This window comes from Hemiscyllium ocellatum, chromosome 16, assembly GCF_020745735.1.
Source record: "Hemiscyllium ocellatum isolate sHemOce1 chromosome 16, sHemOce1.pat.X.cur, whole genome shotgun sequence".
Classification (NCBI taxonomy): Eukaryota; Metazoa; Chordata; class Chondrichthyes; order Orectolobiformes; family Hemiscylliidae; genus Hemiscyllium; species Hemiscyllium ocellatum.
In genome coordinates this window covers 24,441,110-24,503,531 of record NC_083416.1, presented here as the reverse complement: position 1 = coordinate 24,503,531, position 62,422 = coordinate 24,441,110, and the positions used below count along the sequence as shown (strand labels likewise).

Below are 62,422 nucleotides of genomic sequence, written 5' to 3'. Positions count from 1 at the left end.
AGTACTGTGGGCCAATTTGGTCTCCTTACTTGAGAAAGTATGTACTGGTACTGGAGGGGGTGCAGAGGATGTTCACTAGGTTGATTCTGGAGTTGAGGGGGGGGTTGGCTTATGGGACAGGCTGAGTAGATTGGATTTATACTCATTAGAATTCAGAAGAATGTGGGGGGATCTTACAGAAACATTTAAAGCCATAAAAAAAATTAATAAAATAGAAATAGATCAGATGTTTCCACTGGTAGGTGAGATGACGACAAGAGGACATGGCCTCAAGATTAGAAGAAGCAGGTTTAGAACTAAACTGAGAAGGAACTTCGTCACCCAAAGATTTATTAATCTATGGAATTCCCTGCCCAAGGAAGTAGTTGACGTTACTTCAGTAATCGCTTTTAAAGCTAAGGTAGATACTTTTTGAAAAATAAAGGAATTAAGGAATATGGTGAAAGCACAGTAAGTGGAGCTGAGTCCACGAAAAGATTAACCATGATGGTATTGAGTGGCAGATCAGGCATGAAGGGCTGAACAGCCTACTCTTGCTCCTAATTCTTATGTTCTATTCCCCATTCAACTTTTATCATCAAGTATCAATGCTGGTTCAATAGAGAGTGCAGGAGGCTATGCCAAAAGCAGCACCAGGAATACCGGAGGTAATGAGATGTCAACTTGGTGAAGCCACCAAACAGAACCGCTTGCACGCCAAACAGCATAAGCAATAAATGAAAGACCAAATTATGTGATCCCATAATCAATGGATCAGATCTGGTATTCTGCAGTCCTACTACATCCAGCCACAAATGGCGGCCAATTAAACAATTCACTGGAGGAGCAGGCTCCACAAATATCCCCATCTTTAATGATGGAAGAGCTCAACAGATCAGGGCAAAAGACAAGGCTGAAGCTTTTGCAGCAATCTTTAGCCAGAAGTACCAATTGGATAATCCAACTTGGCTCCTCCAGAATTACAGATGTCAGTCTGCAGCCAATTCGATTCACCCCACATAATATTAAGAAACAGTTGGATGCACTGACTGCTGCAAAAACTACATGGACCCTGGCAACATTTGGCAACAGTACTGAAGACATATACTCCAGATCGTGCTGCTCCCCTAGCCAAGCATCTCCCAGTTCAGTTACAACTCTGGCATCTACCTGGCAATTGGAAAATTGCTCAGGTATATCCCTTACATAAAAAGCAGGACAAATCCAACATAGCCAATTATTGCCCCATTAGTCTACTCTTGATCATCAGTAAAATGATGGAAGATGTCATCAACAGTGCTATCAAGCAGCACCTGCTCAGCGACACTTAGTTTGGGTTCTGCCAGCACCACTCAGCTCCTGACCTCATTACAGCCTTGTTCAAACAGGGATAAAGGAACTGAATTCCAGAGGTGAGATGAGAGTGATAGCCCTTGACATCAAAGCTGAGGTAATTATTCAGTTCCTCAGCCATTTTCTTATTCCCCACTACTATCTCTCCAGCATATTTTCTTGTGGTCCTATTTCCACTTTTGCCTCTCTTTTGCCTTTTATATATCTCAAGAAATTCTTAGTTATATCACTGGCTAGCTTACCCTCGTATTTAATTTCTCCCTCCTTATTTCTTTTTTTGTTGCCCTCTGTTGATCTTTATAAGTCTCCTAATCTTCTAGTTTCCCACTGCCCTTCACCACATTATATGCTTTCTCTTAGCTTTTACACTATCCCTGAATTCCCTAGTCAGCCAAAGTTTTCCTCAGCCTCCCTATTCTATGCTTCTCTTTTCTCAGGATGAATCTCTGTTGTGTTTCCTAATTTATTCCCAGAAACTCCTGCCATTGTTGTTCCACTGTCTTTCCTGCTAGGCTCCTCTCCCAGTCAGTTCTACCCAGCTCCTCCCTCATGCCTCTGTGGTTGCCTTTATTCAGCTCTGATTCCATCTTCTCACTCTCAAATTGCAGAGTAAGTTCAATCATATTGTGAAGACTGCCCACTAAGTGTTCCTTTGCCTTAAGCTCCCTTATCAAGTCTGCCTCATTGCATAACATAAATCCAGCATTGTCTGTTCCCTAATGGGCTCCACCACAAACTTCTCCAAAAAGCCATTTCGTAGACATGCCACAAATTCTTTTTCTTCCAATCCACTACCAACCTAATTTTCCCACTCTGCCTGCATATTGAAAGCCCCCATGATTACTGTAACTTTGCCTTTCCTACTCATCGTTTCTATCTCCTGGTGTATCTTGCAGCCCAGTTCCTGACTACTGTTTGGAGGCCATAACTCCAACTATGGTCTTTTTTTTACCATTGTGGTTCCTCAATTCTACCCTCACAGATTCTACACCATCTGACCCTACTTTGTTTCTTACCACTGATTTAATTTCATTCCTTACTAATAAGGCAATCCCACCCCTCTGCCCACCTGCCAATCTTTTCGATAGGATGTATATCCTTGAATATTCAGCTCCCAATCCTGTTTCCTTTTGCAGCCATGTCTCATGATGCCCACCACATCATACTTGCCAATTTTGATTTGTGCCACAAGCTCATTTACCTTATTCCTTATATTGTGTGCATTCAGAGATAAAACCTTCAGTCCTGCATTAACTTTCCTTCTTCTCATTGCTTAAAGCTTGATTGCTAACACTTTTCATACACTCTGTTCTATTTGTGTCAGTGCTGGAGATTTTAATTACCTCTCCTGAGTTCTACACTCTTACCTTCTCTTTTAATTTTGATTTTCTAATTTCCCCTACAACTGAGCCCTACCCCCCTCCACCCCCCACCCTACCCCCTCCCCACATTTAGTTTAAAGCCCTGTCTATAGCCATAGTTATGCGATTTGCTTGGACTCTCATCCTAGCACAGTTTAGTCGAAGACTATCCTTCGGAACATGTCCCTTCTTTCCCTGTGCTGGTGCCAATGTCCCATGAATTCAAGCCCATTTCTCCCACACCAATCTTTGAGCCATGCATTTACCTGCTTAATATTATCAACCCTGTGCCAGCCCCAACAGGACTCGCCTGGTCCTCAGCTTTCACCCCACTAACCTCCGGATACATTGCATCATCCTCCGCCATTTTCACCACCTCCAACGGACCCCACTACTAGAGATACATTTCCCTCCCCACCCCTAACTGCATTCCATAAAGCCCACTCCCTCGCGGCTCTCTTGTCAGGTCCACTACTTGTCACCAACCTGCACTCCTCTCCCGGCATCTTCCCCTGCCACTGCAAGAATTACAAAACCTCCAACCACACCTCCCCCCGTTATCTCTGTCCAAGGTCCCAAATAAGCCTTCCACATCCATCAGAGATTTACTTGCACTTCCACAGATATCATTTTCCGTATCCATTGCTCCCGATGCAGTTTCCTCTACATTGTGGAGACAGGATGCCTACTTGCAGAACGCTTCAGAGAACATCTCCAGCAACCCCACCACCCTGTGGCCAAACACTTTAACTCCCCCTGTCACTCTGCCAAGGACATGCAGGTGCTGGGCCTCCTCCATCACCAATCCCTAACCACCCTATGCCTGGAGGAAGAACACCTCATCTTCCGCCTTGAGACCCTCCAACCTCATAGGATTAATGTGGATATTATCAGTATCCTCATTTCCAGTCCCCCCATCTTATCCCAGATCCAACCTTCCAACTCAGCACCACCCTCATGATCTGTCCTACCTGTCCATCTTCCTTCCCACCTATCCGCTCCACCCTCCTTTTCGACCCATCACCATTACCCCCACCTTTATCTACCTATTGTACTTTGAGCTACCTTCCCCCCAGCCCCACCCTCCTCCCATTTACTTCTCTACCCCCTTGGCTCACAGCCTCATTACTGATGAAAGGCTTATGCCCCGAAATGTCAATTCTCCTGCTCCTCAAATGCTGCCTGACCTGTTGTGCTTTTCCAACAACACATTCTCGACTCTGAATAGATTTGTGATGAATAGATTTGACTTTCATTCGACAATATTAAAACTGTATCAACTAAATGTACACATTAGTTGGTGTTATGTACTTTTGTACATAATATTTTTTGAAATATTTTGGCCACACTCTGCATGGTTTGTGATTTTACTTTACATCGTAATCTTTTGAATTTGTTTTCTATTGTATAGTTTTAAGGTCATGAATATTTATCATTTGTTAAAAAGTAACTTATCCCAATATTTATAGCCAGTAGTAAAAAATACACTTCCTAACAGATGGCTTTTAAAACCAAATAGTCACTGATAAGGTGTTTGATTTAATCAGGAACTCTCACCAATTAAGTAAATTGAAGACAGTGACCTCAGAGTATCAGTCATGAGAACATGATGACATGCATCCTGCTATTCTGAAATAATGACTAAGAATATATTGTAAACTATGAGAAAAAGATAGTGAATGGAAACAAGCCATGATGAAGAGGACTATGGACTAAAAGGATAAGAGGGCAATGTTCAAGACTAGGTGCTGTGAGGTGTACTAAAGTTTGGGCGCAGCTGCTGTCAAGGCACAGTTTGGAAAAACTGCCACTTGGGTCTTTTTTGCCAAGGTATAACAAGGGCCCATTAACTTGTCAGACCTTCTCGGTGTCACAAATGAACATAAGTAGTGTCCTGCGTAAGGAGAAAATGCCTTTTTTTTGCAATCAAAGCAAAACTCAAGTGTCAAAATTCTAATATTTAGTTTCTTTTCTTCTGCAAAAACTGCACACAATGGATTTAAAATATCTGTTTGGAGTTATAGCTGGTTTCTGAATAAAGCATACTTTTGAAATAAAAAATTATTTTCTTGTTTTACAACGTGTAATAAACTTGTGAAATTTACGAAAACTGACATGCATCTGAAATGGTTCTTGTGAGTAATCAGAACCAATCAACCGTTACTGTGGCTGTCCTAACTCAGTCTATGATTGTAGTTGATTGAATCTCACAATTAGAGTCAATCCCAAGATTTTACACCTACAGAACTGCGTGTCTTTAACGCCTTCAGCATAACTACGGGGCAGGGTACAGGGGGATCCATCTAAGGTAATCTTGGACAATAAACAAGGACGAATCCGGAAATAATACCTATTCCCCACATTTTGACAGACACATTTAACTAAAATCTAACTAACGCCATTGCTACTAAGCCAATCGGTCTCTAACATTTCCATTCTAATTTTGTGGTAATCATCAAAATGCATTTCCATTTGATCTCAAGAAGTACTATGGCCAGGAGCAACACCTTCATTTCTGCTCACTCCCTTCCTGATGTTCTCCTGAGAGTCCTATTTCAATGGTAACATTAAATTTTCAGTATCCCCCCACTTTTCCATGAGCTCTCCATTGACTCCTCCCGAGACGAGCTTTGTTCTAGTGTTTGGTTCTTTGAATTCTTGGTTTCTAATTGGAATTATATTGTCCCCTTATTTTGAAGACACTTTGTGTCTTGGCATCCTGCAGTTTGGCACTGTCTCTTAGTACCCATCAGGTTTTGGGATTATCTCCCTCCTATTTCCAGGTGACTATTCCTGCTCCTATTGTTCTTCCTTGCCTGGTTGTTCCAAATTCATCATATTTTTCTTTACTGGATCTGAAAAGCTTTCATACATTAATGTGTCATTCCTACCATTTCATCCCCTGTCTTTGAAATTAAGGTCCTCCATTTCCTGGATCTCACTACCCTTTTTGACTGATTTCAATCCAGTTCTCCACACTTCTGAGCTGCAACTGAAGCAAAAAGTTCTAGTAACCTCTTTAAGGGGTGAATTTTATCAGGGGACATACTGCAATCCCTTCCACCCCACTCTTATGAACAAGTGCTCGTAGCAGCAATACACTCGGGATGGCCTTAAAGAGATCTAAAGGGACAGAAAGTGCTACCCTCAACAGCAACTGGGCAATCCATTTCTGTTCCTGCTCATCACCTACAATCAATGATAGAGCTCTCAATTATCTTAGTCCCTGTGATGTTTATAAATCCTTTGTCTTTCTATTTCTCCCTTCTCCTCCAAGTCCTTTCTCTTCTTCCATACCTTCTTCTCACCCCAACTTGTCTGCTTTATTGTTTTTCACATCTGTAAAATACTTTGGAATATCTTCACACATAGAAATGTTGTTTGAATGCCACTTGTTTCAGACAGGTCTATTTAAAGGATAGCTTTCTAAAGGATTCAACAGTTCAAGTTACTCATAACATTGCATCTGCTGCCCTTGGAAGAAGAAAATCTAGAAGGAAAATTATAAAGATGATTACAATTCTGAAAGTCTTTTATAAGGTTGATGAAAGTTAGGAACTTAATGGTTAGACTATTGCTAAGATTTTACCAAAGGGCAAAAGAAGTAGCTGCAGTATAATGTCAGGGAGCTGCAAAGAAAATGCTCCCTGCTTTTGCTGGACCATTTTAACAGCAGGAGGAACAGCCTTGACTTGGTCACCCACTGAACACAAGCCAGAAAGCTTTATAAAGAACCATTTTTGGGGTTTATTAACCAGACCATGAGCAAAAAACAAATGGCTACGCAACCTGCCCTCAAAGCATGAGAAGGCCACAATTTACCAGACACAGCCTTCCAGTAACTTCTCAGTATCCACGGGAAGGGTGTATGACCTTTGTTTTCAAGGTCCAAGAAGAGAGCCCTAGGTCACAAAACATGGTTAGCAGCATTGATGCCATTGCAGGAGAGATTTCCCTCTGATTGCTAGGACTACCTATTAGCCAAGACACAGAAAATAATCTATGTGATTCGATGACCTAGTGATATTATTGTTGATCCAGAAACTCACTGAATGTTCTGGGTACCCAGGTTCAAATCCCACTGTGGCAGTTTGTGGAATTTGAATTCAATATAAATCTGGAATTAAGAATCTAATGATGATCATGAATTGATTGCTGGAAAAACTCATCTAGCTTACTTACTTCCTTTCGGGAAGGAAACTTTGTCTGATTTACATGTGACTCCAGGCCCACAACAATGTAGTTGACTTTCAATTGCCCTCTAGGCAATTAGGAACAGGCAATAAATGCTGGCCTAGCCAATGACGTTTCCATCTCATGAATAAAAAAAGAGAACTGAACAGATTGAGCTGTCAGCATGGAGGACCCAATAATGGACGTTTAGTTATTTCTGGTCTGGAACCCACATTTCATTACAGGAACTTGCCTTGTACTGGCAAAGTTCTAGCCTATGATTATAAAAAGGACATCGCAAGTACAAAAGAGGATCTGAATTGAATTGAGAAAACGATTCACATAATTGTTATAGAAGAGGCAGAAAATGATAAATCAATCAGTTCCTTTGGAAAAAGCTGGACAAAACTGTAACTCACCTCTTGATTCCCAAAAGTCTGTCCACAGTCTCTAAAATGCAAGTCTAGAGTGTGATGAAATACCCTCTGCTGATTTGGAATAATGCAGTTTCTGCAAAACTAAAGATGCTCAACAGTCTCCAGGACAATACAAAGATGAAGGGCTTTTGCCCGAAACATCAATTTTCCAGTTCCTTGGATGCTGCCTGACCTGCTGTGCCTGTCCAGCACGAGTCTGATCTAAACTCCAGGACAATACGGCTCAGTGGAGCTCATCCATCATCTTAAACATTCACTTTGTCCCCCCAGCAGTGTATAATGACTGTTCTGTGTACTTCATACAAGAAGTACTATAACAACTTGTCACATTTCCTATAACAGCATCATCAAGCCAGAACTTTTAGCATATAGAAAGAGAAGGGCAGCAGATCTGTTGAATACTACGTTCCCCTCCAAGGGTGATTTGATTGACTTCATTGTTCACAGACCTCTGCCTGGAATTATTGAGCACATGGTCATCCAGAGGGACTGCTCTAAGATGCATTCATACCGCACCGCCCGTTTCTACCTCCTGCCCAAAATCCACAAACCTGACTGCCCCTGCCGACCCATTGTCTCAGCCTGCTCCTGCCCCACCGAACTCATCTCCGCGTACCTCGACACGGTTCTGTCCCCCTTAGTCCAAGAACTCCCCACCTACGTTCGGGACACCACCCACGCCCTTCACCTCCTCCATGATTTTTGTTTCCCCGGTCCCCAATGCCTTATCTTCACGATGGACCTCCATCCCCCATCATGAAGGACTCAAAGCCCTCCGCTTCTTCCTTTCCCGCCGTACCAACCAGTACCCTTCCACTGACACCCTCCTTCGACTGACTGAACTGGTCCTCACCCTGAATAACTTCTCTTTCCAATCCTCCTAGTTCCTCCAAACTAAAGGAGTTGCCATGGGCACCCGCATGTGCCCCCGCATGAGCCCCAGCTATGCCTGTCTCTTCGTAGGATATGTGGAACAGTCCATCTTCCGAACTACACTGGCACCACCTCCCCCCTTTTCCTCCGCTATATCGATGACTGTATCGGCGCTGCCTCGTGCTCCCACGAGGAGGTTGAACAGTTCATTAACTTTACCAACACCTTCCATCCCGACCTCAAATTCACCTGGACCATCTCAGACTCCTCCCTCCCCTTCCTAGACCTTTCCATTTCTATCGCGGGCGACCGAATCAACACAGACATCTACTATAAACCGACCGACTCCCACAGCTACCTGGACTACACCTCCTCCCACCCTGCCCCCTGTAAAAATGCCATCCCATATTCCCAATTCCTTCGTCTCCGCCACATCTGCTCCCAGGAGGACCAGTTCCAATACCGTACAGCCCAGATGGCCTCCTTCTTCAAAGATCTCAGATTCCCCCCAGACGTGATTGACAATGCCCTCCACCACATCTCCTTCACTTCCCGCCCCTCCTCCCTTGAGCCCCGCCCCTCCAACCGCCACCAGGACAGAACCCCACTGGTTCTCACCTACCACCCCACCAACCTCCGTATACAGCGTATCATCCGCCGTCATTTCCGCCACCTCCAAACGGACCCCACCACCAGGGATATATTTCCCTCCCCTCCCCTATCAGCGTTCCGCAAAGACCACTCCCTTCGTGACTCCCTCGTCAGGTCCACACCCCCCACCAACCCAACCTCCAACCGCAGGAAATGCAAAACTTGCGCCGACACCTCCTCCCTTACCTCTCTCCAAGGCCCCGAGGGATCCTTCCATATCCGCCACAAATTCACCTGCACCTCCACACATATCATCTATTGCATCCGCTGCACCCAATGTGGCCTCCTCTATATTGGGGAGACGGGCCGCCTACTTGCGGAACGCTTCAGGGAACACCTCTGGGACGCCCGGACCAACCAACCCAACCACCCCGTGGCTCAATACTTTAACTCTCCCTCCCACTCCACCAAGGACATGTAGGTCCTTGGACTCCTCCATCGCCAGAACATAACAACACGACGGTTGGAGGAAGAGCGCCTCATCTTCTGCCTAGGAACCCTCCAACCACAAGGGATGAATTCAAATTTCTCCAGTTTCCTCATTTCCCCTCCCCCCATCTTGTCTCAGTCGATTCCCTCGAACTCAGCACCGCCCTCCTAACCTACAATTTTCTTCCTGACCCCTCTGCCCCCACCCCCACTCCGGCCTATCACCCTCACCTTGACCTCCTTCCACCTATCACATCTCCATCGCCCCTTCCCCAAGTCCCTCCTCCCTACCTTTTATCTTAGCCTGCTGGACACACTTTCCTCATTCCTGATGAAGGGCTTATGCCCGAAACGTCGAATTTCCTGTTCCTTGGATGCTGCCTGACCTGCTGCGCTTTAACCAGCAACACATTTTCAGCTTCATACCATAACACCTAGCTTATATACAAAAAATACATTTGCATGCTGTATGTGGATTTTCCAAACATCTTGTGGCTTATGATTAGATTAGATTAGATTAGATTACTTACAGTGTGGAAACAGGCCCTTCGGCCCAACAAGTCCACACCGACCCGCCGAAGCGCAACCCACCCATACATTTACCCCTTACCTAACACTACGGGCAATTTAGCATGGCCAATTCACCTGACCCGCACATCTTTGGACTTTGGGAGGAAACCGGAGCACCCGGAGGAAACCCACGCAGACATGGGGAGAACGTGCAAACTCCACACAGTCAGTCGCCTGAGTCGGGAAATGAACCCGGGTCTCAGGCGCTGTGAGGCAGCAGTGCTAACCACTGTGCCACCGTCCCGCCCACAAAACAGAATTTTTTTGTTCACTTACTTCTTTCTCCATTAACGAGATAACGAGAGTCCAGAGAAAGTATATTCTTGTTCGGGTGAAAGGAAAGATTGGTAGGTATAGGGAATGTTAGACGACTAAAGAAATTGAGGGTTTCGTTAAGAAAAAGAGGGAAGCATATGTCAGGTATAGACAGGATAGATCGAGTGAATTCTTAGAAGAGTATAAAGGCAGTAGGAGGATACTTAAGAAAGATATCAGGAGGGCAGAAAGGGGACATGAGAGAGCTTTGGCAAGTAGAGTTAAGGAGAATCCAAAGGGATATTATAAATGCATTAAGGACAAAAGGTTAACTAGAGAGAGATTAGGGCCCCACAAAGATTGGCAAGGCAGCCTTTGTATGGAGCTGCAGAAAATAGGAGAAATACTAAACGAGTATTTTTGATAGTATCTACTGTGGAAAAGGACATGGAAGATATAGAACGTGGGGAAATAGATGGTGACATCTTGAAAAATGTCCATATTCCAGAGGAGAAGTGCTGGATGTCTTGAAACACGTAAAAGTGGATAAATCCCCAGGACCTGATCAGGTGTACCCTAGAACTCTGTGGAAAGCTAGGGAAGTGATCGCTGGGCCTCTTGCTGAAATATTTGTATCGTTGATAGTCACAGCTGAGGTGCCGGAAGACTGGAGGTTGGTGAATGTGGTGAATTGTTCATGAAGGGTGGTAAGGACAAGCCAGGGAACTATAGACAAGTGAGCCTGACATCGGTGGTGGGCAAGTTGTTGGAGGGAATCCTGAGGGACAGGATGTAAATGTATTTGGGAAGATAAGGACTGATTAGGGATAGTCAACATGGCTTTATGCGTGGGAAATCATTTCTCACAAACTTGATTGAGTTTTTTGAAGAAATAACAAAGGGGATTGATGAGGGCAGAGTGGTAGACATGATCTATAATGAACTTCAGTAAGGCGTTCGACAAGGTTCCCCATTGGAGACTGATTAGCAAGGTTAGATCTCATGGAATACAGGGAGAACTAGCCATCTGGATATGGAATTGGCTCAAAGGTAGAAGACAGAGAGTATTGGTGGAAGGTTATTTCTCAGACTGGAGGCCTGTGACCAGTGGAGTGACACAAGGATCAGTGCTGGGTCCACTACTTTTCATCATTTATATAAATGAATTGGATGTGACCATAAGAGGTAGAGTTAGTAAGCTTGCAGACGACACCAACATTGGAGGTGTAGTGGACAGCAAAGAAGGTTACCTCAGATTACAACAGGATCTTGATCAGATGGGTCAATGGGTTGAGAAGTGGCTGATGGAGTTTAATTCAAATAAATGCGAGGTGCTGTATTTTGGGAAAGCAAATCTTGGCAGAACTTATACACTTATTGGTCACATCCTAGGGAGTGTTGCTGAACCTTGGAGTGCAGGTTCATAGCTCCTTGAAAGTGGAGTCGCAGTTAGGTAGGATAGTGAAGAAGGCATTTGGTGTGCTTTCTTTTTTTTGGCCAGAGTATTGAATATAGGAGTTGGGAAGTCATGCTGTAGCTGTACAGGACATTGATTAGGCTAGTGTTGGAATATAGCCAGCAATTCTGGTCTCCTTCCTATCGGAAAGATGTTGTGAAACTTGAAAGGGCTCAGAAAAGATTTACAAGGATGTTGCCAGGTTTGAAGGATCTGAGCCTATTTTCCCTGGAACATCATAGGCTGAGGGGTGACCTTATAGAGGTTTACAAAATCATGACGGGCATGGATAGGGTAAAACGGCAAAGTTTTTTCCCTGGGGTGGGGAGTCCAGAACTAGAGGACATTGATTTACGGTGAGAGGGGAAAGATATAAAAGAGACTTAAGGGGCAACTTTTCAAGTAGAGGGTGGTATGTATATGGAATGTAACTTTTAAAAGGCATTTGGATGGGTACATGAATTGGAAGGGTTTGGAGGGATATGGGCCTGATGTTGGCAGGTGGGACTAGATTGGGTTGGGATATCTGGTCAACATGGATGGGTTGGACCAAAGGATCTGTTTTCGTGCTGTACATATCTATGACTCTATGACTCTAATCTTGCTATCTCAACTATTATATAATACAGTCAGTGCCAGTGCAGTCTACTGCAAAGAACCCAAATCAAAACAAAACTGATCATTCATTTTGGAGAAGGTTTTTTTTTGTTTAATGATTTTCACAGAAAGAACATGATGCATCATAAGCTTGCCAGATTTTATGATGATGAAAATTTTGTTAGATCGATGTTTAAAAACCTTCGTTCATTGTTATTCTCATTTTAAAGCTATATTGAATTGTCCCTCCTGTTCATTCTTGACTCTGATTAAAATGTACAGATGACCTGCCTCTTCTCTCCAGCCTCTACCATTAACAATCAGTAGCCAACTACAGGCAATGGTGCGCAAGGTGATTCAATGTCTGTCTATTTCTTTCTGGCCTGGTCTCCATTCATCACTCCCTGTAACAACACACACACACACAATATGGCTTCTTGTGAAATTCAAATTGCTTTGGTGAAAGGAGGAATTGTGAAAACAAAACATTATGATCTAACATCATTCGTTCTACAGACATATTTTTCTCAAGTATATCATATTTTGATCATCTGCAAAAGTCCTTGTTTCAACCCAATTCTCCAATAACGTCCATTTCCCAATTTTCTAGGGGACACTCTTTATTCAACATGGACTATAATACATAGACTGAAATATAGACTAAATCACTGACCTATACAAACAAAACATTTAGTTTAAATGCAAACTATGCATTGTAGGCAATAAGCATCTTTCTGAGGATATAAGGCTTCCATGGAAATATAGATCTGAAATAATAAATAAGTACACATATCAAACTGAGAATAAAACGTTTATGTAGCAATTATATTACGTGCATTTATACCACTGTAAACAATATAACATACAGCAACACAGCATTATCACAAGTCATTACAAATGCAAATGTTGGCTTTTGTTAAATATCTGTTATATCATGACTCTGAACATTCTGTTGAAATTCTTCCGCTATTGCTTGTTGTCCAAAATTCATGTTTTGCGTTGTAAGAGTAGTTGAAGTAGTACAGACTCTGTACTCTCCATTGATGATATTTCTGGGTGAATCATATTGTTCTTTTGGTTCATTGGCCTGCAAGGAAGAATGGCCAAAGGTAGGGAACAGCCTCCAGTCCCTTAGGTTCCACATCTCTAAGCTCTGTGCCTTACTTTTATCACTGAAGCAGGGATTGGAATTCAATGATGACCTTCTGTCATTGCCATTGAAAATAACAGAGCCACCATCCACTGAGTCTTTCCTTTGCTGATCAAAAGAATTAATCTTCCAGTTGTAATTGTAAACCCTCCAAGTTGGTCGCCTCCTACGATGACACTGGCATTTCAGAATCCGGATAAAAGCACGTTTAAATTCTTTACTATTACAAGAGTAAATAATAGGGTTTACGCAACTGTTCGAGTAACCCAGCCAAAATACTACTTTGAAGACAGTTTCAGTTGGCCTCAAGGACGGAAAGAATGAACCTACAAGAAAAAAAGTAGATAGAAGTTATATTCCCATAATAGTAAATAAGCAAATTAATAATTAATACTGGATAGTCAACTTTTAAAATTAAACTAGAGTTATATGGCACTTAAGTTGCAACCTGAAATTGCATTCCCATTTTAGCTTACTTACGTTTTTCAACATAAAATTTGTTAAATGTATTCATCTTTGGCATTCATGTGTTGAAACATTTTGTGTTCTGCATTAATTTTGTCCTATCTTAGGGTGGGGACTTACAAATCTCTTTAAACATCCAAGGGTAAATAGAGTCATAGACTGAAAAAGATGTACAGCACGGAAACATGCCCATCGGTCCAACTCGTCCATGCCGACCAGATATCCTAAATTAATCTAGTCTCATTTGCCACTCTTGGCCCATATCCCTGTAAACCCTTCCTGTTCATATACCCATCCAGATGTCCTTTAAATGTTGTAATTGTATTAGCCTCCACCACTTCCTCTGGCAACTCATTCCATACACGCACCATCCTTTGTGTGAAAGATTTGCCCCTTAGGTCCCTTTTAAATCTTTCCCCTCACCCTAAACTTACGACCTGTAGTTCTGGACTCCTCCAATCCATGTCTCTCATGATTTTATAAACCTCTATAACGTCATTCGTCAGCTTCTTATGCTCCAGGGAAAACAGCCCCAGCATATTCAGCCTCTGCCTATATCGCAAACCCTCCAATCCAAGGACCATGCTTGTAAATCTTTTCTGAACCCTTTTAAGTTTCACAACATCCTTCCTAAAGGAGGAAGACCAGACTTTCATTCCTAATGAAGAACTTTTACCTGAAACATTGATTCTCCTGCTCCTCGGATGCTGCCTGACCTGCTATGCTTTTCCAGCACCACACTCTCAACTCTGATCTCCAACATCTGCAGTCCTCACTTTCTCCCAGACCAGACTTGCACACAATATTCCAAAAGCAGCCTAACCAATGTCCTGTACAGCTGCAACATGATCTCCCAACTCCTATACTCAATGTTCTGACAATAAAGGAATGTATACCAAATGCCTTCCTCACTATCCTATCCTAGCTGAGACTCCATTTCAAGGAACTATGAACCTGCACTGCAAGATCTCCTTGTTCAGCAACACTCCCCAGGACCTTATCATTAAGGATATAAATCCCGCTCAGATTTGCCTTTCAAAAATGCAGCACCTCACATTTAACTAAATTAAAATCCATCTGACACTTCTCAGTTCATTGGCCCATCTGATCAAGATCCTGTTGTACTCTGAGGTAACCTTCTTCCCTTTCCACTACACCTCCAATTTTGGTGTTATCTGCAAACTTACTAACTATACCTCCTATTTTCATACTCAAATCATTTATATTAATGATGAAAAGCAGTGGACCCAGCAATGACTCTTGTAACACATCACTGGTCACAGGCCTCCAATCTGAAAAGCATCCATTCATTACCAACCTCTGTCTTCAAGCCAGTTCTGTAACCAAATGGCTAGTTCTCCCTGTATTCCATGTGATCTAAGCTTGTTAACCAATCGAAACTTGTCAAACGCCTTACTGAAATCCATACAGACCATGTCCACCGCTCTGACCTCATCAATCCTCTTTGTTATCTTTTCAAAAAGCTCAGTCAAGTTAGTGAGACATGATTTCCCACACATAAAGCCATGTTGACGATGCCTAATTAGTCCTTGCCTTTACAAATACATGTAAATGCTGTCCCTCAGGATTCCCTGAGGGGAATGTTTTGAAACTATCAAATCTAACTCTTGTTGATGGTAAGAACATGTTTTTACAGTGTCAACATGTACCTGTTGTACTTGTAGGTGGCATGGTAATGGGCATTTACAGTGCTAAATAACTGTCAAAGTAATGAAAAGCTGGTATGATGCTTTGGGTCTGGGAATCAGCCTTGCAATTTGAGATTAGAGCCATTAGGTGTCAGCACATGTATATGTGTGTGTGTGTGTGTGTATATATGAGACTGTGATTATCATTTACCATTAACATAGAGCTGAAAAAACAATATTACAAAAAGAAATGAAATCTAAATATACGTGGCTGAAATGAGTGTCTGTTCAGCTAACATTATTTAAAAGCTGATCTGTTTATTAATCAGCTCTGATAATTTCACCCTGTGACATTTTCCATAGTTGGCCAGCCTGATACTCAGCAATCTTCCAGGCCAAGTATTACTTACCTGGCAGGGGCCAAAGACTAGATTTGCTGTGGAAACTATTGATTGAAGATCCCTCTTTATCAAAAATATGGTCACAAAGAAATGGTTTTGGGCCATTCTTCATCATAACTGTTTGGAGATTCCTCTCCCATTTCTCATGTGAGATCTTACTATGGAAAATCAGCTCCTCCTACTGATCCCACTCTCCTGAATCTTGCCAATTTTAATATTGCATTCACTGAAAGGTGTAATTTAGGATCCTGAGAATTGCTTACTCCCTGAGTTGGCCACCAAAATTTTTCATGAATTTTAGTTTTCCTGAACAACTCTACTCCAACTTCCCCAGCTTTGCCAACCCACCCCCAAACACATTTCCATCTCAATTATAACCTGAATTAGCATGAAATTTGTTCATGCTTATCAAAACATATACCTCTCTAATTAATAGAGATAATGAAATATGCAAAATAGCTCACTGACAGACATGTAAAATCAAACCAAGGAGCCTCAGAACCATATACTTCACGACTTTCATAATTTTATTACATTCCATACCCAATCACTCACAAAGAAACTTTAAGATTGACAACAAAGACTGCAGTCTGACACAAATCAAAGATTTTCCATTCAGTAATGTTGGAGCTTGACATATGAAGGTATGTGATAACATCAGTGTTAAAATTACCCACTGACTGTCATACCGAAAATGCACGCTAAAACAGGATTTAATAAAATGTATGGTGCCTCTGATGTTACTCTCCTTTTTTTAGATGTACTCAGAATGTATGTCTAAAGGAGCTATTGCACCACAATTTAAAGCTGACATTTATGCTGCACATTGAATTTTGAGAAAAAAATATGCTGAGATAAATTAGATTTCGCGTGTAGTCCACTGATTTGTCCTTGAGTTTATTGTAAATGCCTTGTGTTTATGCTGACAGCTGGTTGCTGTGTTCTTTTGGAATTTGGAGCAGCTGTTTACAGTCACAATGTATCCAAATAACAGCATAGAGAGCAGCATAAAAGCATGTAGGCAATCAAAGTGAAAGTCAAGTGGAAATTGTTAAACAATGCAATTATAATCTCTGGTTTCACCTGAGTTAAATGCTGTTCGACTATTATATTTTGAAGATAATGCATCCAGAAATAGACGAGTGAGGGAATCAAATCTTCTATCAGGATTCATTAGTGGTCAACTTTAATTCATAGCTCTGCCCTTGTATTGGTTAACACATAAGCATTTTAAATAATGTAACAATAAATTTTATACATGATCATCTGTGACTGGATGACTGCATGATGCCATATACTCGATTTCCTTACGTTGGGCTGATTGCTTAATTGATTGGTCCAGTCAGTTCAGGCATATTTAAAATGTAATAATTTCCAGTGGAGGGTGCTATTGCTTCAAATAGCCAGATCTCTTAAATTATCAGTGAGCCACAGCTATCGGAAACAATACTGTACCCATTTCTGATACTGATGCCTATTGTTATTCCCTATAAGGAGATCTACTGACATGATATGCCTGTATGTTCTTCTGTTTTGCACCATCCTCACACATTCACTGCAGGTTGTTTGTAATTGTTCTGCGGCTTCAGTCAAATCGATTAACTCCTTTTTATACTGATTTCTACCTTGTCTTCTGGAAGAGATCTCTGCAGCTTTTTAGCTCTGATCAAATGGCCAAATACTGACATTTCTTTTGTCAATGTGATGTTTTAAAAGTTATTTTTGTGCTTGCATTTTTGAGTAATTTTTAATTTGTGTCGTGTTTGTATGTGTAACTTTCAGCATACGTCATAACATTTATATTTCAAAAGCATTTGCTTTCTTTATAGATCCTTACGTTAAATCCTAATGAACAGGATTTACATGTACTTGGATATGTACATGTACATTCCTGAAGAAGGGCTTATGCCCGAAACGTTGATTCTCCTGCTGCTTGGATGCTGCCTGACCTGCTGCACTTTTCCAGCAACACATTCTTCAGCTCTGATCTCCAGTATCTGCAGTCCTCACTTTCTCCTATGTACTTGGATAGGCAAGGAGTGATTAGAGGTAGTTAACATGGCTTTGTGCATGGGAAATCATGTCTCACAAACTTGATTGAGTTTCTTGAAGAAATAATGAAGAGGATTGATGAATGCACATCGGTGGATGTGATCTATATGGACTTCAGTGAGGATTCGACAAGGTTCCTCAAGGTAGATTGATTAGCAAGATTAGATAACATGGAATACAGGGAGAACTAGCTATTTGGTTACAGAACTGGCTCAAAAATAGAAGATTGAAGGTGGTAATGAACGGGTGCTTTTCAGACTGGGGGCCTGTGGCCGGTGGTGTGCCTCAAGGATTGGTGCTGGGTCCACTGCTTTTTGTCATTTACATAAATGATTTGATTGTGAACATAGGAGGTATAGCTAGTAAGTTTGCAGATGACACCAAAATTGGAGGTGTAGTGGACAATGAAGAAGGTTACCTCAGAGTACAAAGGGATCTTGATCAGGTGAGCCAATAGGTTGAGTGGCAGATGGATTTTAATTTAGATAAATATGAGGTGCTGCATTTTTGAAAGGCAAATCTGGACAAGACTTATACACTTAATGGTAAGGTCCTGGGGAGTATTGCTAAGCAAAGAGACTTTGGAGTGCAGGTTCATAGTTCCTTAAAATGGAGTCTCAGGTAGATAGGATAGTGAAGAGGCATTTGGGATGCTTTCATTTATTGGTCAGAGCATTGAGTATAGGAGTTGGGAGGTCATGTTGCAGCTATACAGGGCATTAGTTAGGCCACTTTTGGAACATTGTGTCCAATTCTGGTCTCCCTCCTATATGAAGGATGTTGTGAAACTTGAAAGGGTTTAGAAAAGATTTGCAAGGATTTTGCAAGGGTTAGAGAGGATGAATAAGCTGTTTTCCCTGGAGCGTCAGAGACTGAGGGGTGATCTTATAGAAGTTTATAAAATCATGTTGGGCATGGATAGGTTAAATAGTCAAGGTCTCTTCCCTGGCATGGGGGAGTCCAGAACTAGAGGGCATAGGTTTAGGGTGAGAGGGGAAAGACTTATGAGGGACCAAAGGAGCAACGTTTTCACACATAGGATGGAATGAGCTGCCAGAGGAAGTGAATGAGGCTGGTACAACTACAATATTTAAAAGACATCTCGATGGGTATATGAATAGGAAGGGCCAAGGATATGGGCCAAGTGCTGGCAAATGGGACTAGATTAATTTCAGTATCTGGTTGGCATGGATGAGTTAGATCAAAGGGTCTGTTTCCGTGCTGTACATCTCTAAAATTCTTTGACAAAGTGTCAGTTAGACTCGAAACATCAGCTCTTTTCTCTCCTTACAGATGCTGCTAGACCTGCTGAGATATTTCAACATTTTCTCTTTTGGGTTTTAAAACTCTATGACTCTATCTTTATTTTTTGTCCAGGTTTCTGAGGCATACAGAATGTATAGAAATAGAATGTAAAATGTTTTATGGTTATATTCCTTGTTGTTTGTTTGAGTTTTCTTGTTAACACATTATTTATTTTCATAAAATTACTATCGGTTATCTCTACCTTTTTTCTAACTTCTGCATTACATCTATCGCTTCCTGTAATTACATGTCATACATATGATGTCGAGCATGAACACTACCAACTGCTAGCTCAAAGTGAAGAGAATCTCCAAGAAGATCACACACATCAACTCGCTCCTTGATGAAGGAGCAGCTTGTACTACCAAATAAACCTGTTCGATGATAACCTGGAAAAAATGATGACTATAACGTGGTGTTGAGTGATCTTTAACTATGTGCTATATAGACTAAGTTTTTGACTTGGTTCAGTGCGATGCCATCCACTTTAATCTTCATTCCATTTTTGTCTAATGCACTTTTCCTGACTACCATTAATTTGGCTTATTGGTGTTGATACTCAACCCATATGCAAAACTTTTAAGTTTTACTTGATCTGTGACATATCAGACCTGTGCCACCTACAGCATTTTGGCAAGGTTACCTATTATTATTTTGAAGTGACACACTAATGTTTTAACTACTGCTAGGATATTTCATTTCAGTGAGGATATTATGCACTAAGAACAAAATATTGAATCGTTTGGCAGAGGAGGCTAGTAAGTTCATCTTCCAATACTGGCTCTCTGAAAGAGTTGTCCAAATAGTTCAACGCTGCTGTTCTCTCCCCATAGTTCTGCAACTCTTTATATATATGTGTATAATATATGTCTTCAGTTTCCTTTTAAAACTTGCTTTTAATTTCTTTATGCATACATAAAACCCTAGTATACTGTTCTATATTTGTAAAATCTGCCCTACTATCCTTTTTTGACACCATCTCCTTGATAACTTGTTATGATCTCTCTACCTTCATTAATTCGTACAGATTTGGATTGCTTGCTACTTTAATTACACTCTTGGAATGCGACTCTTATACGTATCTTGTTGTTCCAGCCATTTGGTTTGTCTTCAGCACCATCTTATTTTAAATATTTTGTAATCATCTCTATGCCTCAATTCATGGGACCATAGGTCATCCCATCACTTGCTATTCAGCTGTTGATACTTTACTCACACCATCTGACACTTTCGGTCACCTGCAGAGACTTGTTATTAAGCCTGTACACTCCACTCACATCATTCATATGATCTTCTAATCTCTCTGCCTATATATGCTATGCCTGTGTGCTTCTCTTTACCTGACAAACAAGCAGTCCTCCAAAAGCTTGTGATTTCAAATAAACTTGTTGGACTTTAACTTGGCTTCTGACCTACAATTCTTCCATATGATCTAGCTACTTGCTACATTAAAACTCTCCTCATCTTGCCTCAGATTATTTTACCAATTATTTAAATCTATGTCTTCTTATTATCAATCCTCTTGCCAATGGAAAGAGTTCCTTCCTGTTCACTCTACTGAAAGTGTTCATAACTTTATAATTTAAAACATCTTTATTAAATCTCCCTATAACACATTAATTTCTGAGAGCAATCTCAGTTTCTCAAGTCTCTCCCTATAACTGCTATCCATCATCTGAAGTACCAGTCTAGTAAATTTAACCTGCACCATCTCTAAGGCCTAATGTTGAACAGAGGCACAACATTTTATTCAAGATTACTAACACATGGAATGTCCAATCTCAGATTCATTGCCAACATCATTGGAGTTATTACTATTTATTAGTCCAAACTCAGTTGAGGACAAGAGGAACAGAGAGAATTGTGTAAATCATGGCATGGGTTGGGATATCTTTCCATCATAAAACAAAAAGGTAAATGAGACACAAGGGACTTGTATTTCAAATTAAAGTATGTCAAAATAAAGTTTTCACTCTTGTTAACCTTTTCCAAAATTTCCAGACTGCATGCTCTCAAATCATAGTATTAAATTACAATACTAACATCAAACATTTGTTAGAAAAATGTACTTTCTAGCAACATGTATTATATCTTTGCAATAGTTTAGAAACTGAACAAAAAGAAACAGATATTAAACAATGTGATTAATTGTAAGATAAAATATATAATCAAATGAGAACAAACAGCTACCATACAAGCAAATGCCAGGCAACAGGAGGAGAAACAACAGGTCCAACAGGAAAGAGGCAATTATGGTTCTGGGTGCTCATTTAGTAAACCTAGTAATGGAAATGTGCCAAATCTTCATTCACAATGGATATATACTTGCACTGAATTATTCATAATTTTGGTTTTTAAATGAGACACTGAAATAAGCTGAACAGTAATTAAATCAGAACATTTGAAAATTAATTGTGTGCCTGCTATCTTCGTGTGAACAGAAGTAAGACAATGGAAAGCATCCAAAGAAACTTAAAACAGAAGTACCACCACTTTTTCCATTTTTGACATGTACAGCAGCTATTTGCCTACTTTGTCATTCACCCCGTCACTGATACTCAGCAGCCTAGGTAGATTGACTCAAAATATTATTGATTATCTAGATAGGGAATTGACACTGCGCAAAAGTCAATGCACAGGAAAGCCAAATAATGAGGTACTGCAAATGGATAATGAAACTCTGATTTGGAACATTCGTATGCATTTGAATATTGAATGCTGTCAAGGGTTTTGAAAAGAAAAGCAAATTGAAGAGGGCAGAGAAGCAAATGAAACGTAAAGATTCTTCAGAAAATTTGTAACTGGTAGAACAGAGGAATTCAAAATAATTACAATGAGAGAAGATTATAGGTGAAATTTAAAAAACTACAAGTTGATAAATTTCAAAAAACATGCTGGCTTACATCCTAAAAATATAGCTGAAGAGATACTGAATACTCTGTTATGATTTTCTATAATTCCATAGTTTTAGGAATGACTCCAGTAGGTTGGAAGAAAGTAAATGTAATGCTGCTAATTGAGAAAAGATCAGAAGTCACATGACATCAGATTATGTCCAACAGGTTTATTTGAAATCACAAACTTTCGGAGCGCTGCTCCTTCATCATGTGGAGTGAAGAGAAGCACATAGGCACATAATTTATTTAGCCAAAGAGATCAAAAGATCATACAAATGGTGTGAGTGGAGTGTTGACAGGCTGAATAATAAGTCTCTGCAGGTAATGAAAAGTGCCTGTTTCTAGAGGGCTAACATCATCCCTGTGCCTAAGAGGGCTCATGCAGCATGTTTCAATGACTACCACCCAGTGGCCTTAACTTTGGTAGTCATGAAGTACTTTGAAAGACTGGTCACGGCATTAATCAGCTCCAGCCTCTCCTCTACTCTTGATCCACTCTAATTTGCTTATCAGACTAACAGATCAACGTCAGATGCCATATCTCTTGCCCTTCACTCCTCCCTAGAACATCTCGACAACAAGAACAGCGATGTAAGAATCCTACTTACTGACTACAATTCAGCCTTTAACACTATTATCCCCTTGAGACTGATTACTAAGCTTTGTGGTCTCGGACTAAGCCCTTACTCTCTGCAACTAGATTCTCAGTTTCCTGACCCACAGGCCACAATCAGTGAAGATTGGGGACAACATTTCATCCTCACTAACACTCAACATTGGACCCTCCCAAGGGTGCATACACAGTGCCCTACTGTATTCACTGTATGTTCATGACTGCGTCGCTAAATACCAGACTAATGCCATTTACAAGTTCGCTGATGACACCAACAAGTTGGTTGAATCTCAGATGGCGATGAAACAGACTACAGATGGGAGGTGGAAGACCTGGAAAAATGATGCACTGACAACAACCAAGCTCTCAATGCTGGCAAAACTAAGGAACTCATTATTGACTTTTGGCAGGATGTTATTCGTGCCCCACTACACATTAACAGCACAAGGATGGAACGAGTGGAGACTGTTAAGCTCCTGGGAGCAGTCATCCACAACAAGCTTTCTTGGACTCTTTATGCAGATGCATTGGTTACAAAGGCCCAACAATGCCTCTTCTTCCTCAGGCAGCTGAGGAAATTTGGCATGATGACAGATACTGAAAATGTGTTGCTGGAAAAGCGCAGCAGGTCAGGCAGCATCCAAGGAACAGGAAATTCGATGCTTCGGGCATAAGCCCTTCATCAGGATGAAGGGCTTATGCCCGAAACGTCGAATTTCCTGTTCCTTGGATGGTGCCTGACCTGTTGCGCTTTTCCAGCAACACATTTTCAGCTCTGATCTCAAGCATCTGCAGACCTCACTTTCTCCTCCATGATAACAGATACTCTTGCCAACTTTTATAGGTGCGCCATCAGTATCACTATCTGGTATAGCAACTGTATCATTCAAGATCGGACATGGTTACAGAGAGTGGTGAACTTGTCCTGGACAATCACAAAGGCCAACCTCCTGTCTATTGACTCTGTCTACCAGGTCCATTGTCAAGGAAAGGCTGCCAGCAATCTCAAAGACCATCCCGCCCTGGCAATGTTTTTCTACAGCCTCTACCATCAGGGAGAAGGTACAGAAGCCTAAACACATGCACCAGCTAGTTTCAAAACAATCTCTCCCCTCCTGTTGTTAGAATACTGAATGGACTCACAAACTCTTAACATTCATCTGTACCTGTGTTTTTGTTTTTGCTGCTGTTCCCTTTTATTTACTTATTTATGCTACTTAGTGCTGTGATCTGCCTGTATTGTTCGCAAGACAAAGCTTTTCACCGTGCCTCAGTACAAGTGACAATAAATTCAATTCAATTCAATTTAGTGTCAGTGTGAATAAAGTGTCAACAGCTGACTAGCAAGTGTAGTGATGATGCATAATCTGATTAATTGAGGCAGACAGATACTTATAAAACATTTAAAAAAAGGTGGTGCTGGATGTAAACTGAACAGCTGGAATAACATGATAGGTATAACAGTTGCATGCCAATGGTCTAACCATTTGAGAAAGGAGGGAGAGATAAAACAGAAGTACAGGTCATTTTAATCTATATCAATCATTTTAAAATATTAGAGCATACGGATGCAGGTTTGCTCGCTGAGCTGGAAGGTTCATTTCCAGACATTTTGTCACCCTACTAGGTACATCTTCAATGGGCCTCAGGGCAAAGCACTGCTGATAATTCCTTTTTCTATTTATATGTTTGAATTTCTTTGGGTTGGTGATGTCATTTCCTGTGGTGACATCATTTTCTGTTCTTTTTCTCAGGAGGTGGTAGGTTGAGTCTGACTCGATTTGTTTGTTGATAGAGATTTGGTTGGAATGCCATGCTTCTAGGAATTCTCGTGCATATCTCTGATTGACTTGTCCTCAGATGGATGTGCTGTCCCAATCGAAGTGGTGTCCTTCCTTATTTGTATCTTAGGATACTAGGCTCTCACTGTCCACCCAATCTGATAATCTTGTAAGCCTCAATTAAGTCATCTGTCAACCTCTCTGACGAAAACAGCCTCAAGTCTCTCAACCTTTCTTTGTAAGACTTTCCCTACATACTAGGCAACATCCTTATAAATCTCCTCTGAACCCTTTCCAAAGCTTCCACATCTTTCCTATAATGTGGTGACCAGAGCTGTATGCAATATTCCACGTGTGGCTGCACCAAAGTTTTGTACAGCTGTGGCATGACCTCATGGTTCCAAAACTCAAACCCTCTACCAATAATAGCTTACACATCATATGCTTTCTTAACAGCTCTATTAACCTGGGTGGCAACTTTGAGGGATCTGTGTACATGAATACCAAGGTCTCTCTGCTCTGCTTACCAAAATTCTTACCATAAGCCCAGTACGCTGCATCCCTGTTACGCCTTCCAAAGTGAATCGCCTCACACTTTTCGGCATTAAACTCCATTTGCCACCTCTCAGCCCAGCTCTGCAGTTTATCTATGTCCCTCTGTAACCGACAACATCCTTCGGCACCATCCACAACTGTACCGATCTTAGTGTGAGCTGCAAATTTACTAACCCATCCTTTTACATCCTCATCCAAGTAGTTTACAAAAATAACAAACAGCAGTGAACCCAAAACAACCCTTGCAATGCACCACTAGTAGCTGGACTCCAGGATGAACATTTCCCATCAAACACCACCCTCTGGCTTCTTTTAGCCAGACAATTTCTTATCCAAACCATTAAATCGCCCTCAATCTCATGCTTCTGTATTTTGTACAGTAACCTACCATGGGGAACCTTATCAAATGCCTTACTGAAATCCATATACACCACATCAATGGCTTTATCCTCATCCACCTGTTTGGTCACCTTCTCAAAGAACTCAATAAGGTTTGTGAGGCCAACCAACCATTCGCAAAACCATGCTGACTATTCTTAATCAACTATTCCTATTGAAATGATTGTAAATCTTATTTCTTATAACCTTTTCCAACACTTTACCCACAACAGAGTAAGACTCACTGGTCTATGATTACCAGCATTGTCTCTAGTCCCCCTCTTGAACAAGGGAACAACATTTGCTATCCTCTAGTCTTTTAGTGCTATTCCTGCAGACAATGATGACATAAAGATCAAAGCAGAAAGGCTTAGTATCTCCTCGCTGGATTCCCAGAGAATTCTAGCTTCCAGCCAAGGGGATTTATCTATTTTCACACTTTCCAGAATTTCTAGCACCTCCTCCTTGTGAACTTCAATCCCATCTAGTCTAATAGTCTGTGATTTGGAACATAAACTGCAAAGATTCACAACTGAAGATTTTTCATTTGAATGAAACAAAGAAGTGCAAACAGCACTCCAGAAATTCACTGCCATCCACGACAAAGCAGTATCCATGATTGGTACCCAAGCATAAACTTAAAAATTAATTTTTTTCATCACTAATTCATCACAGTTATACACCTTTACTCATGTTTGCACATAGTTATTCTAACTTTGTCAGTGCAACAGATAGTCATGGAGTCATAGAGATGTGCAGCATGGAAACAGACCCTTCGATCCGAATCGTCCATGCCGACCAGATATCCCAACCCAATCTAGTCACACCTGCCAGCACCCGACCCATATCCCCCCAAACCCTTCCTATTCATATACCCTTCCAGATGCCTTTTAAATGTTGCAATTGAATGAGCCTCCACCATTTCCTCTGGCAACTCATTCCATACCCGTACCACCCTCTGTGTAAAAAAGCTGTCCCTTAGGTCTCTATTACATCTTTCCCCTCTCACCCAAAACCTATACCTTCTAGTTCTGGAATCCCCCACCCAGGGAAAAGACTTTGTCTATTTATCCTATCCATGCTCCTAATTTTATAAACCTCAATAAGGTCACCCCTCAGCCTCTGACACTCCAGTAAAGGAAAGCATATTAAACACCTTCTTCACTCTACATTCAAAAAGCTATGAACCTACACTCCCAGGTCTCTTTGTTCAGCAACATTCCCTAGAATCTTACCATTAAGTGTGTAAGTCTTGTTCTGATTTGTGTTCCTAAAATGCAGCACATCACATTTATCTAAATTAAACTCCATCTGCCACTGCTCAGCTCATTTGCCCATCTGATCAAGATCCTGTTTTCCTCTGGTGTATCCTTCTTTGCTGTCCACTACCCTTCCAATTTGATGCCATCTGCAAACTTACTCCTCTCTTATGCTCACATGTAAATCATTTGTATAAATGACGAAAAGTAGTGAAGCCAGCACCCATCATTGTGGCACTCCACTAGTCACAGGCCTCCAGCCTGAAAAGCAATCTTCCACTACCACCCTCTGTCTTCTACCTTTGAGCCAGTTCTGTATCCAAATGGCTAGTTCTCCTTGTATTCCATGAGATCTAACTTTGCTAACAAGTCTCTCATGGGGAACCTTGTTGAACGCCTTACTGAAGTCTAAATAGATCACATCCACCACTCTGCCCTCATCAATCCTCTTTGTTACTTCTTCAAAAACCTCAATCAAGTTTGTGAGGCATGATTTCCCACACACAAAGCCATATTGACTATCGCTAATCAGTCCTTGCCTTTCCAAATACATGGAAATATTGTCCCCCAGAATTCCCTCCAACAGCTTGCCCAACACTGACATCAGGCTTGCTGGTCTATAGTTCCTTGGCTTGACTTTACCACCTTTCTTAAACAGTGGCACCACATTAGCCACCTCCAGTCTTCCAGCACCTCACCTGTGACTATCAATGACACAAATATATCAGCAAGAGACCCAGCAATCACTTCCCTAGTTTCCCACAGAGTTCTAGGGTACACCTGATCAGACCCTGGGGATTTATCCACTTTTATGTGTTTGAAGACATCCAGCACTTCCTCCTCTGTAATATGGACATTTTTCAAGGTGTCACCATCTATTTCCCTAAATTCGATATCTTGCATGTTCTTTTCCACAGTAAACACTGATGCAAAATGTCTCCAGTCTTAGGTGCAGCTCTTTATTCACCCAAGCAATATCCCTTATCTTGTGCAGTAGTGGATACTATATGCTAGTTGGACTGCAGCAACTCATCAGAATTTCCTCAACAGTACCCTCCAAGTCACAGACCTCTACTACTGGCAAGGGCAAGAGCAGCAAAAGGATGGGAACACTTTCACGTGAAAAGTGTTATCTTCTGAGCTGCAAACCATTCTGACTTGGAACTATATCAATGCTCCTTTGTTGTTGCTAGATGAAAATTGTGGAATTTCATTTCTATTGATACTCTGTGTGTACTTCAAGAAATCAACTCACCTCCAGGTGAAGGGCAGTTAGGGATAAACAACAAATTTTGGGCCTTGTGAGCAATCCCCGTATTCCATGATAGAATGAAAACAACATTGTAGTTCATTTTAAGTGACTACCTCAAAGAGAGGAGAGGAGAAACAATGCAGACCAGATATAACATTTCAAACAGCAGAATGATTACCACAAAGATAGTGAAAATTAATCAAAAATCCTCGCAAAAGAAAGTAATATGTTTGTTAACAGCTCCATTGGCTAATTAAATATTCAACCAACAGATTACAACTAGAATTTAGTTGTCTAATGTTGTATATGTGAGTGAAAAAGATTATCTGCTCAATACATTCACATTATTTTAGAGGATAACAATTGTGTCTATTTAATGTTTAAGGAATATAGAACATAGAACAACATAGCACATTACAGGCCCTTTAGCCCTCAATATTTATCCTATTCTAAAATCAAATTAACCTGCATACGCTACATTTTGCTACTATTCATGTGCCTGTCCAAGAATTGCTTAAATATCCTAATGTCTCTGACTCTGCTACCACTGCTGGCGATGCATTCCATGTATCCACCACTCTGTGAAAAGAATGAACTTCTGATGTCTCCCCTAATCCTTCCTCCAATCACTTTCAAATTATGCCCCCTCGTGATAGCCAATTCTGCCCTGGGAAAATGTCTCTGGCAATGCATTCTATCTATGCCTCTCATCATCTTGTACACCTCTATCAAGTCACCTTTCATCCTTCTTTGCTCCAATGAGAAAAGCCCTAGTTCCCTCAACCTTTCTTCATAAGACATGTCCTCCAGTCCAGGCAGCATCCTGGCAAATTTTCTCTGCATCCTTTCTAAAGTTTCCACATCTTTCCTATAATGAGGCAACCAGAACTGAATACAATATTCAAAGTGTGGTCTAACCAGGACTTTATAGAGCTGCAGAATAACTTTGCAGTTCTTAAACACAATCCCCCTGCTAATGGAAGCCAACTTAACGTATGCCTTCTTAGCAACCTTATCAACTTGGGTGGCAATTTTGAGGGATCTATGGACATAGACCCCAAGATTCCTCTCTTCCTCCACACTGCCAAGAATCCTGCCTTTATCACTGTTTTCTGCATTCAAATTCGACCTTCCAAAATGAATGGCTTCATACTTTTACAGATTGAACTCCATCTGCCACTTATCAGCCCAGCTCTGCATCCTGTAAATGTCTCATTGCAACCTACAATGGCTCTCCACACTATCCACAACTGCACCGACTGTTGTGTCATCAACAAACTTACTAATCCACCCTTCCACTTCCTCATCCAAATCATTTATAAGAATCACAAAGAGCAGAGGACCCAGAACATATCCCTGCAGAACACGACTTGTCATTCAGCTCCAGACTAAATACCCATCTACCATCACTCTCTGTCTTCTATGAGCCAGCCAATTCTGTATCCACACAGAGAGGTTTCCTGTATCCATTGCCTCCTTACTTTCTGAATGAGCCAACCAAGGGGAACCTTATCAAACACCTTGCTAAAATCCGTGTACACAACATCCACTGCTCAACCTTTAACAATGTGTTTTGTTGCCTCATCAAATAATTCAATAAGGTTTGTGAGGCATGACCTTCCCCTCACAAAGCCATGCTGACTATAGATTAGACTTACAGTGTGGAAACAGGCCCTTCGGCCCAACAAGTCCACACCGACCCGCCGAAGCGAAACCCACCCATACCCCTACATTTACCCCTTACCTAACACTACGGGCAATTTAGCATGGCCAATTCACCTGACCCGCACATCTTTGGACTGTGGGAGGAAACCGGAGCACCCAGAGGAAACCCACGCAGACACGGGGAGAATGTGCAAACTCCACACAGTCAGTCACCTGAGTCGGGAATTGAACCCGGGTCTCAGGTGCTGTGAGGCAGCAATGCTAACCACTGTGCCACCGTGCCGCCCATAAACTAATGATTTTTGAAATCATCATAAATTTTGTCTCTCAGAATCCTCTCCAATACTTTTGCCCACCAGTAATGTAAGTCTGACTGGTCTGTAATTCCCAGGATTATCCCTATACCCTTTCTTGAACAAGGGAATAACATTTGCTACTCTCCAATCATCTGGTACCACTCTAGTGGACAGCGAGGATGCAAAGATCATTGGCAATGGCTTAGCAATCTCTTCCCTTGCTTCCTGTAGTAACCTAAGGTATATCCTGTCTGCCCCAGGGGATTTATCTATTAATATGTTTTTCAAGATTTTGAGCACATCCTCCTTTGTAACATCAACCTGTTCCAGCATATCAGTCTGTTTCTCACTGACCTCAGAAATGTCAAGATCCCTTTCAGGGGTGAACACTGAAGCAAAGTATTCATTAAGAACCTCCCCTACCTGCCCCAACTCCAGGCGCAAGGTCCCTCCATTATCCCTGATCGGTCCTACCCTTACTCTGACCATCCTCTTGTTCCTAGCATAAATGTAGAATGCCTTAGGGTTTTCCTTAATTCTATCCGCTAAAGCTCTTTCATGCCCCTTTCTAGCTCTCCAAAGTCCATTATTCAGTTCCTTCCTGGCTACCTTGTAACCCTCCAAATACCTGTCTGATCCTGGTTTCCTCAACCTTAAGTAAGCTTCCTTACCCCTCTTGACTAGATGTTCCACATCCCTTGTCACCCCAGGTTCTTTCACCCTACCATCCCTTCCTTGCCTCAGTGGGACAAACCTGTCTAGCACTATCAGCAGGTGGTTTCTAAACAACTTCCACATTTGTGTCATGCATTTACCTGCGAACAGTTGTTCCCAATTTAGGCACTCCAGTTCCAACCTAACAGCATTGTAATTCCCCTTCCTCAAATTACATACTTTCCCATATTGTCTGCTCATATCCTTCTCCGTGCAAATGGTTAAAGGTCATGGAGTTGTGATCACTATCACCGAAATGCTCTCCCACCAAAAGGTTTGACATCTGGCATGGTGGCCGAATCCAATATGGCCTGCCCTGTAGTTGGCCTAATTACATTTTGCATCAGGAACCCTTCTTGGTCGCATCTGAAATAAAATGCTCTGTCCAAACTATTTGTACTAAGTAGGTTCCAATCAATATTAAGGAAGTTAAAGTCTTAAGGGCTCATAATGGTTTTCACATACACTACTGGGGTTGTTTCCACCTCCATTTACGGTGACTTCCAGGCAAAATCTCATAAAATTTAAATAACAGGGCAAAATGGAAATCGTTTGCTGGTACCAGAAACTTCCAAAGCTATTCACTCATGCTGTAATGTACATTTATCATTTATGCTCTCAGATCTTCTATCGTTGCAGTAAGCACATTAAAATGGGCTCAAAGCGGTTAAAGAAATACAACTATTCCATTGTTACGTTACATATATTGTTATGAATTTCGATCACAAAGCATCAACAGTAAGGAAAAAGTGCAATTACTGTATATATCTGAGTAAAAGTTGATCTCATATAACAGTTGACATCCTATTTTTGGCCAAATATTCTGGAATTTTCCATAAATCTCATATAAACGTCGACCCTAGTTCTTCACAGATAACAGATCAACATTTGTGAGTCAAGGTATTATCCTGAACATAAATGCTATGATGAGGAAAAGTATTTTGTTGTGCTATTATGTATTTTGATGTACAATTCACACCATTTTGGCATGAAAGTTGAGGACACATCAGGTCAGAGTCAGGTGACAACCTCCCTTTGTGTGCAGCTCAGCTGAGCTCAGTTCCCAGTGGAATACAATCATAAACCTAAATGAGGTTTTGAAATGTCTTCATCATTTTGTATAAAAATGCCCTCCAGATTATGAAGTTTTATTCAGTGCTGAAGATGTTTAACAGTGTGATTTTTAATGAACATTTTTGACATACTTAATTTAAGATGTACCATTTAATCGTAATTTAACGCCATATTATATTTCTACTTCATTTTTTGTATGTATAAATAAAACTTAGTAATTTCTTCTTGTTTCTATGGTCTTTATCTGGTAATTACTGTAATTTGTTGTGTTTTTTATTATTTCATGATCAATTGGGCTTCTGCTAATGATACAGCATTGTGGACTGTAGCATGAAATTCAGCCCCTCAAAAGTAGTAACCATGTAATTGTCAACCCCATAAATTTAACCTTAAAAAGTAGTTTAAAAAATTGATCTTTACACAAGTATACATGGTACTTTAAAATCTTTGGTGGATCTATTATTGATTTTAAAATATTTGAAGAAGATTTTAAGTGTTCGTATCAATTATAAAGCTGTTAGACATTCATATCAATTATAAAGTTGGATGATAGGAAAAGCTAGTCCACATGATCTAGGAACTCTTGGCCTGGAAGCAATGCCCAAAATAATAAAAAATAATTATGTGGAAGGTTGAGGTAATGTAGAAACACAGAGAAGCTACTTAAGGATTTCTTCAAAGTTATTTCCTACCAAGGCTTCAATTATTTCAACTCCGCCTAAGATGTTAAAAATCATCAGCCCATGTCACTAGTAAATCAATATTGGTGTGGGAGCCAGTCCTATGATCTTCAGAGTTAAAGATCACACAACACCAGGTTATAGTCCAACAGGTTTAATTTTTAACTCTGTCCACCCCAGTCCAACACCAGCATCTCCAGACTCTGATCTTTACTGATTTATGCATGATTGTGGGCTGGCTAGGAAGCAATGGGGTGAAAACCAATCCATGCTCATTCTGATCCCAGTGGTCCCTCTATTCCTGTGGTCTCCATCCTTTAAGAAAGTCGAACAAATACACCTGTTCCCTAGGTCACATTTCTGTCCTGGGTATCTGGAGAATGTTGCAAAAGAAGCAGCCAAAACCTCCTTGTAGCCTTGCTGAGTGCTACAGCTGCCAGCTTCTGATTGGCCAGCAGATCCTGGTGTTCCTCAATAATTATCCTAAGCCTGGTTGAAAAGCCAACCAGTGACCAGATTCCTGGAAGATTCAGCCAGCTCTCTGGGCATGGCTTTCTCCACACAAATGTCTCCCATTTTTGGATATATTTTTGAAAATGTGAAGAATCTGCCTGAAGTAACAGGTAATACATATTTTCATAATAATGGGTTTAGTGCTGCTGCAAGATTTACTCTTTCATTCAAATTCATTCAACAGTAGCATGTAATAGCAGAAACAACTCTATAATTACAGATATGCACATTACAATTAAGACAAAGCATAATTTTTGATATACATGTTCACATATTTTGCATGACTGAAGTATAGTCACACATCAAATTACAATCCATCCTGCTTTCTATATTTAATGGTACACATTACATTATGCCAATATAATTTATTGATAGACACTTCTGTAATGGCAGCATTTATATTGATCCCACACTGTTCTATAGTTAGAGAAATGTATGCATTGCCTTCATTATTATATCTCAGGAAAGAGTTAGCTTCACAATGACAAAGACTTACTCCACAGTTAGATATTTGAACATATAGTAAATGAGTAAATGTATTTTGGAAGATTTCCTTTCGAGCATTCATTGGCAAGGAATAATGTTATTATTTGAAATTATGCTCATGATTTTGTTCAAAATACTGAAGGAAAGAAATCCTTGACCAATATATCATATTTCTATGCATACTGATAGAGAAATTCATATTTTGCTGTATTTCTGTGAATTTAGGTGTTCTTACACATTAGCCTTTGTGACAAAATGAATAAGTTATGGCATGTGGTGAACAATCTGTTAACCTGTCAACTGCCCTTCATTTCAGAACAAAAGGAAGAAATGATTTACCGTATTCAAATTGTATTACAACTGTTGCTACTATCTAACTCCAAATGCAATGGAGTTGCCAAAGATGGATATTATGATAGGTAAATGTCAGGTTTATTATGAGACATTAGTTCCACAAAGGCTTATCTCTCCCCCCTTTAATAAATCTAAATTGGGATTATTTTCATTGAGAGCTTTCAATCAGCCTGTATGGCACCAAACATGCTCATGCAATCATGTTAATTACATAAAATGATTTAACTTAATTTACTTCAATTAAATTATCCACCAGCTTCAGATACAAATATGCTAAAGATGTCTTTACAAGTTAAGAGAAATAAAATAAAAGCCTAGAATGTGATTATATAAATGATGACAATCATAAATTAAAATAATAGACAAGAATATTGCAAACAGATCATGTACATAGTCACCATGAAGTTTTTCTAAAATGACCGTCTAAAATTGTCTCAGAATAATATTATGGAAAAGAGGGAAAAGAGATATACATAATCATGAGTAAAAATCCATTTTTATGAAGTAAATTTTACTTTTGCTTAAAGTGAACACTGTCTTTATGAACAATTTGCTTCCTAATTTGCATAAACACAGAATCATATCTTTTTATTAATATAGATTGACTTACGGCACAAGTTGTGCGTAGCAAATTATGGTTCATACAGAAAGGCACCCTGTTCCTCTTTAACAGCTGTATGCTATTTCTGTACTGTAACTATATACACTTCAAACATTTACTCTCATGCTTAGGGGTCATTTGTAACAGAATTTACTATGATGTAAATGGATTGTTTGGATTAAAACTCTAAAGTTAATTGTAAAAATCACTGAATTACATAATACATTATTTTATGTGACACCTACTTTTATAATGACTAATATAAGGTTACTTTCTTTACTATTTTATGAATTGAATGTTGTCATAAACAAAAAAAAAGTTATGACAGCATGTCGTGTGACTATATAGTGAATCCAATACTTACTGTGTCTATTAACAACTGATAAGTGAATTACAGAAGAAAGCAAGAAGCTCGAGTACCAGGAAAGAAAATTAATATTTGTGTTTAATCTATTTGTCACCATTTAAAGTGTACCTTTCTCTTTAATAAGTGTTTGTCTGCTAGCATCCAGAAAAGATCACTGGGCGAATTGGTCAATACAACTGTTAATGCCATGCTTTACGGATACATTTCTATTCATTTTCTATCATGCATGTGTCTAGATTTTTCTTAAATACATTGATATCGATTCCCTCAAATGTTCCACACGCAGTGAGTTCCACATTCTACTCTGACTGGGCAAGAAGCTTCTTCCTGAATTCCTTAATCCTCATTTTGATTGAAGATTCATCCCCAGAAATTCGACCTTCATTCTTGTGCCATGAATGAACAGCTCCAATCCAAATGGGCTTTCTTTATTAGCTCCATCATGACTTGACAGAAAGGGCTTGCATTTTATTAGAAAATAATCGCTCGGTGAACATTGATCAATTCATGGAAATAGTCTGGCACGCCTTGTAACGTGACAGATACCAGCATTAGTAAGGGGTATCTTAATGTTGTGCCTAGCTTATTGGTTGGAAGGTCTCTGAAGAGACGTTTTACCAAAATTCAGATATTATGATATAAAGTTTTGGAGGTCTGTGTCGCTTTTACTAACTAAACACTACAGTGTTTCTGGGGATTGTGCGAATTTGGGGCTGGGAGTTCTGATTTGCAACATCTGGAAAAAAAATCGCTGCAGCAACTAAGGCAGGGAAGGGACAAAATAGTCCATCACTGGTAAAACCCGGAAACCGCCTTTAGAAAACGACATTTCTTATTTTGTTGCTGATACTTCAGTTCAGTTTTCAAATTTTTAAAATGATCTGAGCGAAGTAGACTTCCAACTATTTGCCTCTGACCGGAAATTGTTGTTATAAATTAACCAGGAATTTATGATTTTTTAAAAACAGAGAAGAAGGAGCCAACTTTGAAGTTGTCGGGTGGGGTGGGTGGAGAGAGGGGGAAAGCGTTTTTACAAAATGATTAAACGTGAAGCTAATGGGAAACTCGCTTAAGAACGGCCCAGGTGCCGGAACCTGACCAGATCCGTCATAGTGGCTGCACTTATCCGCAAAATAATGCGTGAAGTATTAAATGTAAAAGAAACTTGTTCTAGCCAAAGAAATAAAGATATAAAGTCGATGAACCAAATGCCAACATTTTTTGAAATATCCCGTATATCCTAGGTTCGTGTCCAAATCCTCATTCCCCACCCCCCTCCCCCCCATATTCAGTATCAGGCTGTTGGCTCTACCAGGATAATGAAAGGCTGGGAAACCCCCCGTCCTGTTTGTAACATAAAGCATTATCAAGTAAAATAAGCGCTATTGTGAAGTGAATTACATCACTGATGATCTCCGCGGCAACCATATTTATATTTCTATCGCTGTATGTGTGAGAAAACTTCCTACAGATGGGATGAAAGCTGAAATAAATCAAAGTTAAAAATCGCACAACACCAGGTTATAGTCCAACAGGTTTAATTGGAAGCACACTCGCTTTCGGAGCGTCACTCCTTCATCAGGTGATAAAGATGAAGGAGCGACACTCCGAAAGCTGGTGCTTCTAAATAAACCTGTTGGACTATAACCTGGTGTTGTGCGATTTTTAACTTTGTACACCTCAGTCCAACACCGGCATCTCCAAATCAGAAATAAATCAATACATTGAAGTCTCCGTTTTTTTTTCCCAAAAAGGCCTTGGTGGAGTTTTGGTTCCGAACCTTCTAATCTGTTAAATCGGCAGAATTCCTTCTTGGGTTCCCGCCGAACTACTGAGGTTTGGTCCAAAGTCCCAACTCTTAATACTTCTGACTTTCAACTGTTAATACCGGTGTAATGTAAATGTAGTTTATGGTTACCTCTTCCTTAACGAGTTCCAACATTTCTGCACCATGTCCAAAGGCAATTTCGTAATATAACAACAGCAAGATACTACGGATGCTGGAGAGCTGAAATTCGAGCAGGCAGTACTGGGGCAATCAGTTGCCAAGAAGAGGCACATTGGGCGTTAACTCTGCTCCTCTCTACAGAGACACAGCCAAAGCTGCTGCGTTTCTCCAGTAATATAATATTTTAAGGTCTCTACAGAAATATATTCGCCCACTTACTACAATTACTTCATTCCCATTTAATTTCAAAAACATGTCTTTTTACTTTTTACATCCCTGTTGGGTTGGAGTGCGATTATTCTCAAGATTAAAGTACCTATACTTGAGATAAGAGTAACAAAACACAAATCAAAAATAATTGAAGCTTGGAATAGGAGACCATTCAGCAGTTCCAGCCAACTTACCATTAAATTATGACTGATCTCTTATTTTGTTCCATAATGCTTTATGTATTGCCAAATCTAGCAAACTCAATCTGCCAGTTTCTCTGATCTACTTCACTGAGTTGCTTAGTCATTGTAAACAGCTCCATCGGATCACCATCTGATCTCAATGGGACTTGAATTGAATTGATTTTCACATGTATCGAGGCGCAGTGAAAAGCTTTGTCTTGCGAGCAATAAAGCAGATCATGGAATTAAGTAGCATAGATAAGTGAATAATAGGTCAACTGCGGCAAAGACAAAAACACAGGTACAGGCAAATGTTTAGAGTTTGTGAGTCCATTCGGTATTCTAATAACAGAGAGAAGCAATTCTGTCACTTGATCAATTTATATTTGCCTACAGGGTGATGAATGGATTCATATGATGCAGTGGTAGTGACCCTGTCTCTGGGCGGAGTTCTACCTCCTCCAGAGGCTGTCATTATATGTCTGATCAGCTTGATTGTCTACAGAGTTTTTGGATAACATTCATCAGTGAGACAAAGGGAGTGGTGTGGAACCCACTTCACAGTAAAACAGTGATCTTCTGGTTGTATTCGAAAATACAAATAGAATATATTAAGAGAGAATTCTGGAGCTGAAAATGTGTTGCTGGAAAAGCGCAGCAGGTCAGGCAGCATCCAAGCAACACATTTTCAGCTCTGATCTCCAGCATCTGCAGTCCCCACTTTCTCCTAGAGAATTCTGGAGAGCAAGTATATAAAGTCACCATCATCCCGCTCTCATAGAGACAATTGGTGGTGAGTTTAACCCGAGGGTCACCAAACCTCAGGCAAGGGGCAAGGTTGAGATGGTAAGGTCACCAAACTTAAGGCAAGGTAGAATCGTCATGAAGACCTGACCTGCTGCTAGAATTGAATCACATGCTATTACCATCACTCTGGTAAAAACAATGACTGCAGATGCTGGAAACCAGATTCTGGATTAGTGGTGCTGGAAGAGCACAGCAGTTCAGGCAGCATCCAAAGTGCAGTGAAATTGACGTTTCGGGCAAAAGCCCTTCATCAGGAATAAAGGCAGAGAGCCTGAAGCGTGGAGAGATAAGCTAGAGGAGGGTGGGGGTGGGGAGAAAGTAGCAATGAGTACAACAGGTGAGTGGGGGAGGGGATGAATGTGATAGGTCAGGGAGGAGAAGGTGGAGTGGATAGGTGGAAAAGGAGATAGGCAGGTAGGACAAGTCCGGACAAGTCATGGGGACAGTGCTGAGCTGGAAGTTTGGAACTAGGGTGAGGTGGGGGAAGGGGAAATGAGGAAACTATTGAAGTCCACATTGATGCCCTGGGTTGAAGTGTTCCGAAGCGGAAGATGAGGCATTCTTCCTCCAGGTGTCTGGTGGTGACGGAGCGGTGGTGAAGGAGGCCCAGGACCTCCATGTCCTCGGCAGAGTGGGAGGGGGAGTTGAAATGGGCACCCAGTATCCCCAATGAAGAGGAGACCGCATCGGGAGCAACAGATACAATAAATGATATTAGTGGATGTGCAGGTAAAACTTTGATGGATGTGGAAGGCTCCTTTAGGAACTTGGATAGAGGTGAGGGAGGAGGTGTGGGCGCAGGTTTTACAGTTCCATTACCATCACTCTGCCAAACAAACCAGCCATCCAGCCAAATGAGCTAATCGACCACCAACTCAGGGAAAGGTGGTGGAGCAGGAGACAAAGGTTAGGCAGGAGACAAAGGTTAGTGGGATGATGGTGTGAAGTAGGAACAGAGTGCAACATGGCCAGGGGTCTGGAGTATTTTTCAGGCGTAGGAAGGTGTGAGGCTAAAGAGGATGACCACGACGATGGGAATCGTAACGAAAATAAAGAACTGCAGACGCTGGAAATCTGAAACAAAAACAGAAATTGCCAGAGGAACTCAGCAGGTCTTGCAGCATCGGTGGTGAGAGATAAACGGAGTTAACCTTCCCAGTCTCGTGACGGTTCTTCAGAACTGTTCACAAAATGTCAACTCTGTTTATCTCTTTCCACAGATGCTATCAGACCTGCTGGGTTTCTTCAGTAACTTCTGTTTCTGCTGTTGTTGAGAAAGTTAAAGTCAGTCCTCTCGTCAGGAGTTACAAATGAAACTTCGTAAGGTTACCTGGTGATGACTCAGACTGTAAAATAAATGCAATTATAGACGAGGAGATTTTTTCCCCCTCTCTCTGTTCATGAAAAGTGTAAACGAAGGAAAGTGAGAAGACGCTTCATTGCATATGTATGTGTATTTGAACAAACACCTTTGGTATACGTTATCCTGCACCTTATGTGCAATATCGACAAACAACATAATATTTAAAGGAAACCGAAAAACAGAGACTTTGATACGTTTGGAGCGGAGCAGGGGGGTCCAGATAAAGGGAGGAGAAACGCTGTGGAAGAGTGTGAACATCAGAAGGACAACATTGTGTTTGCGGTTTGGGGAAACTGCCAGGCATTGTAGGTCAAGAGCATTGGAATGACGGACGTGGTGTTGGCAATAGCTTTTTGGATGGACTAAGATTTATGGAGAATGCGACAAAGCAAAGATCGTTAATTTCAAGTGTTTATGTAAAAACACAGGAATGTATAATCTTAACTGGCATTTTTAACTGTTAAATATAACCTTGACATTCTCACGTGAAATTTTTCACATGCGTTGCTAATATTTATCAAAAAAAGCTACTAATCGGTGCAAAACGATACAATGATTTGGAGATGCCGGTGTTGGACTGGGGTGTACAAAGTTAAAAATCACACAGCACCAGGTTATAGTCCAACAGGTTTAATTGGAAGCACACTAGCTTTCGGAGCGATGTTCCTTCATCAGGTGGTAATGGAGGGCTCAATCCTAACAGAATTTATAGCAAAAATTTACAGTGTGATGTAACTCAAATTATATATTGAAAAATTTATTGTCTGTTAAGCCTTTCATCTGTTAGAATACAGTGGTAGTTTCACTTCTTTCATGTGTAAATCATAAAACCTTTTTTTAAAAAAGTTGCATTCTCGGGTTAGCTGTTAACAATGGTGTTAGCTAGACAATATATTGAATATGGCATAGACAGAGAGCAAGGGGGCCAACACCTTCAAGTTACATCACACTGTAAATTTTTGCTATACATTCTGTGTGTTAGGATTGAGCCCTCCACGACCACCTGATGAAGGAGCATCGCTCCGAAAGCTAGTGTGCTTCCAATTAAACCGGTTGGACTATAACCTGGTGTTGTGTGATTTTTAGTTTTATCAGGAATGCAATCAATTGTATGTAATGAAGCAATTCAGTGCTGCAATCTTGAGATTGCAATTGTCGAGATTCAGCATTGCTGTGTTTAGCTCTCTACCACTTCCCTGCCTCCTATAGTAATTTATACTGTACATTAAATTCTCTCATTGCGTCCCGCACTGCCGTATTCAGCTTAGATCTGCCATTCACTATCTTCCGTTTCCCACTCAAGCCATTAACACGTTATTATATCTCTTTATTAAGTGGGTGCACTTTCATCTGCCACCGCCAAAACAACTTTTTTCCTTTGCTTTGTTCCTCTTACATTGCTGTTTGAGTTTAATAGAGTTGTTTCGACAAGCATTCTTTCCAAATTGTAAACGCCTCTGTTCTCTTCCCAAATACTGTCTGAACCGTGGATTCCTTTTGTTCCCCCGTTCACGCTTTAGACATTCAGATTGCGCAGTTTTTCCCCCAACTTTTGTTCAGACTCTTTACTTGTGTCTCTGCATGTATCAGTTATGTTTGTGTCCGTGCTTAGCGTGTTAAACAGAATGGGTATCACTGAGTTCGGTACGGTTATTCCAGTAGAACTGATAGAGTGATTAGTTTAATACCTTCCTCATGCCAGAATCACGCAATTAGCATCATCCGATTGTGTGAAATATTTGAGCTCACGTTACCCCGTGCTGGAAACAAAACATTCCTTTGCGACAAATGCAATTTGTCTCTCTTAGGAAACACCGGAATTAACTCTGCAATATGAAAACGATCTTGAGGGTCCAGGGATGCTATCCGTACCTCTATGTCCGAAGGTCCAGGTTCAAGTTCTGGGAGTGTGTATCACCCTGCCCAGCCAGGTGTACTGGAATAACTGAAATCTAAATCTAAAAGGCCACCTACCTGCTTTGATGGGAATATATTTGTAACGATGCTGTTGACCTCTTGAAGCTAACTTGGAAACGTAACTGCAGATATCTAAGTATTGTTTTCAATTGGAAATTCTCTTGATTGAAAATCCAGTCAATACTTAAGCATTTTCTAAAACTTGTTATTATTTTACTTCATTCTTATTTCTTCTTCAGTAATATATTCTGGCTAAATAATAGCAAGCTATCAACTTTTAGAATGTATTATTGTTGGCCTGATAATTCAACCGAAACAATTCTCAATTCCGATCCAGTTCCGTATCAACATTAATGCAGCTTCAACCTATTGTTTCCAAAGTAGGAGCCCCTCCTTCGTGCATTAGCAATATATGTAAACATATCCTCACTGTCTTCAGAATGTGTGTTTACCATCATAATTTGGATGGAGAAGATGGAACGAAGGGAAATTTAATGCAACATTTTGAAATGAAACTTGACATGTTGAAATTAGCAACTTCAATGACAGTTATTTTCAGAAGGTTTTGTCCGTCTGGGTTGACTTCCTCTCAATAAACAACTGTGACTGTAACTTGCCCGATCTAGCGCTATTTTAACGAAAGTGCCGCTCCAATAACGATCACGTCCCCTGTATCGACAGAAGCGAGTTCCGTGAGCACCCGAAACAACTTGTTTAAGGTAATAAAGGACTAATCTGTCGTCTATTACCCTGAACAAGACTCAACAATATGGTCGAATAACCCTTACACGTGTCAAAAGACATACGCCACATACTGCAGTTACTGGAAATCTGAAAACAGAGAAGTTGAAGAACTCAGATCCGTATGGAAGGTCATCGACCTGAAACATTATCTCTGTTTCTGTCCATTGATGCTGCCTGGCCTGGTGAGATGATCCATACTGTTCACTGGTTTCGGTAGAGAGTGCAAACCCCTCCGCTTCCGTCCCCACATTTACGACCTTTTTACCTTTTCTAAAACTTCCTTTTTTTAAATGAATTAAATGCTTAATTAACGTCAGAAAGTAAATGTAATTTGATTAAAGCCCGGGGCGTATCAATGGGAGAGGTGTAGCACCGTACGAAACCTAATTTTGGCCCCTGAGCGAATTGCTGTGCTGTCCGATTAACTAACCGGAAGTGGGTACACGGCAGGATTCACCTTCGAAAAACAAAGTGTGATTAGAAACTTGGAGACAAAAAGAAATGATATCGATAGAGAGAAAATTCACCCGATTTTTTGAGGGTTTAAGCTGTTCAACAGATTAGCTAAAATAAAGCCTCCCCTGAAATGCGCTAATATTCAAAAATCGATGCTGTACAATAAAGGCTCATCCCTAAAGTGTAAGGGAGCGATTGCAATACTTAAATCTACCGGACCTACATCGGTCAGCGAGCTCCCTTCGTCAAACCTGTAAGTCGCTATTTCAAATATTAAATGTTGGGAAGCGTACTGAGAGCTTATCTCCAGAATAATTTAAGTGATAGGCATTGGATTTTCTTCACAATTCAATGAAGAACAAAAGCGAATCATAACTATGCAAATGCTGGCGAGGTTAGTCTGCATGTGAGTTCTACTCACCAAGGGGAAGAGCGATGAAGAATGGCAGCCAGCACAAGATGAACATGCCCATGACAATGCCAAGCGTCTTCGCGGCCTTCTTCTCTCTGGAGAACTTGAGAAGGCGGACAGAGAGGGAACTTCTAAAGTGGTGCCCTTTGGACCGGGAGACGATGGAATCGTCCTGAATATTCCTGCAATGGATGCGCAAAGCTCGCTCGCTGGAGTTTGATGTCTCCCTCATCACCCCGGCCTCGAGGTTCTTGGTTGTCCGCTTGGCTACAATGTACACCCTGGCATACATCACCAGGATGACAGTCAAAGGGATATAAAATGAGCCAAGGGACGAGAAGAGAGCGTAGCCAGCATCTTCCGTGATTTGGCACTCAGTCTCATCAGGAGGCGCTGGCTGCTTCCAACCCAAGAGGGGGCCGATGGAGATGACTATGGACAAGACCCAGACCCCAACCACGACCAGCACTGCTTTCTTCTCGGTGACAATGGAAGGGTAACGCAGGGAGTACCGAACCCCGATATAACGGTCGATTGAAATGGCACACAGGCTCATGATGGAGGCAGTACAACAGAGCACGTCAACTGCAGCCCAAATATCGCAAAAAATCCTTCCGAATATCCAGTAGCCTATGATCTCCAGTGTAGCTGAGAAAGGCAACACGGTGGTGCTGAGGAGCAAGTCTGCGATCGCTAGGTTGATGATAAAGTAGTTGGTGGTTGTCTGTAAGTGCCGGTTGAAAGCTACCGAGAGGATGACTAAAATGTTACCGACCAGCGCGAATAAAATGAAGAGAACCAGGACCAGCCCGAGCACAGCGCCTTTACTCGGGCACAGTGAGGTGCCGTTCTGGGAAGTCACGTTTGAGAGATTACTGGTAAAGTTGGTGTCGTAGAAAAGGGGCTCCGGAGATGATCGGTTGTCGCCTCCACCGCCAGCAGAGTGCACAGAATTCATGTTAACGACCATTCTCCATTTCAGCTCATGTGACAGCCAAGCGCCGAAGTCCCACCACAAACATAGCCATCCGCAGTCAGGACTCGGAGGGAGAGAACTGTCCGGCACAGAAGAGGCTCCAGTTGCCTTTCTGGCAAGCTACACTTATCACCAGGGAGTTCGCAACAGCACAGCAGTCTCACAGTCATTTGGAGAGAACCCGAGAGTATGTCTCTCCGCTCCTCTGTGTTAGCGCCTCCCTCCTGCTCTCCGCTTTTTATATTCACCGCTTCAGGCAAAACAACACACACACACAAACATGTCAAAGGTGCTGGCTGACGTCAGGATCCGGCTGAAATAATCACTGAACATTTTGTGAAAGATCAGAGCAAGACCCAAACCGGGGAGGAGGGTCAGCACTCATTGTGGGAATGAGAGGTGGGCGAAATAGACACAGCGTGGGTGTCACACTGGCAGGATGTTCGTGAGGCACAGATAGACAGAATGGGTGTATAACATTGACATGGTGTTCCTGGGTCAGCGGTAACGGCAAAGGGGAAGATAGACAATGTGGACGAATACTACTGACAGATTGCTCGGGAATTAGGGGGGTGGGGTTGGTGTGCGGGTGGGTGTGGGAGGATAGACAATAGGTGCAAAGTAATACCCGGGTGATAGTGGGGCAGGAGTTGGCACAATGGTAGACAGAGAGTGTATAACACTGAAAGGTTGTTACTGAGTCACAAATAGACGCAGTGAGGTATAATTCATTATTAACGGGGTAGATTGGAGGGTGGATATAAAACAGACGATCTGAGAAGGACGAGGTGGTGTGGTTTTTGCAGAATAACGCTGCAAACAGCGGCGCTGAGGGAAGGCCTTCACTGAGTTTTGCACATTCTGCCAAACGAAGTAGCAATCGCTCATTAAAAAGCAAGGGTTAAAGTTTTTGATATTCTAATAAATTATCTTCAGAAAACAGCGTCCCGAAGGTTTCAGATTTTTTTCTGTAAAAGGGACAAGTTCACAATACTGAAAGAAAAATGAAGAAATACAACAGGATAAATATTATATTCCAGGAGATTGCCTTTTCGAATATTTTTTGACAGCATGTGTCTGACAGGATTGCATGGCGTATAAAATATTTTATTTACTTATCACGAGTGCATTTTCACTTGTTACAATCAATAAAAATGATATTATTTAAAGAGTTTTACAATAATCGAAAAGTGCAGTAAAGTGTGGATTAGGTCGTCCATATCCCAAATTAAATCAATAAATATCTACATCGTTATCGTTTTAAACTACGAGGTAAAAACAATGACTGCAGATGCTGGAAACCAGATTCTGGATCAGTGGTGCTGGAAGAGCACAGCAGTTCAGGCAGCATCCAAGAAGCAGCGAAATCGACGTTTCGGGCAAAAGTCCTTCATCAGGAATAAAGGCAGAGAGCCTCCACGCTTCAGGCTCTCTGCCTTTATTCCTGATGAAGGGCTTTTGGCCGAAACGTCGATTTCGCTGCTTCTTGGATGCTGCCTGAACTGCTGTGCTCTTCCAGCACCACTGATCCAGAATCGTTTTAAATTATGCTTTGCTTTGCACACTGTTCACATCATGACAATTCATTCCTAAAACTACTTAACCAGTCTGTAACTTAGAAATAAATTTAAAGATGCTCAAACCTTCTAAAATTATCAGGGAGAGTTCATAATTGTTGCTGTTTTTACCCAGGGCAGTTCAACCCAGAGAAAAAAATGCCAGACTCGGCATCTCCAGCGCGCTGCTTCCGAATACAGTATTAACAACTTTCTCCCTCAAAGAAAACCATGCCGAGTTCTTAAAGTCAAGCAGTAATTATTCTTCAAAATTCAAACTGATTCTGTCATTGGATAACTTTCGCACAAGCCTTTAAAGTAAATACACTGAATTTTAAACCAGGTCATTTGCAGCGTGTAGTTTCAGTAGTTACAGTCCAAGCAGGGAGCTAGAGTTGGAATCCTCTGCATGCATTAACTCAGAAGATTACGGTATTAATCCTTTACGATCAAGCAGTTTTAATATTGTGGACAAAAACAATGACTGCAGATGCTGGAAACCAGATTCTGGATCAGTGGTGCTGGAAGAGCACAGCAGTTCAGGCAGCATCCAAAGTGCAGCGAAATCAACGTTTCGGGCAAAAGCCCTTCATCAGGAATAAAGGCAGTGAGCCTGAAGCGTGGAGAGAGGAGGGTGGGTGTGGGGAGAAAGTAGCATAGAGTACAATGAATGTTGTGGGCAGACGGGCCGCTCAAAATGGCAGACTTACAAAAAAAAGTACGATAAGTAAAGCATGCTGGGAAATGGAGCCAAGCATTGGTCAAAAGTACTTCTGCTAAAAACACTGAAATAAACCAGCTACAAACCCATCTGCAGTCCTCACTTTTGCCAAGTTACCGACCCAGACAGGCTGTAGCTGCAGACAGCACAATATACCGGCACCACTCCCCACCTCTTCCTCCGCTACATTGATGATTGCATTGGCCCCACCTCGTGCTCCAGCCAGGAGGTTGAGCAATTCATCAACTTCACCAACACATTCCACCCTGACCTTAAATTTACCTGGACCATCTCTGACACCTCCCTCCCCTTCCTGGACCTCTCCATCTCCATTAATGATGACCGACTTGACACTGACATTTTTACAAACCCACCGACTCCCACTGCTACCTGGATTACACCTCTTCCCACCCTACCTCTTGCAAAAATGCCATCCCGTATTCCCAATTCCTCCGCCTCTGCCGTATCTGCTCTCAGGAGGACCAGTTCCACCACAGAACACACCAGATGGCCTCCTTCTTTAGAGACCGCAATTTCCCTTCTCATGTGGTTAAAGGTGCCCTCCAATGCATCTTGTCCACATCCCGCACCTCCACCCTCAGACCCCACCCCTCCAACTGTAACAAGGACAGAATGCCCCTGGTGCTCACCTTCCACCCTACCAACCTTCGCATAAAGCAAACCATCTGCCGACATTTCCGCCACCTCCAAAAAGACCCCACCACCAGGGATATATTTCCCTCCCCACCCCTTTCCGCCGTCCGCAAAGACCATTCTCTCCGTGACTACCTGGTCAGATCCACACCCTGCTACAACCCACCCTCCCATCTTGACACCTTCCCCTGCCACCGCAGGAACCGCAAAACCTCCCCCTTCACCTCCCACACCTCCTCCCTCACCTCTATCCAAGGCCCTAAAGGAGCATTCCACATCCACATGTGTAGTTTTACCTACACATTCACTAATATCATTTTTTGTATCCGTTGCTCCGATGCGGTCCGCTCTACATTGGGGAGACTGGACGCCTCCTAGCAGAGTGCTTTAGGGAACATCTCCAGGACACCCGCATCAATCAACCACACCGCCCTGTGGCCCAACATTTCAACTCCCCTTCCCACTCTGCCGAGGACATGGAGGTCCTGGGCCTCCTTCACCGACGCTCCCTCACCACCAGATGCCTGGAGGAAGAACGCCTCATCTTCCACTTCGGAACACTTCAACTCCAGGGCATCAGTGTGGACTTCAACAGTTTCCTCATTTCCCCTTCCCCCAACTCACTCTAGTTCCAAACTTCCAGCTCAGCACTGTCATGACTTGTCCTACCTACCTATCTTCTTTATCACCTATCGACTCCACCCTCCCCCTGCCCCAAACTATCACCTTCATCCCCTCCCCCACTCAGCTATTGTACTCAATGCTACTTTCTCCTCACCTCCACCCTCCTCTAGCCTATCTCTCCACGCTTCAGGCTCTCTGCCTTTATTCCTGATGAAGGGCTTTTGCCCAAAACGTCGATTTTACTGCTCCTCAGATGCTGCCTGAACTGCTGTGCTCTTCCAGCACCACTAATCCAGAATACAGTACATTGACCCAGCCCAATCCCAGGACAATAGGAAACACTGAGTTGTTTTCCAGAACAAAGGATGCATCATACCTTTATTTGAGAAAGGTTATCTGGCCTACGTGCCCCAAAACCTTCAGAATGGAGGCCTAAGGACCACTCCACCATCCAACACATCAATGCCTGATAGGGTCCGATTGAACAGAGTGATCAAGCCCTGATTATCCATTCCTAGTATTCGAAGACCCTCCCAAAGAAACGCAAAAGCTTGCAGGAAAAAGAATCACCGCAACACCACCCTCATGAGTGGTAACTCTAGACCAACAGCCATAAAGAGGAGAGGACCCTGTAACTATAGGAAGAAGAAGAGCAGATGATCATTGCCAAATGGATCAAGGCCAAGATCTAGTGTAGTAGTATTTGATCATTAAAAGTTAAGTTAAAGGATAAGATAGTTAATTTCATTTATTATGTTAATTGTTAGTTTGTAGTGTATTGTTATTATAGTATTAATTGTGTTAAAATGAAGATAATTTCTTATTACCGTTAAGAGTTGACTCACAGTCCTTTGCTGAATATGAGAATCAAAACACCTTGTTTGGCAGGCGCGACAAATTGGCACCTTAGACAGGACTTGATGAAAGGTGACTTCGTTATTCCAAAATCAAACCCTACAGAACCTAATATTTCTTAAAACTTTCCCTGAGCCTGAATTAAGAGGACAGAGTCCTACGAGACAGCCAGGAATTCAAGTAAATTGAAGGGAATATAAAGATCTACATTGGACTATTCACCATGTGGCACGGTGGCACAATGGTTAGCACTGCTGCCTTATAGCACCAGAGTCCCGGGTTCAATTCCCGACTCAAGTGACTGACTGTGTGCAGTTTGCACATTCTCCCCATGTCTGCGTGGGTTTCTTCCACAGTCCAAAGATGTGCAGGTCAGGTGAATTGGCCATGCTAAATTGCCCGTAGTGTTAGGTGAAGGGATAAATGTCGGGGAATGGGTGGATTGTGCTTCGGTGGGTTGGTGTGGACTTGTTGGGCCGAAGGGCCTGTTTCCACACTGTAAGTAATCTAATCTTAAAGGATAAAGCCAACAAGTGTTTACTCCAAATCAAGCAAGTGACGATTTCTTTGTGTATGTGGGATCCTTTGTGGGATAGATAAGGTAAAACACCGAAAGTTGGGATAGACCCGGTGGGATTAGGACTGGAAGGTAGCAAAAGCTGTACCATCAGTTTGATCTGGGAGACAGTGAGGTATGCACATGATGGAGATCAGAGTTGAGAGTGTTTTGCTGGAAAAGCACACAGGCAGCATCCAAGGAGCAGGAAAATCGACATTTCGGGCCGGAGCCCTTCATCAGGAAGGAGCAGCAACACACTCTCAACTCTGATCTCCTGCATCTGCAGACCTCACTGTCTCCATTAGTTTGATTCAACCATTATACCCCTTAGTTTAATCAAGAATGACAGAGAATGACGCAAGAGTAAAGAATTGTCCCATATGGGAATAGAACTGATGACAATATATCAGTAAGAAACAGTGTCCCATGTGGACAAAAGTTTGCTGTAATGATGAAACAGGATCAGGATTCCTAGGACAAAAATATTGGGAGGATTTGAGGAAAATTCAAGGGAAGCAGGTGTCCAAACTTGAAAAACACATAGCAATAATATGCTGTTTGGGGCAATTGCTTCGTGTTCAGGATCAAGAGGAGGGATTGTGGCCAGATAGCCACACAAAAAGGCAGACTTATGACAAACTGGATAATAAATAAAGCATGCTGGGAAAATGAGCCAAACATTGGCCAAAAGTACCTCTTCTAAAAGCACTGAAATAAACAAACTACAGACCCAAACAGGCTACAGCTGCAGACAGCACAATATACAATTGACCCAGCCCATTCCCAGAACAAAAGAAAACATTGAGTTTTCTAGAACAAAGGGGTGTCTTACACCCTTATTGGGAAAGGCTACCTGATCTATGTCGCCCTAGCACCTTCAGGAATGGAGGCCCAAGGACCAATCCACCATCAACTCATCAATGCCTGATTGGATCCATTAGATCGCCCTGATCAATCTATTGGTAGGAATTGAAGACCCTCCAATAGAGGCACAAAAAACTTCCAAGTAAGAGAATAGCTGCAACACCCCCTTTGTGAGTGGTAACTCTAGACCAACAACTGTAAAGTGGAAAGGACCCTGGGACCATCGGAAGACGAAGACCAGACAATCATCATCACATGGATCAAGGCCAAGATCTAGTGTGGTGGTATTTAAACATTCAAAGTTAAGTTAAACTATAAGATAGTTAATTAGATTTGTGGTTTTAATTGTTAGCTTGCAGTGCATTTGTTATTTTGGTATTAATTGTGTTGAAATAGATAAAGATAATTTCTTATTACTGTTGAGAGTGGACTCGCAGTTCTTTGCTGAATTTCAGGGTCTAAAAACATGTGTGGCAGGTGCAACAATATGGTATAGAATATGAACATTTTCATTTCATTTTTGCAAGGTTTGTGAAGGTTTGTAGCTCAGGTTGAGGTTTAGGGTGTAGGTTTGCTCGCTGAGCTGTAGGTTTGATATTCCGACGTTTCATCACCTGGCTAGGTAACATCATCAGTGGCAACCTCCAAGTGAAGCGAAGCTGTTGTCCCCTGTTTTCTATTTATATCTTTTTTCTGGATGGGGATCCTGGAGTTTGTGGTGATGTCATTTCCGGTTTGTTTCTGAGGGGTTGATAGATGGCATCTAGATCTATGTGTTTGTTTATGGCGTTGTGGTTGGAGTGCCAGGCCTCTAGGAATTCTCTGGCATGTCTTTGCTTAGCCTGTCCCAGGATAGATGTGTTGTCCCAGTCGAAATGGTGGTTTTTTTCATCCGTGTGTAGGGCTACGAGGGAGAGAGGATCGTGTCTTTTTGTGGCTAGCTCGTGTTCATATATCCTGATTGCTAACTTTTTCCTGTTTGTCCTACGTAGTGTTTGTGGCAGTCCTTGCATGGAATTCCATGCAAAATTCCATGCAAGGACTGCCACAAACACTATGTAGGACAAACAGGATGAAAGTTAGCCTCCAGGATACACGAACACCAGCTAGCCACAAAAAGACATGACCATCTCTCCCTCGTAGCCCTACACACGGTTGAAAAAAACCCATATTGGGACAGGCTCAGCAAAGACATGCCAGAGAATTTTGAGAGGCCTGGCACTCCAACCACAACACCATAAACAAACACATAGATCCAGATGCCATCTATCAACCCCTCAGAAAACGAACAGGAAATGGCATTACCACAAACCCCAAGATCCCCATCCAGGAGAAAGATATAAATAGAAAACAGGAGACAACAGCTTCGCTTCACTTGAAGGTCGCCACTGATGATGTTACCTAGCCAGGTAATGAAACGTCTGGATATCAAACCTACAGCTCATCAAACAAACCTACATCCTAAATTCTCAGTTCATATCGAGCACACTAGAAATATACACACAGAGATTTCCTATCCATGTAACATGGCTTCTTGTTCCAACATATTTGTCACACTCTCTATCAATTATTTGTCCTTGCCAGAAACTTGTATGTTTATTTGTGCAATGGACTTTCCTGATGCCAATTAAAAAATTCTCTTTCCACTACCTTGTTCCAAAATGTTTTATAGTTTTCTTTCTGATCAACCGCTTTATTTCCTTTGCAAGGGAATATATTTGTGCTGAAAGTAAGACTTTAAATAAACTGAACATAAAATATTTCCAATAACACCATTAGGATCATTTGTTTAACGTCCTTGAGTGTCATTAAATGGCACTTGAAGACCCTAGTCTGCGTCTGGAATTTGGATGCTTATACTCAGATCTCCTTCTGCATTCAGGTGCAGTTCTTATCCAAGTTGCATCACCACTGCTGAACTGATTAAACATTTTGCTTTACCTCTTAACACTGCTCAGCAACTTTTCTTCAAATCAGTTTGAAAAGCAAGAGATCACAATTCTAAAATGTTATGGTAAGGTAAAATTTATATTAACTTTTTAGCAGATAAATGTCAGGCACATGACTGTATGTGTTAGACAGAACAATGACCAGTGTCTGATTACGCAGATGTTGTTTTGTTATTGCTTAAAGAATGATGACCCTACATGAAACCGGACATGCAAATGAGCATGCACCTAGATGTCATAATGTGATCAAAGGCCACGCTTTGCATGGTAACACCTTAGGCACAGGGCGTGCCTGGAGATCACTCTATAATGTTTGTATTGGATTAGCTGTAAATAAAATCACCAGGGATATTCAAGTAAAACAAATCTGCACACCTAATTTGTGTTAAATATAGCTAACACAAGAATATTACTACATGATGGCAATGGCAGGATATTTGCACTAGCTTCCATGTTAGTGGGTTTTGAGTTTGTGTTTGCCAGGCTTCTTTGGGCAAATTATGTTGATCATGGCAAAAGCTTCTGACTTTGTATGTTCGATATGTTACATTCACACTGTGCATTTGTTTGAGCTTAGGTTGAGATTGTTCCGTTCTATATCTGCCATAAATGCTGCTCGCTGTGAATCTTATCAGATCGAGTGGATCGGTTGGAGAGATAGTTAGAAGCAATGAGGAATTGCAACAGCAACAGTGTGTGATGGATGGCAGTTATAGGAAGGGGGGATAGTTTCAGATAAAGTCATATAGATGGGTTAACTCCAGGAAAGGTAAGAGAGGTAGGCAGCTCGTGCAGGAGTCTTTTGTGCATATACCCATTCCAAACAGGTATGTTGTTTTGGAAAATGTAGGGGGTGATGGGTTCTCCAGGGAATGTAGCACAAACAGCCAAGTTTCTGGTATGGAGACTGATTCTAATGCAACGAGGGGTACGTCGAATTCCAAGAGGTCAATTGTGTTAGGGGATTGTCTAGTTCGAGGTACAGACAGACATTTCTGTGACCAGCAGTGAAAAAGCAGAATGGTGTGTTGCTTCCCTGGTGCCAGGATCAAGGATGTCTCAGAGAGGGAGCAGAATGTTCTCACGGGGGAGAGGGGCCAGCAAGAGGTCATTGTCCACATTAGACCCAACGACATTGGAAGGGAAAAGGTTGAGACTCTGAAGGGAGATTACAGAGAGTTAAGCAGGAATTTAAAAAGAAGGTCCTCGAGAGTAGTAATATCTGGATTACTCCCAGTGCTATGAGGTAGTGAGGGCAGGAATAGGAGAATAGAGCAGATGAATGCATGACTGAGGAGCTGGTGTATGGGGGAAGGATTCACATTTTTTGATCATTGGAATCTCTTTTGGGGTAGAAGTGACCTGTACAAGAAGGATGGATTACACCTAAATTGGAAGGGGACTAATATATTAGCAGGGAGATTTGCAAGAGCTGCTCGGGAGGATTTAAACTAATAAGGTGGGGGGGGGGGTGTATCTGGGAGATAGTGAGGAAAGAGATCAATCTGGAACTGGTACAGTTGAGAACAGATGCGAGTCAAACAGTCAGGGACAAAGTAGGACTAATAAATTAAACTGCATTTATTTCAATGCAAGAGGCCTAACAGGGAAGGCAGATGAATTCAGGGCATGGTTAGGAAGATGGGACTGGGATATCATAGCAACTACAGAAACATGGCTCAGGGGTGGGCAGGACTGGCAGCTTAATGTTTCAGGATGCAAATGCTACAGGAACAATAGAAAGGGATGTTGGCGTGGGTGGGGGGTGGTTGTGTGTGGCATTTTTGATAAGGGACAGCATTATAGCTGTGCTGAGGGAGGATATTCTCGGAAATACATCCAGGGACGTTATTTGGGTGGAATTGAGAGATGATAACCTTATTGAGATTGTATTATAGACCCCCTAATAGTCACAGGGAAATTGAGAAACAAACTTGAAAGGAGCTCTCAGATATCTGTAAGAAAAATAGGGTGGTTATGGTAGGGGATTTTAACTTTCCAAACATAGACTGGGACTGCCATAGTGTTAAAGGTGCCGATGGAGAGTAATTTGTTAAGTGTGTACAAGACAATTTTCTGATTCAGTATGTGGATGTACCTACTAGAGAAGGTGCAAAACTTGACTTTCTCTTGGGAAATAAGGCAGGGCAGGTAATTGAGATGACAGTGGGGGAGCACTTTGGGGCCAGCGACCATAATTTTATTAGATTTAAAATAATGATGGAAAAGGTTAGACCAGATCTAAAAGTTGAAGTTCTAAATTGGAGAAAGGCCAATTTTGATGGTATTAGGCAAGAACTTTCAAAAGCTGATTGGAGTCAGATGTTCGCAGATAAAGGGATGGTTCGAAAATGGGAAGCCTCCAGAAATGAGATAACGAGAATCCAGAGAAAGTATATTCCTGTTAGAGTGAAAGGAAAGGCTGGTAGGTATAGGGAATGCTGGATGACTAAAGGAATTGGGCGGTTGGTTAAGAAAAAGAAGAAAGCATATGTAAGGTATAGACAGGATAAATCAAGTGAATCATAATAAGAGTATAAAGGTAATAGGAGTATACTTAAGAGGGAAAACAGGAGGGGAAAAAGGGGACATGAGATAGCTTTGGCAAATAGAATTAAGGAGAATCTAAAGAGTTTTTACAAATTAAGGACAAAAGGGTAACGAGGGAGAGAATAGGGCCCCTCAAAGATCAGCAACGCAGCCTTTATGTGGAGCTGCAGGAAATGGGAGAGATACTAAATGAGTATTTTGCATCAGTATTTACTGTGGAAAAGGATGTGGAAGATATAGACTGTAGGGAAATAGATGGTGACACCTTGCAAAATGTCCAGATTACAGAGGAGGAAGTGCTGAGTGTCTTGAAATGCATAGAAGTGGATAAATCCCCAGGACCTGATCAGGTGTACTCTAGAACTCTGTGGGAAGCTGGAGAAGTGATTGCTGGGCCTCTTGCTGAGATATTTGTATCATCGATAGTCACAGGTGAGGTGCTGGAAGACTGGAGGTTGGCCAACGTGGTAAGGAAAAGCCAGGGAACTATATAGACCAGTGAGCCTGATGTCGGTAATGGATAAATTGTTGGAGGGAATCCTGAGGGACAGGATGTACATTTATTTGTAAAGGCAAGGACTGATTCGGGATATTCAGCATGGCCTTGTGCATGGGAAATCATATCTCACAAACTTGATTGAGTTTTTTGAAGAAATAACAAAGAGGATTGATGAGGGCAGAGAAGTAGATGTGATCTATATGGACTTCAGTAAGGCATTTGACAGGGTTCCCCATGGGAGACTGATTAACAAGGTTAGATCTCACGGAATACAGGGAGAACTAGCCATTTAGATACAGAACTGGCCCAAAGGTAGAAGACAGAGGGTGGTGGTGGAGAGTTGTTTTTCAGACTGGAGGCCTGTGACCAGTGGAGTACCACAAGGATTGGTGCTGGGTCCTCTACTTTTTGTCATTTATATAAATGATTTGGATGCAAGCATAAGAGGTATAATTAGTAAGTTTGCAAATGACATTAAAATAGGAGGTGTAGTGGACAGCAAAGAGGGTTACCTCAGATTACAACAGGATCTTGATCAGATGGGCCAATGGGCTGAGAAGTGGCAAATGGAGTTTAATTCAGATAAATGCGAGGTGCTGCATTTTGGGAAAGCAAATCTTAGTAGAACTTATACACTTAATGGTAAGATCCGAGGGAGTGTTGCTGAACAGAGACCTTGGAGTGCAGGTTCATAGTTCCTTGAAAGTGGAGTAGCGGGTGGATAGAATAGTGAAGAAGGTGTTTGATATGCTTTCTTTTATTGGTCAGAGTATTGAGTACAGGAGTTGGGAGGTCATGCAGCAGCTGTACAGGACATTGGTTAGGCCACTGTTGAAATATTGCTTGCAATTCTGGTCTCCTTCCTGTTGGAAAGATGTTGTGAAACTTGAAAGGGTTCAGAAAAGATTTACAAGGATGTTGCCAGGGTTGGAGGATTTGAGCTATACAGAGAGGCTGGGGCTGTTTTCTCTGGAGCTTCGGAGGCTGAGGGGTGACCTTATAGAGGTTTACAAAATTGTGAGGGGCATGGATAGGGTAAATAGGCAAAGTCATTTCCCTGGGAACGGGGAGTCCAGAACTAGAGGGCATAGATTTAGGGTGAGAGAGGAAAGATATAAAAGAGACCTACGGTGCAACTTTTTCACGCAGAGGTTAGTATGTGTATGAGCTGCCAGAGGATGTGGTGGAGGCTGGTGCAATTGCAACATTTAAGAGGCACTTTGATGGGTATATGAATAGGAAGTGTTTGGAGGGATATGGGCTGGGTGCTGGCAGGTGGACTAGATTGGGTTGGGATATTTGGTCAGCATGGACAGGTTAGACCAAAGGGTCTATTTCTGTGCTGTATATCTTAATGACTCTATGACTCTGCCATGCACTTTGCTATTCTTGTCATGTTTTTTCTGTGTTCTGTTTTGTTGTTCCCTGCTATAGCCTCTAGATGTGTATACATCACCTCACAGAAACATTGAATATTCTAAGTAGATTGTCAAGCTCAAATAAGGCTAAAAACATTCCACTGGATTTACAAATCAGCCGCAAAGACATTGAGATAATCTCAAAATCACTCTATTGCATTTGGTCAGCATAAAAGTGACTGAGTTCAATTGGAAATGGCAAATGACTTGCATGTAAAGGCACTGTGAAAGGTTATCATTGAAAGGTGGTCTCACATGATGAGAGAAGTGCCAGGCACACTCAATTGTTTTCGACCTCACAGAGGTGATCTTGGCACAGCAAGAGGTGTTAAGTTCAAAGGAAAAGAAATATCATGTTTGAAGCTATTTGTCAGGATACACTGTTGCGATGAAACCAGGAACATATGTGCAGAAAGCAGATGAAACGATTAGCACGTGACACAGTCTATTGGACAGTGACATCAAAAAACTTAGTGATGGTGTGTAAGGCATTTCAGTCTCAACAATATGGAGACCTGCATGAGATTCCATCAGTCCATTAGTCCAAAATCACTATTATCTATTTTCTTGTAAATTGTCAGGTAAAAAACATTTCAAGTGCGTCTATAACAGACACCATGAGTGCTGTATTCAGTTTGTTCAATGCATCTGATTAAATCATTTTTGACAATAGATTGTAGTCGACAGACAGACCTTCCAGGGATGTGTGTCAAATAGGGTGTGAACCATATTACCTCAGATCAAATAGTCTCACTGAATAAATAGTTTGCACCATTAAATTTCTCATTCTGTAGGACAACAAAACAAGGTTCATCTGTCTCTCCAGTTTCCTCATTTCCCCTCCCCCCACCTTGTCTCAGTCGAATCCCTCAAACTCAGCACCGCCTTCCTAACCTGCAATCTTCTTCCTGACCTCTCCGCCCCCACCCCACTCCGGTCTATCACCCTCACCTTGACCTCCTTCCACCTATCACATCTCCATCGCCCCTCCCCCAAGTCCCTCCTCCCTACCTTTTATCTTAGCCTGCTGGACACACATTCCTCATTCCTGATGAAGGGCTTATGCCCGAAACGTCAAATCTCCTGTTCCTTGGATGCTGCCTGACCTGCTGCGCTTTTCCAGTAACATATTTTCAGCTCTGATACTCCAGCATCTGCAGACCTCACTTTCTCCTCATATTACAAGTCATCATGTTATGTCTCAGAGCAAAACCTCTGGATATTTGGTTGCTAATCAAATTCAGAAGATAAGTGAGAACCTTGCCAAGCCACCACCAATCCACATTCTGCAAGATGCAGGACCTACTTCTCAACAAATAAGGGAGATTGAAAATGATGCATAATTGGCATGCAGGTGTGGAATTACCTCAAGTGCATGGAGGCCAATAGATTGGAGTCACAGGCTCCACAATGGGAACATGGTAATTCAGCGATGCTTCCAAAATGCACAGTGAGCCCAGGTCTTATGAAGCCACAACACCTAACAGAGTCGTATTGTGAAGTATCAGAAGCAAGTCACGGAAATATACAATACACCAGCTGTACATAATAAACATGAATGAATACATCTAGACACTGACAGTATAATGGAACACCAGGACATCATCAAAAGATTGATGACACTTCTGATAGCTAAAGACAGCCAAGAAGATCCGGAAGAGTTGTTAAGCCACTGAACAATGTATGCACTCTTAGACTTCTGTACTTGTAAATTTTATGATCCTGGCTTTGTAAAACTCATTTTTTATTAACCAATGCTGATGTCCTGTCCCTTTTAGTATACAAGGGCAATCTCAGAGAAAATTGAAATTAGTTATTGTATTATTATTTAAGGTGTGATGTCCCTTTAAGTAATGCACATGCAAATGAGCCTGATGCTGGATGTTATCATGAAACAAAAAGTCATTATCACTTTGCATGGTAATATCCCTGGATACAGAATCTAGAGATCACCCAGTAATGGCTGCAACAGTTTAGCCATAAATAAACCCGCCAGAGATGTTTACTTAAACAGAATCCACATCAGTCATTTGTTTTTCAGTTGGCACTTTGATTTAACTCTCTATGAATTTAGAAAGTGCTGTAAGCTTGATAACTCAGTTGGCTGGGCAGTTGCTTTGTAATGCAGAGTGACTCCCTCTGTGACTCCCTCGTCAGGTCCACACCCCCACCAACCCAACCTCCACTCTCGGCACCTTCCCCTGCAACCGCAAGAAATGCAAAACTTGCGTCCACACCTCCCCCCTTACTTCCTCCAAGGCCCCAAGGGATCCTTCCATATCCGCCACAAATTCGACTGCACCTCCACACACATCATTTTTTACATCCGCTGCACCCGATGTGGCCTCCTCTATATTGGGGAGACAGGCCGCCTACTTGCGGAATGTTTCAGAGAACACCTCTGGGATACCTGGACCAACTAACCCAACCACCCCGTGGCTCAACACTTCAACTCCCCCTCCCACTCCACTAAGGACATGCAGGTCCTTGGACTCCTCCATCGCCAGACCATAGCAATACGATGGCTGGAGGAAAAGCGCATCATCTTCCACCTAGGAACCCTCCAACCACAAGGGATGAACTCAGATTTCTCCAGTTTCCTCATTTCCCCTCCCCCCACCTTGTCTCAGTCCCAACCCTCGAACTCAGCACCACCTTCCTAACCTGCAATCTTCTTCCTTACCTCTCCGCTTTCACCCCCACTCCGGCCTATCACCCTCACCTTGACCTCCTTCCACCTATCACACTTCCAACACCCCTCCCCCACGTCCCTCCTCCCTACCTTTTATCTTAGCCTGCTTGGCACACTCTCCTCATTCCTGAAGAAGGGCTCATGCCCAAAACGTCGATTCTCCTGCTCCTTGGATGCTGCCTGACCTGCTGCACTTTTCCAGCAACACATTTTCAGCTCTGATCTCCAGCATCTACAGTCCTCACTTTCTCCAATGCAGAGTGATGCCAACAACATGGGTTTAAATCCCACACCAGCTGAGGGTTGCCAGGAAGAGCTCTCTTTCTCAATCTCTCCCCTCAGTTAAAGTGTGTTGGTCCTCAGGTTAAACCACCATCAGTTGCCCTTGTCTAATAAGAAAGCAACCCTATAATCTGGTAAGACTGTGATATGTCTAAACATTGTCTTGTGACCATCTGTCAAGAGTTGAATGCATTCTTTCTGCAATGTTCATTTCCTGATCAAAACCACAAAATGTACACAAAATTGCAACAATATTGAAATCTGTAACCATCAAGTTGATACACATTTCCAATTTCAAACATTTTGTTGAGTTCACTCAATTTCATTGACAAATTATGCACATTAAAATTATTGTTGGTGGCATAGGTAAGTTTTTTTCATCAGATTTCAAGACCAAAGAAATATTGAAATGCTTCATTTAAGATTCATAATCAAAGGTGATCTTCTGGAATCCCATTGCCATAACAGCTGTAATCCTCTGCAGAATGTCATTAATTCATTTTTGTCACTGCACATCAATTTCTGATGCTCCTTCCAGCTTTCTGCTTTTAGAACTTCATGACATACAAAAATAATTAACAGATTGAATCAGCAAAATTTGTCTGCCAGTGATTACTTTACTTTAAACAAAGAATTCAGGACTTAGTTAAGCAAAACAACATTGCAGAATCAATGATGGGACATTCTCTGGAATAATTCCTAATTACAACAAATTGGGTTATATATATTGATTTGTTTTAGTGTATAAGAGGCATAGTATTGTGGAATAACATTTCTTAAATTAGTTCCTTCATTAGATCGAAGAACTGGTTAACCCCTGTTTATATTTATACCCATTTAGCCACTCCAAATATTCTTCAGCAATATAATTCTAATGTTTGTAACATGCCACAGCTGATAAAATAAAACAACATTCAGCAAATAATGGATAGGAAAGCTAGAGTCATTACCCCAAAGTGCAACAAACTCCCAGAAACTAAGGCCAAACAAGCTGCCTTGGCTCTGATCTGTATCACTCCCAACACAAACACATTCATGCCAAGAAGTCTGAATGTCAAGATACATTTCCCTCACAAGCAGCATGCAAACCAGGATATGCAATGACTTCATGAACCATAGTTAAGAATGTACATACTTCTAAGATGTGTGTGTGCATGCGTACAACTGGATATATAATAACCTCAGAATGTTGATGTGAACCATACTTTAATTTACATATTCCAGATTGTTGAATGGCATCATAAAATATGAATACAGCTTCTTGAGATCCCAACAGATAATTGAAAAAAAATTCAATTGGAATGAACAATGAACAAATATGTTTTAAAAATAATAATTTCCTGTAAGCTTCTACATCTAATGTGAAATTCCAAACTTAAACCAGCAAGCAGGATCATTAGTAGCAGTCCATTAGTTGATTAGTCTATTAGTTTGATAGAAAAAAAAAGGTGTACAATTCAACACCAAAAAATTGGCACAATATGTATTAATCGAGAGTCAATCCTGGGAAAGGAGGAGGAGGCAGTGACATAGTGGGAATGCCACTAAACAAACATTCCAAGGCCCATGCTAATGCTTTGTGGGTAAGAGGATGAGTTCAAATGGCAAATCATAGAATTTGAATTTAATTAATAAAGCATCTGGAATTTAAATTGAGACTAATGATGACCATGGTTGTTGTAAAAGCTCATCTCATTTACTACACTCTGTTTAAAGAAGGAAATTTGTCGTCCTTACCTAATAGGACCAAAATGTGATTCCAAATCTTCAGCAAAAAAGGTGAATTCTAAATACCGTCTGAAACATAAGCTTTTAATTTGTATCAAGCTAGTAAGGAATGTTAAAATGAAAGTTCAATCAGACAGCCTACTTGACATAGACACTGGAAACAGCAATGGTACACCTGGCCATATCAACCATGCTCTATCAACAAAATTGAGAGAGCAGATGTGACAAGCAACACCCTGACATAGTCATACTCTCAAAATATACCTTACAAATGGTGGCCGAGATATCAACATCACTTTCCCTTCTTGTGTCCTGCCCCTTTGGCAGAACTGACTTACAGATGGTGACATAATGGCTTAAAGGCTAAAGCAAGTTACCCTGACAGTCCTCAACTTTATTTCTGGAAATGCATTGTTTCATGAAATTTCATGACATCTGGCCAAATAGAGACAAGGAATCCTCCTGAAAGTGTTTGTAACCAGGTTAGCCAGACAGATCTCATTGAATGTGAGTTCCCAGATAGAAGCTGTCAATCTGGTCCAATCAGAGAGCCCTGGCTTACAGATATAAAGGAGTGTCTTGAATAAAGATTTGTACACCTTAAAAAAGGAGTGTCAGGGGTTCTGTTCACTCTGACAGCTGGCTCTAAGGAACAGACCAGTGTTAAATACTATTTATATATAAATAAAGGGCGACTCAGTGATGCTTTTTTGGAGTTATTTCAGTACCTTAGGGCTATACTATGGCAGGATATCATCCCACTATTGTGCCCTTTTTCCATGTGGTTATCATGCAATTCTATTGGGGCAATTTAGTTAAAGATTAAGTTTGTACACTCTCTTGCCTATTTTTCTGTCCACAAAATAAAACAGGAATGTCAGAGGTTCTGTTCAACCTGAGAGCTGGCTCTGAGAAGCTGGATCAGTGTCAAGTATTGTGCAAGTGTAAATAAGGGGTGATGGGATACCAACCTCCGTGGAGTTATTTCAGTGATGACAAGAGAAAAGCATGTTCCTGAAGAAATTTGCTCACAACAGTTGTCTTTGAGTTGGGGTAAGCATTTCTGGCATTATGCCGTTACTTAGGAACTTGACTTGTTCAATCCTGCCATCGAAGACTGGGCCCAATACATGGAAGCTATGTGTATTTCTTTCTGGACAAATGACATTGGAGTAGTTGAAAAGCAACAAGTAATTCCTCTGAGAGCTTGTGGACCCACAGCTTTTCAGTTATTCGAAACCTAATTTTCCTGAGGCACCAGATACTAGAACATTTCAAGAGGTGACAGATTTAGTTAAGGAATGTTATGATTCTAAGCCTCCACTAATTCTGAGATGTTACCAGTTTTACTCAACAATTCAAGAAACAGGACAATTTGCTTTTTGGATTTTTGGCAAGGTTAGGATGACTGGCAAAAGCATGTGATTTTGGTTTAACTCTTAATGAGATGCTGAGAGACAGTTTGGAATGTGGGATTAATGATGTAACCATGCAAAAGCGCCCACTAGCTGAAGCCCAACTGGACTTCAAGCAGGCACTAAAACTGGCTTTGTAATTGGTAAAGTGGCAGTGGGGTATGTGAGTTCCAATGGAAGTGGACACTTGCCAGTCTGATTGAGCTTGGAGAACACCACTTGAGTGAAGGCAATTACACAGCCTCACTCAGGACATATCCTGGACAGAGGGACTTTAAGTCAGCCCAGAGCAAAACCCCAAAATAAATCTGAGCCCCAGCCAAATTGTTAATATTTTCTTCAGGATCTGTCCAGTAAACCATTGTAGTTGCTGTCGGTGTGTGGACTTGAATTATCAAAA

The 62,422-nt window shown here is 41.5% G+C and overlaps 1 protein-coding gene across 1 annotated transcript; it reads right to left on the bottom strand.

Moving 5' to 3' along the window:
* Positions 1–12,736: 12,736 nt before the first annotated feature.
* LOC132823159 (alpha-1A adrenergic receptor-like) lies at positions 12,737–43,892 on the bottom strand. Its single transcript, XM_060836734.1, has 2 exons — positions 42,690–43,892; positions 12,737–13,610 (listed from the first exon to the last, which is right to left on the bottom strand). The coding sequence occupies exons 1-2, from the start codon at positions 43,648–43,650 to the stop codon at positions 13,051–13,053; spliced, it is 1,521 nt and encodes a 506-aa protein (XP_060692717.1). The 5' UTR covers positions 43,651–43,892; the 3' UTR covers positions 12,737–13,050.
* Between the last annotated feature and the right edge of the window lie 18,530 nt (positions 43,893–62,422).

What these genes read in the sequence shown, in the direction of transcription:
- LOC132823159 (XM_060836734.1), bottom strand. Translation starts at nt 43,650, where the DNA reads ATGGTCGTTAACATGAATTCTGTGCACTCTGCTGGCGGTGGAGGCGAC. An exon ending in CTTCATCGCTCTTCCCCTTG is followed by an intron (nt 13,611 to 42,689) that starts GTGAGTAGAACT and finishes TTTTTCTTGTAG; the next exon opens with GTTCATTCTTTCCGTCCTTG.